At 49.7% G+C, this 69,741-nt stretch overlaps 4 protein-coding genes across 10 annotated transcripts; 2 read left to right on the top strand and 2 right to left on the bottom strand.

Moving 5' to 3' along the window:
• Positions 1-483: 483 nt before the first annotated feature.
• Positions 484-5,444, top strand: LOC136506393 (multiple organellar RNA editing factor 8, chloroplastic/mitochondrial-like). Its single transcript, XM_066501331.1, has 4 exons — positions 484-1,423; positions 3,404-3,501; positions 3,603-3,668; positions 4,604-5,444. The coding sequence occupies exons 1-4, from the start codon at positions 1,065-1,067 to the stop codon at positions 5,212-5,214; spliced, it is 1,134 nt and encodes a 377-aa protein (XP_066357428.1). The 5' UTR covers positions 484-1,064; the 3' UTR covers positions 5,215-5,444.
• A 24,354-nt stretch (positions 5,445-29,798) lies between these two features.
• Positions 29,799-40,842, bottom strand: LOC136506322 (omega-amidase, chloroplastic-like). Of its 7 annotated transcripts, none has more exons than XM_066501325.1 (10): positions 40,535-40,842; positions 40,321-40,437; positions 39,501-39,725; positions 38,815-38,908; positions 38,454-38,528; positions 38,062-38,140; positions 37,740-37,755; positions 37,543-37,623; positions 31,128-31,274; positions 29,800-30,084 (listed from the first exon to the last, which is right to left on the bottom strand). In XM_066501325.1, exons 1-9 carry the CDS (start codon positions 40,754-40,756, stop codon positions 31,143-31,145), a joined length of 1,041 nt encoding a protein of 346 aa, XP_066357422.1. In that variant the 5' UTR covers positions 40,757-40,842; the 3' UTR covers positions 29,800-30,084; positions 31,128-31,142. The 7 variants fall into 7 exon arrangements, 6 of the variants coding, with proteins under 6 accessions (XP_066357425.1, XP_066357422.1, XP_066357426.1 ...); XR_010771555.1 differs by lacking the exon at positions 29,800-30,084 and adding an exon at positions 36,934-37,177 and having other exon boundaries at positions 31,138-31,274; XM_066501328.1 differs by lacking the exon at positions 37,740-37,755 and having other exon boundaries at positions 29,799-30,084.
• A 4,364-nt stretch (positions 40,843-45,206) lies between these two features.
• LOC136506306 (uncharacterized) lies at positions 45,207-46,932 on the bottom strand. The gene has a single exon (XM_066501323.1). The coding sequence runs from the start codon at positions 46,633-46,635 to the stop codon at positions 45,640-45,642; it is 996 nt and encodes a 331-aa protein (XP_066357420.1). The 5' UTR covers positions 46,636-46,932; the 3' UTR covers positions 45,207-45,639.
• Positions 46,933-58,350: 11,418 nt separating this feature from the next.
• LOC136468642 (uncharacterized) lies at positions 58,351-59,201 on the top strand. The gene is made up of 2 exons (XM_066467138.1): positions 58,351-58,436; positions 58,505-59,201. Exons 1-2 carry the CDS (start codon positions 58,351-58,353, stop codon positions 59,199-59,201), a joined length of 783 nt encoding a protein of 260 aa, XP_066323235.1.
• The last annotated feature ends 10,540 nt before the right edge of the window (positions 59,202-69,741 follow it).

The raw sequence follows: 69,741 nt of genomic DNA, 5'->3' as shown, positions 1-69,741 counted from the left end.
TATAAGTCCATTTCTTAAATTTGGTGGAATTACTCCATTCCTCGTACTAGTACTAATTATTAGCTTATGAGGAATGAGAAGACGATACATCAATCCATTTCTTTTCACAAACCAAACACAAAAGTCTCCCAAGTCCCAATGCTCCAGATGTTTGCAACCATTGAGGAGCTTATGGGTTTTGACGTGTAAAATATGGGGAAAAAAAGTTGATTTAATGTTCGAATTTCTTCAGAAGCAAACTCAACTCTGGGAAGGGTTTTACCACCTACTAATTCTTCTTCATACATGCACGCCCTGCTCCAAAAAGGAAAAGCGTGCCTGCCTCTAACATCCAAAGTTGCTTAGAGCATACTCCTAGATGGATTATTTAATACCCAGCGTATTCTAAACTCGTGTATCCACTGTTTGAATAACAGTTGCAAATTCTTATTCTGGTCAGCACTGAGCACATGCACATTTGAGCCAAGCCCAAACAATTCATGCGTTCCTGGCTATTATCCTATAAAATAAGGTCACATCACATTGCGGCACTGTATACGGATTTCAAAGGTAACATTACTCCACAGCGTGACTAGGACCCAAGTTAAGACTGACGAGGGACGATCGAGTGGGAAACGTAATTTTACACCAACACTGGCAGGTCCACGGGCGTGGCGCGTGGGCGCGGCAGCAGCTTCACGGAGGCGGACGAGCGCCGAGCGGTATGGCCGAGGAGCACCGCCCGCCACCGCCGCGGACGACGAGGGAGAAGGACCGCCATCGAGCGGCCTGGCGGCGAGGAGGACGTGGGAAGGTGGCCCATCTCGCTCGGCACGGCGGGAGACGCGAAGCCCTAGAAGGCCCACATTTACCATTCGAGAGCCCACGGCCCACAGGCCCATGTACAGCCTCGACTCCGCCAGATACTTCGGCCCGAAGCAACTAACCTGCCTCATTTGCCGCAACAACACACCACCCGTCACCAGTTGCGGCTTAAACCTTTATTATCGCCACCGCCGCGTCCTCTTCTCTCATCTCCGCCATCTCCTCGTATCCCTCCAGGGTTTGGCACTTTGGCCTCCGCAATGGCGTCGGCGTCGCGCGCGCTCCTCCTCTCCCGTGCGCTCCAGGCCGGCCGCCGCGTCCCCACCCTCCTGCGCCCGCTCGCTGCGTCCGCGAGCCTCCTCCCGGCGGGGGCGGATGCGTCCGCCCCCGGCGCCGTGGTGCGGTGCTTCGCGACCCAGCCGGCGACGTCCTCGCTGCGGGGTTCGTCCCCGAACTGGAGCAACCGCCCGCCCAAGGAGACGATCCTCCTTGAAGGTTGCGACTTCGAGCACTGGCTCGTCGTCATGGAGCCGCCGCCTGGTGACGACTCGAACCCCGACATCATGCGCGACGAGATCATCGATAGCTATATCAAGACTCTCGCCCAAGTCGTCGGGAGGTATATATGTGTGGATCCATTTCTCTGTTTAGTTGTTGGTGTCTTCCTGCTAGGATAGTTGTTGGTGTGTTTCTGCTAGGATTGATAAAAGTGTTCTGGTGTTGCATGACCGTAAGAGTGTATAGTGTTTAATTTAGTGGAATTAGGTTTGGTTGGATATCTTACTAATTGATCAGAAATTCAGAATGAATCTGTTGGTATTATTGATTCTTGCGTGCGGGCTGTATTGGGTTTATGGTGAATGTAATTTTTTTATAAATTTATTTTGTTTTTAGTGACTACAAATTATGAGAGCCCATTAGTTGTTTCTCTGTCTGGTGTGAACTTGGTAAGGGTTTGTTTGGATCCATTAGTACTAATTGTTAGAAGCTAAAATTAGCTTAATTAGCACTAATGAATCTAAGCACCATAGCTAATTATCCGATTAATAGCTTAAAATGAATTACCTAGCTGATGATAAGTAATTAATTAGCTTCTCTAACCTAAGTACTACTCCCTCTGTTCCTATACATGCGGCGTGCAGAGCCTAATTTCAGATACCAAGACGCGCGCTTTATATTAACAGTGTCGTGATTAGCACCCACGCCGCCGGCCGCGAAGCCATCCGTCATTCTGGTTTAGGCCTTGTTTAGATTACCCCAAAATTCCAAGTTTTTTCACTCTCTCTCCATCACATCAATTTTTAGCCACTTGCATGGAGCATTAAATGTAGGTAAAAAAAAAAACTAATTGCACAGTTTAGTTGGAAATCACGAGATGAATCTTTTGAACTTAGTTGGTCCACGATTGGACAATATTTACCAAATAAGACGAAAGTGCTACTATTCATCGGGTTGAAATTTTTCTCAATCTAAACAAGGCCTTAGTATAAAAGGGGGGCAGAGGTGAGAGTACGGGCCTGTTTGGATACGAACCTGGACGCAAGATGCCTGGCTAGGAGCTCGCCTGGAAACTGCCTGTGCAGTGTTTGGATGAAGCCCTGAGAGCTTGACTGACCCAGGCAGCCGTGCGCACGCCCAGGCGATGGAAAACGTCCGCCTGGCTCAGGCTCCGTAGTTTGCCTGGACGCAATAAAGTATTCTGGGCTTGTTTGGATGCCGCCCTCGCCTGGGCTTGCCTGCCAGGCAAGCGATCGCAGCCCCAGGCGATCGAAATCGAACGCCTGGGGACGCTGCCTGGCGTCTGAGCTGCCTGGAGGCAGCATCCAAACACGCCCTCTATTCTTAATTGACGTTAATGGTCACTTGATTAAGTCCATAAGACCAAGATTACAACAGATTTTTCCTCTCCTTTTTCCATGTAAACGCTAACATAGTTTGTATTCTGAAGCTTTCTACTCTTTAATTAAATACATATAGAGATCTTTCATTAGAAAAAAATTAATTTAAATTATTTTTTTAGCAAAGAAGAGATAATTAACCTAAGTTATTATTCTAGTAAACACACCATAGTAGTGTTCATTAATCATATACAAACAATAAAAAAGTAAAATTTCACTCGCATAAGTATTCTCAGGCACAGGCATCCAACCAAACAGACTTTCTCTCACATTGCCTCACCAGGCAAAACTCATCAACTTTCCAGGCAACTTCCATGCAGCACTTTTTGCCAGGCAAGTCACCCAGGTCTCTATCCAAACAGGCCCCTAGTGCATGCAGGCGTCGCTTCAGTTCTGGCCCATGCATGCATGCTCCAGCCCGCCTCCAGGTTAACTACTAGTCCTGCTAATAAAAAGCTACTAGCTGCTAACTATTGGCACCAATGGATCCAAAAAAGGGCCCAAGCCCCAAACTGATCTGCTGCTGTGATATTTTCTGATTTGTTCTTTGATTTGATCCAGTTATGGTTCTTTTGTGCGTCTAGGACATTAGAGCTTTAGAGTGTTGATATATTTGTGCAAGTTTTAGTTCATAGAATGCAATTCTTTTTGCCCATTTTGTCTCTGCAAGGCCTGCATCAAAAACCAACTCCTTGTTTCAGTGAGGAAGAAGCTAGGCAAAAGATATACTCTGTATCGACCCGTCATTACTTCGCTTTTGGTGCCCTTGTACCTGAGGAACTTTCTTACAAACTGAAAGGTATTTATGATCTCATTAAGTACTATAACAGTAAGAAGTATTCATTGTTGAATACCATAAATGTTTGTCCTTGGAGTCTAATGCCTCATAATCATTTGCAGAGGTGCCCAAGGTCCGCTGGGTTCTTCCTGATTCATACTTGCATGTGAAAACTAAGGACTATGGAGGTACTGATAACATATTTCCTATCCAAGTATATACATGGTATAAACATAGCCTTAATGAATTAACTGACTTATTTTACTTATTAAAATACAATTGAAATTGAAATACAAAATCAAAAAAATCAGACCTGTTAGCATTCTAAGGTCAAAAGTATATATTTGTATTCTCAGGGTCATGTACAAAAATTCTTTTCATTATTCTCGAATTGCCTTTTTCACATTCTCTTTGTTGTTTGTTGACACTGTTATGTCTTTCTTGCTTGTCGTACGCAATGTACAACATCTGAATTTTAAACTTGAGTAATTTAAATATTCATTATTTTATATCATATGTGAATGTCTTAAGTTATTTGCTAGTGTCCAAACAACTGGTCTATGAAATTTTGCTCCTCTACTTAATTGACTCGCCTGTTTTTTTCTGCCCTTGTTCCTCTAATTTTCTTCTCTAGGCTTGTGATGTAAGGATAGCACTGTCCTCAGGGTAACGTATTCTTTGCATCTCATGTGTTCTTTGTGTCGTCTTGAAAAACACCAATAACACTAATACAGGTTTAAGAACCTCTAACTTGTGATAGCAGTTCACCTGACATGACACGCCATTTGTTCGATCAACTATGCATGTAGTATGTCTTTACAAGCTATTTCAGATTTTTTAATTGAATTGAACTGAAATGTGGGTGACCATAGTTTATGCCCACCCATGTTTGGACAACTTATTATGAGAGTTTCATCATTTATATTGTTGAAAGTACATTTCTGTGAATGGGCTGACTATTGCAGAAGTTTTTGATAGATTTTTTTAATTGATGTTTTTAATTGAAATTGTCGGTGGCTATGGTTTATGTCCATCCATGTTTGGACAACTGATTCTGCGAGTATAATATTAATATGGACTTACTATTCCACAAGCTTATGGTACCTTCTAATTCTTGTTTCAGGAGAACCCTTCATAAATGGGGAAGCTCTTCCTTATGATCCTAAATACCATGAGGAGTGGGTGAGAAACAATGCCCGTGCCAATGAAAGAATCCGGCGCAATGATAGGCCCCGCAACGACAGGTCAAGGAACTTTGAGAGAAGGGAGAACATGCAGAACTACCAGAACAGGTCAACGAACTTTGAGAGAAGGGAGAACATGCAGTACCAGAACAGAGATGGGCCTCCTGCTCAGGGTTTCAATGGCCCCCCACCTCCACCTGGCCAGAACCAGATGCCACCTCACCATGGTCAGGGCAACATGCCTCCGTCGCCGCCACCACCACATGCTGGTGGTGGCCGACCAAACTATCAGCCCCAAATGCCAAACACAGAGGCTGGCTACTACCAGCAAGGTGGTGCTCCGGGGTATCAAGGTGGTAACCAAGGTTACCAAGGGAACCCAGGGCCGGCCTACCAAGGTGGTAACCCTGGCTACCAAGGTGGCCCACCTGGTTACCCTGGTGGCAACTCAGCACCCCCCTACCAAGGAGGCAACCCCAACACACCGCCATACCCGGGTGGTGGCAATTCTGGCTTCCCTGGTGGCGGCCGAGGCTACCAAGGTCAATGAGGCAACTCTACTACCAATGAGCATGACAACGAGTGCATAATTGGGATGTTAGGTCGGATAAATGAATTGTTGGTTAGCCTCAAACTCCCATCCATCAATTACAAAATTAGTGGATAGAATTAGACAATTAGTTTTACTCTAAAGGGCATGTTCTTTCGTGTCTCTTCGTGACACCCCTTTACTTGTATAAATATATTTCAGAGATCAATGAAAATGACAGTTCTTCTAAATCTTTTCATTTACATTCACGCATGCTCTCTCCACTGTCGCTGAGTAGCCCAGAGGACTCGCCGGAGAATTCGTCGGCGTTGGTGCAGAAGAGAAGGAAACAGCCTCCACTGCAAGTGACGCTATTCTCCGCTGGGAAACGAGTTCGCACGGAAGAGAAGTTGAGGCCGAAAACACTTCGCCGTAGACGAGTTCGCCGGTGCAGTTGCTGTGAAGGAAGAACGAGACATCGGCTTCCATTGCTAGAACCGAATACCTGCACCGTCGATTGAGTTTCCAAAAGGATAGAAGCATGGCGACAAGAACAACGATGTTCCAATCTGCGTTGATGAAGACATAGATGTGGGGAATTCGGGAAGGAATCACTGGATCGAAGTAACTGCCACGATTCGTACCTTCTCAATCGTCAATTTCTTCCTACCATCTTCGTCAGGATCATGGTCACGGAGTTCGTTGTCTCCGCGCTATCACTGATGCCGAGCACTAGAGGCCGGATGCGGCCTCACGCCCGCGGCGAGCGACTCTGGCTGGGCACGCACGTGCCCCTGAGCGCGCCGCCGGCGCCCTCCACGCCTGCAGTGGCGGGCGGCCTCGCACCTGCGGCCCGCGGCTGGCTGCCCCGACGGCCAGTGCCCGTGGCTAGTTGCCACCCGCGGCCAGGCCCGCGACGGCCGGCCCAGTCAGAGGCCCCACGCCTGCGGCCTCACGCCCGCGGCCCCTGCGCCCGACGGAGGCGGTCCTGTCCTCGCCTCACGCGCCCGACGGCTCGCGGCTCCGCGCCCCTGCGGCCGGCGCTAGTGGCCTGCTTTCCTGCGCTCGTGGCGGCTAGAACCGCAGCCATGGCAATGAGCTCGCTGCCGGAGACGTCGCGCACCTCCTCTCGCGCCTCGCTACGGCGGTCGGATGCCAGCCTGGCGGTGGCCAGCCTTCCCGCGGAGGCGGCCCCGCGCCTGCGCCTCGTGCACAGCGGCCGGCGGTTCCCGTGCCCGTGCCTCGCTGCGGCCTTGCGCCGGCGGCCGGTCACCATGGAAGTGGCCGAGAGGCGCCTGCCCGGAGGCCAAGAGACGCGACCGACAGGAAAACCGTCCGTTCCTCCGTGCGTTGGATAAGGTTGCGCAGAAATGCACAACCCCGCCCCCCCCCCCCCCCCCCCCCCCCGTATTTTCTGTGAATTTCATGATAGTCCAAATGGATTATTAATATATTCCAGATTTATGTTTCAACCCTCAGGTTTTAACAGAACTGCTTTGTACTATATTTACCTGATGTAAATATTTTATTTTAAACATATGTATAAATGAATTATGATGCATAATATTTACCTCCTGTAAATAAGTATTTTTGAGACCCATGCGTCATCAAGAATTGCATCATGACATGTACTGCTGCAGATGAATTTACCACTGTAAATTCACTTTCCAGATCATATGTTTTCTAGATTTTTTAGTACTATTCAAAGCGTTTGTCCAAATTAGCAAACCTAATAAACATGTGCTACTAACATTGCATGTTCAAAGTGTTTGTCCAAATTGGCAAACCTAATAAACATGTAGTATAATCATTACATTGTTCAAAGTGTTTTGTCCAAAATAGCAAACCCAGTAAACATGTAATATTACTATCATGACCTTATTATTGTAATTACTTTGTTATTTGCAATTTTCATTTCATGTTAAGCCCTTTTAAGCTTTATTATTTAAAGCTCATAGTGCTTACATTTTTAATGTAAAATCGATGAAGTGTATTATCTCATTATTTGTACAACACAAATATTTCACATTGTATGTTGGCCATACACAAGGTAGCACTATAGTTGCTACTGTGGAATCTACACTAAATTCTTAGTGACTATCCTCAATGTGCGTACCCAACATCACAAATTGGAATATACGGTCTACATCTTTTTACAAAGATGACTACCATTAATCAACATTCCTATTGGCCATACATAAGGTAGCACCATAGTTGTTACTGTGGGATCTACACTAAGTCCACAACTTAGTGACTATCCTCAACGTGTGTACCCAATTCGTTTGCGGATTAACTAAGGTCTACATCAATCTTTTGATGATTACCTTGAAATGTGTTTATACAAATTACATACACCACTAGGTATCTACTGTTCAACAGACTATGTCCATATTATTAGAGGTCTACATCTTTATGATGACTACTGTCGGTGTTTCGTACAAGCACCGGCAAGTAAATTTATAGTAATACGCGTTAGGCTCGGATGATGCGCTAAAGGACACAAGATTTATACTGGTTCGGGCGGAACGTCCCTACGTCCAGTTTGCTGCTGCTTATGTTATTAGCACCGTAAACGGTCTGTAGTAAGGGGTACAAACGATCGAGAGAGGGACTGGTCCCAAGTCTCTGATGGAAGGGTTGAAAGGTGGTCAAGAGCTTCGTAGCCGCTTGACTGTGTGTATGAGTGCGTTCTCTTGTTCAGTCTTATTTTTCGGTCCCCCCTGATGGAGGAAGCGCATCCCCTTTTATAGATGAAGGGGCTGGCTTTACAAGGGTGAGGGCTCTAAGACGCGTACTCTACTTAGTCTTGTGGCTCACGTCTACCCGGTCAGGTCCTTCATTCTGATGAGTGCGAAGGAAGATAAGTGCTTATAATGTTGTCGATGTCTCTGTAGGATGTCAGGTTAGTTACAGAATGCTGCCCTACGCAGGATATGGGCTGTAGTACAGTGGTTTTGACTTATGAGCCTCCCCCAGCCTTGCTCCGCACGCCTTCTGGTTCCCATGAGTCCTCGTTGGAGGAATGCGGGGTTGGGGTCTGGTGTAGCGCCGTGGCTAAGGCCTTCTGACTGGGTGGACCTGAGGGGTCGGGAAGCGAGCGCCGCTTCCTCGGGTCCACAGCGTGGTGACGGAATATCCGTCATTCGTGGAGATAGCAAATCCCTTCCTGAAGCGTAGCGGTTGTCGTATATCTTCATCGGGTTCCGTGTCCCAGAGCTGAAGGCGGCGCCTATAACTCTACAGGGCGAGGTTCACGCACCTGTAATGCCTTTTGGGTTCTGCGGCGCCCGAAAGGGTCTAAAACATCAGTCCTGTCGTTCCCTGGCAGTACTTTTCGTGCCAGGGCGCAGGGTATGGTCCTTGGAGCCATGGTTGACCCGAACGTCTTGTCTCGTCCTGTACCCATCATCATGAGGGATAGATATCGGTCAGGGCGATGCTCGTTCTTGGCCGTCGGGTGAGACGGAGACCAATCCCTATCTCTTGGGCGAGACTAACCCCGCCCCTCCGGGATCGGGCGAGGCGGAATCCATCCCTCAGCCCTCGGGCGAGACCGAGCCCGCCCTAAAGGCGTCGGGCGAGACGGAGATTAACCTTGAGCCTTTGGGCGAGGCAGGGTTATCCCACAAAGGCGTCGGGTGAGGCTGACCCCGCCCCTCCGGGATCGGGCGAGGCGGAATCCATCCCTCAGCCCTCGGGTGAGACCGAGCCCGCCCTAAAGGCGTCGGGCGAGACGGAGTTTATCCCTCGGCCCTCGGGCGAGACCGAGCCCGTCCCAAAGGTGTCGGGCGAGGCGGAACCGAACTCCTATCACTCGAACAAGGGATGACACAGCGCCCTTATGCGTCCAGAAGTTTTTCACGTTCGGTGGTTATTGGTTCCACCTTCTGGGGTACCCTGGTATTAGGTCCCCGACAACTACCTCTAATGTGTTAGCATAAATGAGGTTTACACTATTAGTGAGATAGATCTTGTCTCCTATTTATTTTGTATTAATTATTACAGCATCACCATAGCAATTTTAAATTTACCCTTAGCGTAAATTCAGAAAATCTATGGTTTAAACCTTGTTAGAATAATAGCCAGCAAAGAGTTTGATCTCTTGCTCTTGATGGTCATCATTATCTAACGTGGTCAATGGACGTAATGTTAAACTTGATGTTCTATGGATTCATGGCAATATTTGATGCTCCTCATAAGAGAGTATCACCACTTATGATCAATTTAAATACGGAGTTTTATTTAAATAAATCACCATATACATCCAGGTCACACGTATGTGTATCTCAATGGGTGTAAATCGAAGCACTATATGGCTAGCTTTCAATGAGTGATACGAACAACACAAGGCAGTCATTCTACCCCATGCCAACTATGACTGGCCACAACTTTATCTCTAGGATCTTAAGTCCACTTGAGAATATAATTATGTTGTTCCAAAATATCTCCCAACATTGCGTTTTCGCGAAAGCACACAACTTATCAAATGTATTCTAGATTAATTCCTACATTACTTTAGGTCTAAGTGTATGATAAACTCTTATCGAGGAATCATCATTAGCATTATAGTGATGCTCTATCATCTGAAGTACATTGAATTTTTAGAATCATAACAAGTTCGATGCCATGTAATAATGCCATCCATAGAACTTTAATGGTAAGATTTAACGCAAAAAGAAGTAGCAGCCCCGTGTATTCTTTAGGGTCAAGGCATTTCCCAAATATGACTGAACCATATTTTGTCCCAATTGTGTATGTTACTGCCACACAACTTGGAAATGTCATGCCTTCAAATATTTAATTGATCGGTATTACAAATCCATTGGACATAAATATTCGGCTCAACAATAAAGATATGAAGCACGCTTCTATCTTCAACCTGACACCACCAGAAAGGCTAGTTGTTCATAACAAGTTTTATGAAAAAACCAAGTAGCAACCAAACACTTAATTAATAAGTGGGTCTTATGAGCATGGAGAGCACGATCATCGAATTTACTTCGCTTGATCCATTTTGGAGACCAAATCTGTCTTCCATTTACAAAAATACCTAGTATATTCGTCCCATTTTCGTGTTGTAATATAAAATGTCATCATCAATTTTAATTGAATATCACAATAATGTGCCATCATATTTGATATTCCATTAATTAACTTGTATGTAATCTATATATCTACAAAGAATATCATTATATTCTTCATGCTATATATAGACCTATACGGGAGTCAATCCAAATACAAAGAGGAATTTTGCCTAGTGGATAGTTGCACCACAAACTCTATATATAGGGAAGCAAAATATTCCTAAACTCTTACAAAGAGACAAGCAAATATTTTGTTAATCGCTTGACGCGATGTCATGATAGTGGGCTTTGGTCGTGCTACTATCATACTCCCTATTGGTACTCAAATAATAATCATGAATCCATTCTTGTATTCTGATTCCATAATGTACCTAATTAAAATTATAGAGATATCTGTCAATGTGGTTTTCATATGGAAACCCCAAGATGACAACTAAGAGGAGTATTTTTCTCTTAACAACGGATATGGCAATACTTAAACAAAACATCCTCAGTTTGATTTGACTACACATACATAACCTGTATCCAATGTTGCGTACAAATAATTCTCTCTCTTGATGTCAACAAGACTTGGCACATTTGCCTTGGTTATTCAACTATAGAGATAACTTGAGAATTATTGTCAATTCTATTGGTCATAGCATCAATATGAGACACTACATTTCTTGAAGAAATTCAAGAACATACATGTGACTCTATTTACCATTTTATGGACCATAAATATACTATGTAATGCACATTTATGCATCCATAATATAGTCCCAGGTGTGTCTCTTAGTCACGAGAACCATCACTATACCAAACTCATTGCTCGAAATCTTCAATTTAGAGCAAATTATCCTGGATGCGGGATCAAATCCATTTTATATGGAACATTTTGGTTTTTGGGTACTATATATCAAGTACCTTATGTCCATACCAATAATGGTTTTATTGAGTCTCTTATTGAGAATCAAATTGCATGACATATTAAAATAGAATTGTAATTTACCAGAACTAAGTTGTTTTCATGCGGCCTTACACACCGCATCGTTAATTCAAATTCATCAAGCTGCACTTATACAACTCCCTCCGTTGCAGTATGTACGTGAAACTTTGGCCATAGCCAAACATTTCCCATCTGTGCATCGAGTATGTTTTCACATACCCAGATCACCACCCCAACATGCCAATGGGCATTAGGAATCCCAAGAGGTAACTCTGTAGGGGATTTATAAATTGCCCGTATGTTGATCACATTTGAGGATAATTCCAAGCATTAGGGGGAGATTTATACCACATTAAGAATGCCAGGAATCAAAAGAGCAATCCTCACATCCACGTACCAAAAATTCTAAACCTAATCATTTAGAATATCTTATATTTGCATCATATTACAAAGAATCTGCCAGAAACATTTACTAATAATAAGGGTGTCACAAAAATCATCTTATCCTACTTATAATGCGCCCAAAAGAATGGAGGTACCAATTAAAACCATTCAACTCCCACTTCCAAAGAAGAGGGGGAGAAGTACGGCCGCTCTTAAGGATAATGCTCCAAGTAAGTGTCCGAGGATATCGAGGACAATATCCTCCAAATCAGTAAATCCAAGCCAACCTCAAGTTGGTAGACACCCAAAATGGATGAGCATCCAAAACCCGAATCAAAATCCACCCGGATCAATGGTGCACCCAAATTCTGATTCTGGGATATTGGAACACCCTGACTCCATATGGGAAATGACTCGGAGTCCAAAAGGGTTAACATTTTCACATGTTATATTGATTTCAAGAACTGAATCAATCATTTAAAGACTACAAATTATCGCGGCATATACTCCTCAAAGATTGCCTTTTTACCTTACTGGATCCAGACCAAAAATCCTAGGCAGAGTGTCTTTCACACTCAAATTTGGTCAAACTAAAAGGTGCCAATTAAGGAGATTGCTCTTGTTCAATGATGAGAAGTATTACCACAGTAATATCTTCCCTCACAGAGTTTCTTTTCAGAAGCAAGGTGGTGAACAATGAGAGCTTGTAGCATATGGTTTCACGCAGAGACCCAGCATAGCATACCCCATGGTATGCGTGAAAATAAAGTTTTCCAAATTCAATAATTGGCGGATCAAATGAATTTGATAGATTCGAACATATAAGTCCTAATGGACTTCATATTCTGAATCCAAATACAAATCGCAACATACATTGTGTATAATTAAGCATGATCGCGCATATTGGTTATTTTGATATCATCGTGATACAGAAATAATTATGTAATCATTTGAGATACAATTTCCATCATGTGGATTCGAGATGGAGGATTTGGGTAAGACCAAATGTTGCCTAGGCTTACAGCTTGAGCACCGTCCTTCAGGGATTTTAGTGCATCAATCAGCCTATATCCAGAAAATATTGAAGAAATTCAATATGGACAAATCATATCATAACAAAACCCCGATGGTTGTTCGTTCTTTAGAAATAGAGAAAGATCCATTTAGACCATGGGATATTTGCGAAAAGATATTGGGACCAAGGTTCCATATCTTAGTGTCATTGGAGCACTTATGTATCTTGCAAATTGCACCAGGCCTGATATCGCATTTGTAGTGAACATACTAGTTAGACATAGTGCCAATCCAACTCATCGTCATTAGACGGGAGCGAAGCATATCCTCAGATATCTTAGTGGCACAAAGGATCTTGCTTTACTCTTTAAGAGAAATCATGATCCCAATATGATTGGATACACGATGATGGTTACTTATCTGGTCCTCATCCCAAACTGGATTTGTATTCTTACATGGAGGTACAGCTATTTTATGAAGTCTTCTAAACAGACTCTGACGACGACCTCTACTAATCATTCTGAAATTATTGCTCTATACGAGGCATCACAAGAATGTGTATAACTTCGCAGAATGATTAACCACATACAACAGTCATGTGGTATTGGTTCAATTGAATCACCTACAATTATCTATGAAGATAATTTCGCTTGTGTTACACAGATACAAACATGTTACATAAAGAGCAATATCACTAAGTATATTGTTCCTAAACTGTTTTATCCCCATGAATTACAAGAAAACGGGGAAATAAACTTCTTGCAAATCCAGTCATGTGATAATCTCGCTGACCTATTTACTAAGTCCTTACCAACCTCTATGTTTTAAAAATTGGTACATGGACTTGGTATGCGACGACTTCGAGATTTGCCAGAATCAGGGGGAGACATCTCCTAAATGTTGACCTGTACCAGCATCATATTATACTCTTTTCTTTCACAAGTTTTACTTACAAGGTTTCTTGTCAAAGTTTTTAATGAGGTAATATTAACATAAGCATGTGTCATATTTTCTATTTTCCCCACCGGGGTTTTTGTGGGAAATATCAAAGACTTGCCCTCACAACTCATTCATGGTTTTTCTCTGAGAAGGTTTTTCATGTGAGTTATCCAAGAGGCAATACCAATAATATGTCGTCATATCTTCTCCTAATTTTTCCACTGGATTTTTACAGAAGTTTTAGCGACATATCACTTTATATTGCTCCTCATATTTTTCCTGAAAAGGTTTTTGGAGGAGTTATCTTTATGTCGTATCTCCAATATTTTTCCCCATTGGGGTTTTTAATGGGATACCAATGACATAGTGGTTTACTTAAATCACAAATAAATATGTTATTTTCTCCTTATTTTCCAATAAGGTTTAAAGGAGTTTTTATGGCATATCATATATTTCTCAGATTTTTCCCATATGATTTTTTGAGGAATTTCAGCTTACAGCTGCATTGATCTCAAGGAAGATTCGAAGGGGGAGTGTTACGAAATGGTGTCTCTCAACAGACACCCCTTCGATGATCTCATCCATAAATTACAAGATTAGTGGATAGGATTAGACAATTAGTTTTACTCCAAAGGGCATGTCCTTTGGGAATAGTCGTGTCCCTTCGTGACACCCCTTCACTTGTATAAATATATTTCAGAGATCAATGAAAGTGACAGTTCTCCTAAATCTTGTTCATTTACATTCACACTTTAACAAAACTTACAAGCCATTCTGCTCGCCATGTGGCCCACATGTACATTTTTGCATGCATGTGTTAATCTGCCATAATCCATTATTTTGTTAGATGATTTCGCATTCAAGTATCATAATCCATCTGATTTTTTTGTTTACATTTTTTATAAACCAAAACCATCCTCGAAAATACACGAGGACGCGCATGGATCCGTGCATGGAGTTTGTGTCTGTCCATTGTCGTCATCTACGTCTACCGACTAGCAGCCTGTTCGTTTCGGTTGAAGCGATCGTGGATTATAAGCCAGAAGTACTGCTGACTGATTTGGTGTGAGAGAAAAACACCGTTGCAGCTTATAATGTATGATCGTATAAGCTGAAATAAACAGGCTGTAGAACCAATCACTGCCTCGCACAACACAAGAGCGGTTGAGGATAAATCCGCATCAGAGGGCCATCAGCCTGAGAGGACTGAGAGATTGAATTAGCCTCCTGAGTCCTGACAGGAGGTGACAGCCCAAGCCCATGCAATTTAAGAAGCTGGTGAGAGGAGGCCCAGGGAAGGTACTAGCCGAGCATTAGGCCAATCTCAATTGGGTTTTATCTGAGCTTCATGGTCTTTAAATATGCTTATGTAGCACCGTAATGATGAAGAGAAAGATGATAAAAGTTTTATGAGAGTAGAGAGTTTCAAAGGGATTATCGATGTTTGACCACCGATAGCCTGCCACGGGGGTACCCGAGGTAGTATGTTCGGGCTTCAGCGTATGCAGAACTCGACGGTTAACGCAAGAGACAGTCGATTTATCCTAGTTCAGACCCTCGATCTTTGATCGAGTAATAGCCCTACGTCCAGTTGGCGTGAGCCTTTGCGTTGGATTGATTATAAAGTGTTGTGTTGTACAATCGTTGTCTTGAACTCCCGATCCAAGGAGCCCTGCCCTCCTTTATATAGTCAGGAGGCCAGAGTCCTAGTCAGTTTACAATGAGAGTTCCTAGTAGGATTACAGAATAATACTACTACTAAGATTACAGGGAAAGAATCCCAGTTAGGCTAGTTCTTCTCCCTTCCTTGCGGGGTATCCCGTGGGTCCTGCACCGACAAGCCCCCGAGCACTTCATGGTTGAGTTCTGGAAGCCTCGTCTTGTTCCTTCAAGTCTTGTCGAGCAGGAACAAGCGTCGTCCGAGTGCTTTCTTGAGCGAAACCGTGCAGCGCTTCGTGAGATCTTCGCGTGGTGTGTACCTTTTTGAAGAAAAAAGTACCCCCATTTGGATGTAGCCCCCAAGCCTCTTGCTGTTTGGCATAAGGAGCTTGAGGGTCTTTTCTTGAAATCTTCCTGATTCTTCGTTGAAAGGTTCCCTGAGCATATACCCGGTTTCCTTGTTGAAAAGAGCTCTGATTTAGCGGTGTTCGGGTTCTTTTTGTCGAAAAGAGCTCGGATATAGCTATGTCCGGGTTCTTTTTATCTTGTGGCCCTGAAGTCGTCTATCTTGAAGTGTTCTGAGTGACGTGCGCTTTTTTGAAGGAAAAAGTGCACTCACTGAGTGTAGCCCCCGAGCCTCTTGCTATTTGGAACAAAAAGTTGGAGGGTCTTGAATCTGAGTTGTTCGAAAGAACTGTATACCTCTCCTTTTGCAGCCCCCGAGCATATATCCGGGTTGTTTTGTTCAGGAAGAACTCGGATGGAGAGTCTTAGCGTATTCTCTGGTAGTCTGCTGTTGTCAGATGTAGTTATATGATGGTGGTTGAATGTAAATGCCTTTTGTTCATAGGTTGTACTGTGTTGGTATATTCTTCCGAATATGCTTGTCTTCGAGTACTGTTCCCTCTCGCCTGAGTCTTCCATTATTGAGCCCTGTCTTTTCACTGTGTCCTTTGTTAGGTTTATTTTGTTGGTACTCCTAGTCCATGTGCACCACTCCTTTGATCTATAAATACCCTCCCAGAGTGCTTGTTTTCATTCATTGAACATTCTGTTGAAACCTTCGTAGTTATGAATATGGTAGTTTGTGAAGTAGAGCAGCCCCCGGGCGTGTTTTGTAGTTCTTGTGTGTCTTGTCGTAGCTGGAGGAAGTCTTGTGATAGGGATTAGAGGTAGGCTAATCCCGCAGCAGCAATGTACTAGGATGTACGTGGCAGTAGTTGGAGGAAGTCCTGTGATGTTGGCTTCGTTCCTTCATCTGGCAGTTCTGGGTTGATCCTCGCCGCTTGTCTTGAGACTGTCTGGTGTAGATCAACACCATATCTAGCATCACATCGGACTTGGGTAGACAGATGCCTGCCGGCCTTCTCTACTCCATGTTGTCCCACCGTTCTGCTGATTTCGGCCTTGGGTGCACTGCATCCGTCCTTTGAAGAAAACAGTGTAGCAGAGTGCGGTTTGTTCTACCGAGTAGCGATTTGGGACACGTAGTCGTTCCAGAGCCTAGCTGTGTCTAGGTTCCTCTTTGCTACTTTGCTTTTCGTGGTACCGAGTTCGTTGGGTCTTGTAAGATTTGTAATCTTCTATTTTTGAAGTCGCTTGTAATGGAAAGAATCTGGTCTTCTGAGTTATCATTTATTTTTCTGTTGTAGTCCTGGTTGTTCATGAGATTCCCGAGTTCTTTCTGTAAGAACCGAGTTCTTATGTTCCTTGTGAGGTAGCCCTTCTTTTCTTCATGGTTGACGGGTTGTTTTTTGCAGTAATCTGATAACTCCACCTTAGTGCAGGATGGATAAGTCTGAAATCTGCCCGTTGAATTGTACCGTTGTGTGGATTTGTGCCCTCCGTCATTTTAGCCGTGTCAGTAAATGGACCGTTGCGTTCTCACACGGTGCTTTAACGGGCCTGGTGGGCCGTTTTTATCGCTGTAAAATCTATTTAAAGACCCTTCATCTTCTTTTTCTTTACTGCCCTTCTCTTGCCTTGAAACCCTAGCTTTCAGAAATCCACCGTCGTCATTGCCGCCGCCATCTTAGCGCCGCCGTCCAAACCTTCTCTTCCCCTAGTTCCTTCTTGCCTCCATTAGTACATGGGTAGGAAGAAAGCTGTGAGCAAGTCCCAGGCAACCTTCGTGGACGAGGAGTCGTCTCTTTCCGTGATCGAGAACCAGGAGTTCGTGGCCATGAGGGCTGCCCAGAAAGCTTGGCCGGCTCCGACAACAACTGAAGACCAGCTCCGCGAGCTTGCCAACGATGGTCTGATCCAGAGCAAGGGCATTGCTGAATGGAGAGTCCCAGGCGAGCATTGGGTCCCTGCTCTAGGTCCTGGTGAGATCATCCTTTTCGTCTCTTTTATCCGTGCCGGTCTTTGCCTTCCTGCTTCCGCCTTCCTTCATCAATTTCTTGGTTATTTTGGGGTTAGTCTGAACCATCTACCTCCCAATGCCGTCCTCCATCTTTCTGTTTTCGTACATCTCTATGAAGCTTTCCTTGAAATTCCTCCTCTTTCTCTTTTTCGGCACTTCTTTCGTCTGAAGCCTCAACCCCGCCGTGAAGATACCAACGTTCTTGGCGGCTGTGGGATTCAGTTTCGCCAGGGTCTGAAAAGCAAGTTCTTTGACTATGACCTGGTTGATTCTGTGAGGGATTGGTGCGCTGATTGGTTCTATGCCGCCAATTTGATTCCTTCTCTTGCCGTGCATTCTGGATCTGGTCCCTCGGTTAACGACCGGTGGGAAAAGAACTCCCTGACTCCAGTCGAGCTCCAGGCGATCCAGCCATTCCTTGAGCGGATAAGCACTCTGAAACAGCAGGGCTTGACCGGTTTCGAAATCGTCTCAAGTTTTCTTCGCCGTCGTGTCCAGCCTCTGAAGGAGCGAGAGAACTTTGGTTTCGAGTACTCTGGGGCTGAGGATCCTTCGTGAATGGTCCCTGCTCTTGAGTTGACCGACGAGGAGGTTCTCGAGCGTCTCCAGAAGATGCTGAAGGGGCAAGCGTTGTCCCGCTTACTGTCTCCGAGTTCTCTGCCAACAACCCGCCTCCAGCTGTGAGTAGTTTTCTCTTCGTGCGGGTACTTTCTGTATTTCTTTTGCTGTATCCATTTTTGCTTAATTTTCCTTGTCTTGTTGTTTTATTCTTTTCGTAGGAATTGGGGCGCAACTTTGTTGACCCGATCCCTCTTGATGCCCCCCCTGCCGTGGTGAATACTGGGGAGAACCTTGCTGGGGCTTCTGTAACCAATAAGTTCCCAATCACCACTGTGTTTCCTGGAGTTGTTGATGTATATGAAGAATATGTTCCTCGTCCAGTCCCTCGAGGTCCTCGTAGTGTCTCGAAGAGGGGGCGAGCGGATGGTTCTTCATCTGGTTTACCTGCTTCCAAGAAGTCTCGCCAGCCAAGTACTCGTCTAGGTACTCTAGTTGTAGCTAGCATGCTCTTAGGTGAGCATATTAATACACTATGTCCCTTTGTCTTCTTGTTTTTGTCTTGAATCGAGTACTTTTGTTCTTTTTTCAGCTGGTACTATGGTGGCCTTGGTCGAGACTGAGGAAGAAGAGGGCGATGATGCACCCCTTATCACGCGGCGGTGAGTTATTTTCTTGTTCTGCTGCTGCTGAATCCCTCCTCTTTGTTTTGACTTTGGTCTTGATCTTTTTGTAGTAAGCGGTCGTCGGGCACTAGTTCTTCTGAGGCTCCTGCACCGGGTTCTTCTATGGCTCCGGTGTCGAGTTCTTCCGTAGCTTTGGTACCGGGTTCTTCTGGGGCTCTGGTACCGGCTATACCGCTCCTGCCGCCTAGTGGTGGGGACATTTTTGCTGCCGTGGTTCCTCCTGCGAGGTCTTCTTTTTGTTTTGCGAAGAAGGTAGCTGGGTGAGTGGATTCTGGTTTCGTCTCTTTGCTTCTGTTCTCCTTTTCTCTTGTTCTCACTGGCGAGTTCTTTTATCAACTTTCAGGCCTTCGTCTTCTCTCGTCTCTCCGTCGACTTCTTGCTAGCCCTCTGTTGTGCCACTGAGTACTGAGCCTCAGGACTCGCAGCGCACTGTTAGTGAAGTGGTTGTGGGGGAGACAAGGCCTTCTAGTGACGATGCTGCTGCTGTCTTGGTTGCCCCGGAGGTGACCATGGCCATTGCAGTGGACTCATCTAGGGAGACAGCCGGGACTTCCCATGATGTGTCTTTGGCCTTGTCTTCTTCGCATCGGTCGTCTTCTCCCTCCGCTCCTCTTTCTGCTGAAGATGTGGTTCATCAATTTGATGCCACTCATCGGTTGTCAGAGTTGACCGCTTCTTGGGGAGAGTTTGCGACCTTTGCGACTTCTTTTGGAGAAAAACTCCAAGTTTTCTGAAGTTCTTTCTCTAGATGTCCGTCTTTCTCCTGTTCTTATGCCTTCTTCCTCTCTTTCTTTTTTGTTCAGTCCTTCTCTCGGGACCATACCAGCTTCTTCTCGTCGGAAACCGAGAAGAAGTTATCTTCTGAGTTGAGCGCCCTGAAGGCAGAGCTGGATCTCTGCCAGGCCGAGATGGAGGCTGAGCGTAAAATGCATCAGAAGGAGGAACAAGGTCTCCGTGCCCGGGTCGTTGAGGCCGAGAAATAGAAGGATGCTGCTATCTAAGAGGCTCTAAAGAATTCGGAGGCCATGAAGAACTTGGAGGCCGTGAAGGAGTGCAACAGTATTGCGGGTTCTTTTTGTTTCCTTCTGCATTCAAACTCTCCTTTCTGTTGACTTGTTGTTTGTTGTCTTGTCTATCTCTCCGGGTTGAAAAATAGAAGCTCTCGAAGGGCATTGATGAAATAAAGACTCTTGTTCGTACGAGTCACAACAAGGCTGAGGAGGTAATTACTCATGCTGAGGAGGAACTTGCGCTTGCTAAGTTGATTAGGCGTGGAGCTGATAGAGATCTTGTGCAGGTCCAAAAAACTATTGAAGACTTGTCTGGCAAGTTGGCGACGGCTATTGAAAACTAGAAAGCTTTGTGGAAATCCTTTTGTTCAGTAGCCGACGTTCTCTGAACTCCAGCAGATGATGGGCAATCTTGGGCTCAGTTAATTCCTCGAATTCTGACTCGTTTCCAAGAGTTCGTGAAGAGGTGTGCCCAACTGTGCACCAAGAATGTCCTGGCTCAGGTCCGGGTTCTTGCTCCAGCGGCTCCTTTGTCCAAGATAGCAGAGGAAGCTGATAGTCAAGAATACATCGATGCCGTTGAGAGTGGAGTCTGAGGTTGAAGACTTAGCTAGTAGAATTGTAGATAATCTTAATATTGTTTCTCTTCTCCTGATGATGACGCTTGATGTATTTGACCTTTATGCCCGTGCCTTGTAATATGACATTATACTTCTTTTTGAATGAAGATTTTTGTTGATGTCTTCTTTGCCTGGATGCATTGTTTATTCCTTGGATGATTTGTCCAATTGGTCAGAGTTACTTGACTTGCCGAGTATTTTGTTTTGCTTTCGTCTTTGCCTTGTAAACAACTCTGCGCACTATCTTGACAAACTTTCTTGATTTGTCGAGTACTTTTCTGTCCCATGTAAACAACTCGTTATATATAGATCTTTGTGTTGACAACCTTTCTTGATCTGTCGAGTGCTTGTCTGGCCTGGCCTTCTTTTGTGCCATGTAAACAACTCGTTATATGTAGATCTTTGTGTTCTTGGGTATCTCCAGTGTAGCCCCCGAGCCTCTTGCTATTTGGAACAAGTAGCTGGAGGGTCTTGTCTTGAAATTGCTGTGGTCTATGCTCAGGCTTAGTTTCAGTCGTTTTGCTTTTTGTTCTGGGTGTTAGCTTGTTAGCTACCCTCATCGGCGGGCTCAAGCATCTTTTCAGCTATTTTGCTCTTGGCCGGGATGCTCAGGCGTATTTTCAGCCATTTTGCTTTTTGTTTTGGGTGTTAGCTTGTTAGCTACCCTCATTGGCGGGCTCAAGCGTCTTTTCAGCTATTTTGCTCTCGACCGGGATGCTTAGGCGTATTTTCAGTCATTTTGCTTTTTATTTCGGGTGTTAGCTTGTTAGCTACCCTCATCGGCGGGCTCAAACGTCTTTTCAGCTATTTTGCTCTCGACCGGGATGCTCAGGCATCTTTTCAGCCATTTTGCTTTTTATTTCGGGTGTTAGCTTGTTAGCTACCCTCATCGACGGGCTCAAGCGTCTTTTCAGCTATTTTGCTCTCGGTTGGGATGCTCAGGCGTCTTTTCAGCTATTTTGCTTTTTATTTCGGGTGTTAGCTTGTTAGCTACCCTCATTGGCGGGCTCAAGCGTCTTTTTAGCTATTTTGCTCTCGGCCGGGATGCTCAGGCGTCTTTTCAGCCATTTTGCTTTTAGAAACAACTCGGGGAAAGCCATGATGAGACATATGATTGTCGAGAAAGAATCATCTTTATTGATCATTAATATTGATATGTCATAATGATACATATGTTTTTGGTGGGCGCTATCTTTGTTGATCATGAACGTTGATCTCTCGTGTCTTGTATACATATTTTCCCTTGAGTTGTTTTCATGCATAGAATCTTCGTAGCTGACTGATGTGCCATGTATTGTTGACTTCTTTTCTGTCTTCAGTTATGAGCTTGTATGTGCCCGGTCCGATGACTTTTTTGACGATAAAAGGACCCTCCCATGGACTGAGTAGTTTGTGGCGTCCGTCGGTTTTTTGTATTCTTCTTAGTACTAGGTCTCCGACTTGTAATGATCGAGACTGGATATTCTTGTTGTAGTGGCGCCTTAGTCCTTGGAGGTATCTTGCTGATTGTAGGGTAGCGTTTATTTTAACTTCTTCTGTACTGTCGAGTTCTAATCTTCTGGTGTGTTCTGCTTCTCCTTCGTCATACTGTTCTCTCCTTGGTGACGTCCAAATCAAGTCGGCAGGTAGTATGGCTTCTGATCCGTAAACTAGGAAGAAAGGCGAGTATCCGGTGGCTCTGCTTATTTGAGTTCATAGCCCCCATACTACTTTGGGTAATTCTTCAATCCATTTTGATCCATAGTCTGCTAGCTCTTCATATAGTCTTGGTTTCAATCCAGCTAGTATGAGTCCATTAGCCCTTTCTACCTGTCCGTTGGCTTCTGGATGTGCGACTGATGCGTAATCTATGCTGAAGCCACAATCCTGTGCCTAACTTTTAAATTCTGTAGCTGTGAAGGAAGAACCCAAGTCTGTGATGATTCGATTAGGCATGCCGAAGCGGTGCATAATGTCTTGGATGAACTCGATGGCTTTGGCTGCGCTGTATTTTGCGAGTGGTTTGTATTCGATCCACTTGGTGAACTTGTCGATTGCTACAAAGATGTACTCAAAACCGCCCTTTGCTTTCTTGAGAGGTCCTACTTGATCCAGCCCCCAGCAGGAGAAAGGCCAAGCTGGTGGGATGCAGATGAGGTTGTGGGCTGGCACATGAGCCTGTCTTGCGAACATCTGACAACTTTTGCATCTTCTGACGAGTTCTTCTGCATCTTTCAAAGCGGTTGGCCAGTAGAAACCAGTGCGAAATGCTTTGCCGACTAGTGTTTTTGAAGTGGCGTGATTTCCACAGCAACCTGAGTGTATTTCGTCTAGGATTTGTTTGCCTTCTTCAAATGAGACGCATTTTAGGAGTACTCCTGATGATGCGGCTCTTCTGTATAGCTTGTCTCCTACTAGGACGTAATTCTTGCTTCTACGAACGACTCGTGTGGCTTCCTGTTTTTCCGTTGGCAACTTATTTTCTTTGATGTAATCAATAAAAACCTGGGTCCATGAAGTGGTGATTACCAAGATCTGGGTGCCTTTGGCTGAGATTTGAGGGGTTATTTCACCGGGTTGTTTGATAGAGGGGGCTGATAACTCCTCTGTGAACACACCGAGTGAGATATCTGCCCTGTCTGATCCAAGCTTGGCAAGGACATCTGCTGCAATGTTGGAATCCCGCAGGACATGTAGAATTTCTAATCCTTGGAAATGTTTTTCGAGTTTTCGGATTTCCGCACAGTAAGCACCCATGTTTTCTTTGGTGCAATCCCAATCTTTGTTGACTTGGTTGATGACTACTGCCGAATCGCCGTATATGTGTAATCGCTTGATTCTGAGGGTAATTGTCACTCGTAGCCCGTGGATGAGAGCTTCGTATTCTGCTTCATTGTTGGTAGCTTGCCATAATATCTGAAGGACATACTTGAGTTGTTTTCCATCCGGAGAAATTAGGAGGACGCCTGCACCGGCTCCGCCTAGCTTGAGTGACCCATCAAAGTATATCTTTCAATGATCAAGGATGGTGCTTGACACGGGTTGTTGAATTTCTGTCCATTCGGCAACAAAATCAGCAAGGGCTTGAGATTTAATTGCTTTCCGCAGGGTGAAATCGATGTTGAGAGCACCGAGTTCAACCGCCCACTTGGATATGCGCCCTGTTGCGTCTTTGTTGTGTAAGATGTCTCCTAGTGGGAAATCTGTCACCACGGTAATCTTGTGGCTTTCAAAATAGTGACAAAGCTTGGTGAAGTGATCAGTAGGGCGTAGAGTAGTTTTTGCACATGCGGGTACCAGATTTTTGATTCTGACAGTACTTCGCTAATGTAGTATACTGGGCGTTGTACTTTATACACGCGCACTTCTTCTTTTCTTTCCACTACTATCGCCATGCTGACTACAGTAGAGGTTGCCGCAATGTATAGCATCATGTCTTTGTCTTTTTTTGGAGGTGTGAGGATTGGTGAGGATGTGAGGTATGCCTTAAGTTTCTTGAAAGCTTCATTGGCTTCTTCTGTCCACTCGAACTTGTCTGTCTTCTTTAGTAGTTTAAAGAAAGGTAATCCTTTTTTGCCGAGTCTTGAAATAAAACGATTGAGTGCCACCATGCAGCCTGTTAGTTTTTGTACATCTTTTACGCTTCGAGGAGGGCCCATCTCTGTTATGGCTTGAATTTACTTGGTGCTTACTTTGATTCTGCGATGACTGACCAAGAATCCGAGTAGTTGTCCTAAAGGAACTCCGAATACACACTTGTTTGGGTTCAATTTCCACCTCCACTTTTCCAGATTCTCGAAGGTTTGTTTAAAGTCTTCAATCAGTGCATCCGGGTTCTTTGTTTTTACAACCACGTCATCCACGTATGCTTCTACGTTTTCGCAGATCTGATCACCAAGGCATGTTTGGATAGCTCTTTGGTAAGTGGCTCCGGCATTCTTGAGTCCAAACGACATGGTTTTGTAGCAGTAGGCGCCGAACGGAGTGATGAAAGATGTCTTGCTTTGGTCCTGTTCTTTTAATGCGATTTAGTGATATCCGGAATAGCAGTCCAAAAAGGATAATAGGGCAGATCCTGCTGTTGAATCAACTATCTGATCAATGCGCGGTAGCCCGAACGGATCTTTCGGGCAGTGTTTGTTGAGATCTATGTAGTCGACACACATGCGCCACTCGTCCGTATTCTTTTTCTGTACTAGAACTGGGTTTGCTAGCCAATCTGGATGAAGGATTTCTCTGATGAATCCGGCTGCCATTAGTTTTGTAATTTCCTTTTTAATTGCTGCCTTCTTGTCGGGAGAGAATCATCGTAGTCGTTGTTTCACAGGCTTGGAGCCTTTATTGATATCAATTATGTGCTCAGCCAACTCTCTTGGGACCCCTGGCATGTCGACCGGCTTCCAAGCGAAGATATCCTTGTTGTCCCGAAGAAAGTTGGTGAGCGCGAGTTCCTATTTTGCTGATAGGTGTGCACTGATGGTTGCCGTTTTTGAGGGATCACCGGTGCCTAGGTCGATTTGCTTAACGTCGGCTTCTTTTGGTGGTGCTAGGATGGTTGGTCTTTTAGCCGGTATCTCTAGTTCTTCTTGGATTATTTCTGCGGCGATAGTGGCTATTTCTTTTCTTCCATCGTTTGCCTATGCGCTTGCTGCAATTTGAATTGCCTGAACATCACAGTCAAATGCGCGCTTTAAATCACTCTGAAGAGAAAGAACACCGTTAGGCCCTGGCATCTTAAGCAACAGGTACGGATAATGCGGTACTGCCATGAATTTTGCTAGTGCTGGACGCCCGAGGATTGCGTGATATGATGAATCAAAGTCCGCGACTTCAAACTTGATGAACTCTGTGCGGTAGTTCGAGGGAGTCCCAAAAGTAACTGGTAGAGTGATTTATCCAAGTGGCATTGCTGCCTTGCCAGGTACTATGCCATAAAAAGGTGTGCTTGTTGGTGTGATCATCCCGGCGAGTTGTAGTCCCATCTTCCTTAGAGTTTCTGAAAAATGATGTTGAGTCCGGCTCCTCCGTCGATTAGTACTTTCGTAACAGTCATACCGGCGATGGTTGGATCTAAAACCAGTGGATAATGGCCTGTGTTTCCTACGCTGGTCCATTGGTCTTCTCTTGAAAATTGGATTGGATATTCTGACCAATTGAGATATCTTGGTGTAGCAGGTTCTGCCGCCATGATGGTTCGTAACGCTAGTTTTTCTTGATGTTTGCTTCTGGAATCTGGAACCCCGGCAAAGATTACTGCCACTGTCCCTCTGGATTTCTGGAATCCCTTGTCTTTATGGTTGTCTCCTTTTTTCTGATTGTCTTCTTTATTGTTCTCCTTACTATCTTTCTTTGTGTATCTTTCGTTGAAGGTGTAGCAATTTCCGATGGTGTGCTTTCCATTGGGGTGCAGGGGGCAACATATGTTCTCAATGTCGTCATATCTTCTAGGTTTTGAAAACTTCTTTGATTTGTCAGTCATTGCTACTGTGTTGTTCGGACCACGCTTTCTTTCCTGATGTCTATTGTTTTGAGGATTTTGCTTGTCCGGGTTGTCTCTGTCGTTTCTATCCGGGAATCTTTCTCATGTCTTTTCCTCTACAGTAATCATCTTTTTCACTGTTCGTCTGAATTCTTCGTTGTTTCTTGGATTTTCTTTGCAGAAGTCTTGAAATTGCCACCGAGCCATGATTCCGTGAGAGAAAGCTTCGATTACTTCTCATTGTGTGATGTCATGTACTTGAGCTCGTAGTTCGCCAAATTGTCGATAGTAATTTCTGAGACTTTCACCTCCTTTCTGCTTGAGTCCTTTTAACTCTGCGTGGGTGATTGAATGTGTAATAATACCCGCGAAATTTTCACAGAAAGCTCTTTGCAAGTCCTCCCAATTACTGATTGATCCTGGATTCAATTTGTCAAACCATTGAGGTGGCATGGTTTCTAGGGCCATGGGAAAGAATAAGGTTTTGATGTCATCGTCTCCTCCGGCCAACTCAATCGATTGTGAGTAAATCCTGAGCCATTGCTTTGGTTCGGTCTTGCCATCGTACTTGGAGTGGTTGGACGGTTTGAACTTGTGAGGTAGTCGTATGGAAGCCAGTCTGTTTGCGAAACAGAGGAATTTATCATGTGTTCTGGCTTCTGTGTATTCTGATTCAGCGCCCCCTTCTTGCCAACTGTCGTCTTGCTGAGAGTAGTTCTATGTGGCTATCCGAGTAGGTGCTTTGCTTCTGGCCTTTCTTGGTTGTTCGACTCGGTTGTTTTGACTGTGATTTCTTCGGCTCTCTCCGTTGTGACTTCCATTTGGTCCAAGTCTTTCGAAAGCGGACTTCCTTTGATTTTGATCTTCCTGTTCATGGGATGTTGTCTTTTCGTCGTGTGTCTTAAAGACTGTTGATCGGAGAAAGTCTCATAGTTGTTCTTGTTTTTCATTGGGATATGAGGTCGCCCTGAGTTCTTCTAGTGCTTCTCGGATCTTATCGTAGGGTGTATTCGCTGCTCGTCCTTCTTCGACCTCTCATTCTAATTTTCTTCTATTGTACCCGGCTAGGTCTGATTCATATTTGATCCAAGTGTCCTTTCGCTGCTTAGCACGGCGTTGACGTCCTTGTTTCAATTTGTTCTTTCTTTCTCTCGCTTGCCTCTGACTCTCAGTCTCACCATCGTGCCCCTGGATAAATGGTGATATGTTGGATTCAGATTCATCTGAAGACCTCACGTCAGGTACTTCTGGGGGGATCAATGGTGATCGAGGACGACGAATAACGAATACTTCTCTAGCGTGAGTTGTTCTGTCATCGTCATTGATTTTCGTACTGCCAGAGCTGTTGATAACTTCAGTAGAGGTTTCAAGGTCATAGATCGAATCTCCTTCTTGGTAGGGTAGAGTTTTTGTTGTCGTATCGTCGACTAGTTGGGTGTCGTCATCCTCAGGAACGGTACCTGGCCAATGAACGATGCAGTCTTGAGATGTTATAGTTAGAACGAGACCTTCCTGGGCTCCCTTCAGTGGCATTCTGAGCACCGGATCGAGGAATCCTTCGGGACGTCGCCATGTTGTGGAATCCGAACGAAAGAGGACCCGACTTCTTTGAAGTATTCTGAGTGTATTCCGAGTAGTATTCTTGATAGGTTGACGTCATGTTCCGGAGCTTTGTCAGAAAAGAACTCGGTTTTCAGAAAGAACTCGGATAAGACTTTATCTCGGAAACGGAACTTGAGTCTGAATCGGATGCGTGAAGTCGAGGAATCCGAGCTGGATTGGACATTACGAGCTGCGCGAATCTTTCGACAAGCTGATCTGTCGTTGTCGTCGAAATGAAAGAGTCCTGAAGATGATCTGAATCTTCGAGGAGACGGCCTTGGAGCTTGCCATCGTCGCCTGCCTCGCAAATCCATGAACCGAAGATGAAGATTGATCCCTTCGAGAAGATCATGTTGTCGAGGTCCGTCGAGCTCTCGGATGCAAAGTCGTCGAAAGCCCCTATCTGGCGCACCAGCTGTCGATGTTTGACCACCGATAGCCTGCCACGGGGGTACCCGAGGCAGTATGTTTGGGCTTCAGCGTATGCAGAACTCGACGGTTAACGCAAGAGACAGTCGACTTATCCTAGTTCGGGCCCTCGATCTTTGATCGAGTAATAGCCCTACGTCCAGTCGGCGTGAGACTTTGCGTTGAATTGATTGTAAAGTGTTGTGTTGTATAATCGTTGTCTTGAACTCCCGATCCAAGGAGCCCTGCCCTCCTTTATATAGTTAGGAGGTCAGAGTCCTAGTCGGTTTACAATGAGAGTTCTTAATAGGATTACAGAATAATACTACTACTAAAATTACAGGGGAAGAATCCTAGTTAGGCTAGTTCTTCTCCCTTCCTTGCGGGGTATCCCGTGGGTCCCGCACCAACAGGGATACGCTAGTACAGTAATGCTCTCTCTCTTTTCCGAATAGGCAGACACGTATACACTTTTTTTCTCGAATGTGCCATAGGCACGGTTTTCATTAAGTAGAAGTAGAGTTTTACAAATTAAAGCTAGAACGGTAATTTTTTATTACCGATCCAAAGACTGACAGAGATCACACAGTTGTGATTTACAAGAGAAAAAAACTTAGCGACCAAGTGAAGGCTCAAGCCCCCTGGAGACCCTAAGCTCAGCGGCTAAACGGATAAAGAGCGTCGTCCTCGAAGCTAGTGAGGTTCAGCTCGATGGCAACCGGATCGAAGCATGGAGCGAAGAGCGCCTGAAGGGCCTCTATTTTGGAGGGCGACAACGGTGCATCGAAGAGGGCCTTGAGACTGTCCAAAGCCACAGGGTCTGGACCCTGTGGCCTATCTGCGATCCCTAGCTTTTGCTTGAGCACATTTTGTGCTTGGAGAGTCGGGTTGGAGGCCCTGGTCTTAGCTGCCAGCCTCCCACTCCGACGCACCACCCTTGAAGGTGTCTTGGACTTTCTCAGCCTCGACGTGTTGAGCAACGGGGTGTCGAGCGGGATGCATACTCGCGCCTCCAATTGTGCCAACAGGGACTGGGCCCTCGAAATGGGCGGCGCCGTGTTGTCGGCGCCAGGATGGCCAACCCACGTTGGCGCAGAAATGGCCACCTAATCCGCAACGCCGTGCTGTCCCATCCTTGGTGGCATGACTTGCGGCATCTCCAGCTCAGGCGACAACGGTGGTGAAACCGTCGTTAGGGAGGCACCTACCGGAGTAGTGGGGCAGCAAGGCGTTGTTGGTCCTGCTGGCCGGGTCGTGACGAGCGAGGCAGTGAGCTCCTCCAGCATCGGGTCAACCCAAGTAGGAGGCCCCGCGCCCACGCAGGGTTCCAAGACCAGCGGGTCCGGCTCAGGAAAGCAGGCAGTAGCAGCGGTAGAAGCTTCACCCGGCGTCGTCGGAGCGGCTCGTGCCAACCTCCCTAGACGCCTTCGTCGTTGGTGTCGCTGGCCGTCGCTGGCAGTAACGACGCTGTCCGGCACAGTCTCACCAGTGCCACTTGAAGCACCGTGGTCCGCCAGCCGAGCAACGAAGCTGCTGGTGGGGTCACAGTGACCCTCCCTAGTAGCACAGCCGGCTGGTGCAGTGGTTTCTGACGCCGCAGCGTTGCCGGTAGCCTTGCCGCGGTCGACTACATCGTCGCCGTGGATGTCGGTGTTGTGTAGCACTGGCTGTGTCCGGTGTCTCGTCCGCCGCCGTCGCCGCCTTCGGCCGACAGACGCTGGAGCAGACAACGCAGGCGCGGTTGTACCTGTAACAGAACCGACCAATTATACGAAATTAAGTAAGAAAATCATCCGCCAGAGCAGACGATTTAGCAAACTTAAGCCCGTATAACCCGGTAGTCCGTGAAATCACGAAGGATTTCAAACCAACTTCCATTCCAGCCAAGATCGTAATAAGTTTAGCGGTCACCATCACATATTACATAAAAGTTTGCATCTCAGATACATCAGAGTTTAAACATAGTTATTACAAAACAAGTTCGAATAAAAGTAGCGGAAGTCATTTGTTCAAACCACACACACACTCACACGGAGTTTAAATACAGTGCCAGCGAATGATCATCTCCAACAAAAGCATCAGTCGAGACGTAAGGAATGACCATGCCCATGGTCCTAAGCATCACCCATCGCAGGATAAAGGCAATTGATACAGTAGCCGTAATACATCTGCCCATCTGCAACAAGTGGGAATAAAACCCTGAGTACGAGAAGGTACTCAGCTAGACTTACCCGACATAACCGAAAATAAATGACACCAAGGATTATGAAGGGCTTTATAGTAGGGTAGCTGACTCATTTGCAAAAGAAGCATTTTTAGCATTTCAAGAACCTTTCTAAAAGCATTATTGTCAAGTTAATTATTATTAACCTGTCGACTAGATTTGCACCTAAACTAGAGCAAACATGTGATTAAGCAGATAATGATAACCAATGATCATTAAACAACTTCCATAATGTCATATTCATTATAACTGTCTAAGTGTTCCATAAACATTTACTACGATGAAGTAACTCAAGTCAAGTGCTCACTATCCAGGAGCGATGGCGATTCGAATCGATTCCTAACCAGCTGGTGATTTATTCCTTACACAAACCTCACTCACCCGCTAAAGTGAGATATTGATCACCGAGTCAACTATCCAGGAATCTCGAGTTTGCCAGGAACCACATGTACCCGGGGGCCGACCGACTGCACTTTGGTCTTATCATCTCGCCCCCGTGTCCTACCACACCTGCTCCAGCACAGTGCGTTGCGGGCAATCTACTCGGCCCGAATAATCTCCCAGCTTCGCGGTCGGAAGGTACTTTATCCGGCCAGCTAAATGTAAGGCATCCGTTCAACATGACTCGAGGCCCAACAACGGTCGGTCCTTAATTGACACAGACGGAAACACTACAGTCCAAAACTCTGCAAGTCTCCGTCCGGTCTCAATTTCATTTAACACTTAGTTATACCATGACTTCATAGTCATCCAAGCAGATCCAGGTAACCACCTATAGCTCGCAGGTGACAGGAAATCACCCGACTTCTACCGGTCTAAGCTAGCTAAGCATTGACTCGACTTCGAATACCCGGGTAACAAGGATATAGTATAACAAAGGTAAACAAGGTATAATGCAGCAACGGTTGCAAACAACTCCTGAACGTAATGCATCAAATAAAGTAAAGCATTTAATTAAATAATTTCAAACCGGGAGAAAATGCTCCGAGGCTTGCCTCTCTCGAAGGAGCTCAGACGGTGATCGGGGCACTCCGGAAGTTCCTCAACGTCCTCCTCGTCGGCTTCTGGCACTTCCTGCGGCTGCACCTCGAACTGCTCCTCGGGCCCCTCGGGTATGACGACTGGGTTCTCGGTTTGTGATCCTGTATGATGCAATGTGCGTAAGTGCTTATGCAATCGGTGCATCGGATGAGATGAATACAATGGATATGTTTAAATGCAAGATAGTCAACATCATCCAAGAAAATATACTACAAGCACATGTCATCTACTGCATTCTCTTCTACTACTAATATGTTAAGTCAACACATCTTATTAAATGCTTCAACGATACACCAAAGCTAACATTATTAACTAACTTGCATTAAAGATGATTATTTTATTTCATTTTAAACTAGGGCTACAACAGCGACCTATATTTCTGGTGCTTATAAAAATCTAAGAAAATTACAGTAGCATAGTACTACTCTAAGTAGACTACCATAAAATTTTCATAGCGTTTGGATAAGTAAAATAGTCTACACAAAAATGACAAGGCATGGCAGGATTATGAACATAAAAATACTTTGAACTGTGAAAAGTGTCAAACAACAAAGTTAGTATTTTTCCTAGGTTCTTCATAGCATACAATGACTGTACAAAAATTATCACATGTATGTTTTATACAAAGTTTGCTCTCTAGCTAAAATAACAAAAATCAGCCATTAAAGGCACTTGAACTACACCTCAAAATTTTCCCACAGCACATGTATGAAACATATTTTTCCTAGGAAGTACATTACATAATAATATTAACAAACTTGGAAATCATATTTTTCTGAAGCCTATAGATTTTTCTACACATTTTTCAAGTTATCAGCAATATACATGATTAAATAAAGTTCTACAGAAAAGTATCCCAAAAATGACATGCAATAATTTTCCCAAGTAGATCTGATGATAAGGAACCTAGACAAATTTATTTCAACAGATTTGGAGCAAATTTGAGTACCCAAACATTTTCCAAACCATTTCTATTTTCAATTAATAAAGAAAAATGAAAAACAATTCATTCAATCGCTACTGGGCCAGCCCGCTGGATTTCATCGGCCCACTGCCACTTTTGGCCTGCGCGGCCCGAGCGCAAGGGAGGGGGAAGACGGCCCAGCAGGGCGTCGGCCCACGGCCACTCGGCCTGGCTGGCTGAGGCAGAGGCCACGCCGGCGCTTGCGCTGGCGCGGCGGCGCGGCTCGGCCACGAGGCCGGCGGCCATCTCTGGCCGAGACAAGGCGAGCTAGCGGGTGCATGCGATGTGCGAGAAGATGGCGAATGCGGTAGGGTAGCTAGGCGGGGCTGGAGAAGAGAAGGAAGGTGACTTCCATGGCGGCCGAGCACGGCGGCGCCATGGCCGTCGGTGGCGGGGCTTGAGGCAGCGCTACCTGGGCTCGGCAGTCGGCGCAAACGCGAGCACGACTTGAAGGAGAGCGAGGCGGAGCTGCGAGCGCGTGCTTGCTGGCCGAGGTGGAGGAGCCACGGCGGATTTCGCCGGCGGGTGCGTGGGCGCGGCGAGAGGCAGAGTTGGGGCGCTTGGCTCTGGCGGAGAGGAGAGGCAGCGCGGGAATGAGCCAGCGAGCGCACTGGCTTCGGCAGGTGTAGGCGGGCGCGTGGGCGCGGGCGCAGGCCGGCTGCGACGTGCGGTGGCGTCGACGGCGCATGGCCGCCATGCGGCGGGCAAGCTCTGCCGTGGTCGGGCGCGCGGCGCGGCGCGTCAGCGGGCAGGCGCGCGGAGGCAGGCCAGGCGCGACGCGGCGCTGGGCTGGGCCGAGCGAGGCGAGGCGCGCGCGGGAGGCTGGCTGGGCCGACTTCGACCGTGGGCCAGAAGTGAGGCGGCGGCCCACGAAGGAGAAAAAGTCCTTTTCCAAATATATTTTCAAGGAATTTTTACATGCCATCTTTCAAATATTATTTTGAGCAAGAAAATGACATCTTTTGAAAATGTACCAAAAATGAAAGTTGATTAGAATTTAATTTTCTACAACTTTGCTTTTATGACCACAGCCAAATTCTTTCTAGATTTTGAATTGTAAAATCAAAATCCATGTTTAACTCAAAACCCTAATTTTCGGGAAATTACTTTGGAAGCAAAATTTTGAATTAATTTGAATACAAACCTTGCTCCAAAAATTGGACTAAATAATCCTAGATGATTTACAATAGTAGCCAAACATGTTTTACTAATCCTAGCAAGCAAAATCAGGGCAAAACAATTCTAACAAAGGTATGCAACATTCAGGTTTCACAACATGTTTCAATTGTTTCGAAGCAGTGTTTCAATTGTTATTTACATGATTAGGCATGTATGATTAGGATGCTTGATGATGCATGATATGTATGATTTGCAGTGACTAAATGCAGGCATAACACCGGGGTGTTACAGTACCCGCCTCCACCGGACCACCGTTGGCGGGTGGCCGAGTGACTGGGGTAAGGTCCCGGGCAAGCAGTCGTGGCCGGCCGCGTATACCAGCAGTTGTAGGAGGCCTCCGCCGCTGACCACCACCGTCCACTGGTCGAGCACGAGGCCGCTTGCAGTCCCTGGCCAGGTGATGTAACTCATGGCAGTGCAGGCATCTCGGCGGCAGACAACAGGTGGCAACCCTGTGGGTGTATGACAAGCAGTAGAGGCACCTGTCGCGTAGCGTGTCTTGGAGGCGACGATGTCGATGACACCAACCCCGGAGGTCATTGGCAACAACCTGCTAAACCTGACGATGGTACTGCGAGGCTAAGACGCCCAGCACCTCTTGCCACCCATCACGATCCGGCGAGGAGGCCCTTCGGTAGGGGCCAAGCCGGTTGTGTAGTAACCCCACCGCATCCGCCGGAGATGCCCTACGCGATGGGTGCGACGAGGAGACGGTGGGGTGTGCCGGGAGCTAGGCCTGACGTGTTGGCACATCGGCGTCAGGTGCGGTGGACCTGCAGCGAGGACCCAGCCGCTGGTGCACCGAAATCCGCTCCATAGCCCGGGTCTCCGTCGTCGGAACGGAGCGATGAGTCCTAGGATCGACGTTCGGCCTCGCGTGCCTTGGTCGACGACGCCCATGCACGGAAGCCTCGTTCGCGCCTGATCGACTAGGCTGGTGACGCCTTCCCTTGCGCCTGTGCCTGTGCTTGCGGCACCCAAGATCCGCATCGGGTGCGGAGAAGCGGCGCCGGTGGGTTTCGGGGAATCGCTTTCCGAGTCTGAGGTGAGCCGACACACGCCGGGCCACGCCAGAGCCACCCGCAATCCTCTCCCCACGGGAAGGAGCACCGCAGGGATCGCGCTGCTGCCTCCTATGACGAGACCGCAAAGAGCACCTAGCAAGCGTGCGACCACCGCCAGGACTGCCCCCTAGAGCGGGAGCCTGGGACGGCACCGGCTCCCTGACCGGAGAAGGTCCCCGCGGTTACGGCCTGCGGACCGCGTCGAGGTAGGGAGTTGGTGAGGCCATCAGCGTGGGCTCGTCGTCGTAGTCGTCGCGGAAGCCATCGTCCGCCCACCGACGGAACTTGGAGCAGCCCTCCGATGCACCGCTAGGGTAGAAGGGTGCGGCATCGGGAGAGAGGGGCGAGCCATGGTGGCTGGAGGCGGAGCAGGGCACCGGATCCATCGACGGGTCCAGGATCTGCTGATGCCCAAATTCACAGGGTGCACGAGATGCAGCCGGCGGCGGCAGCGGGCCATAACGCTGGGGAGAAGCCCATGGAGGTGGAGAGGCACCCAGAGGCGGGGATGGGGCCTTGGCCACCGGATCTGGTCATGGGGGTCGTGGGTGCCGGATCCGGCTCCACCGACGGCGGAAATGGCGCAGCGGCCTCGCACGTGCTGTCCCCCGCGCGCGACTGGGCAGGGGAGGGGAGGGGAGGGGGAGGAGGAGGCGGGTGCCAAGGCCAGGGTGGGCGCCGACGTCGACGGCGGTGGCGCGGGGGTGGCCGCCAGGGGCAGGCGGATTGGAGTCACAGAAAAGGTGAAGTTCCTCTCTAGACACGTATACACTCACACTCAAACTTTTTGGGATATGAGCAACTCTGAAAGAGAGATGGTCAGTTTGGTGGAAGATAGGTACATGCTCAAGAAATTGCAAACAAAATCTATGTTCTGGTGAGTCCGAAACGATAGATATCGATTCAGCAATGGCACAAAGATCTACAATTTAGAACGATGGGAATAGTTCACAAGTTTCTCTAGTACTGTGGCTGCTGAAGTGCTGATGGCCAAACAAATGGGAGGATCCATTGCCACATCAGCTCTAGGTCGCGCACAAGCTAGTTCAAACTTCAAACAGGTAGGGCCCAAAGGGAAATCGGAGCAAATCACTCGTTTATCTTTGTTTCATTGAGAGAGGTTTTCTTCGTACGATCGAACAAGATGCCTGACGAGTGAAGGAAAAGTATATTGATAGCGATCTACAAAAATAAATGGAATATTTAAAGTTGTACTAATTACCGGGGAATTAAGTTGATGAGCCATACTATGAAGCTATGGGAGAGAGTTATCGAGCATCGTTTGAGAGCAATAACGTGGGTCTCTATGAACCAATTTGGTTTCATGCCCGGAAGGTCAACCATAGAAGCCATTTTTTTAATAAGACAAGTTATGGAGCATTATAGGAAGAAGAAGAACCTACACATGATTTTTATTGACTTGAAGAAGGTTTATGATAAATATCAAGGAATATTATGTGGTGGGCTTTGTACAAACATAAAGTCCCGACAAACTACGTCGAGCTCGTTAAGGATATGTACAACAATATTGTGACTAGTGTTCGAACAAATGATGGAGACACGGATAACTTCCTGATTAGGATATGACTACATCAAGGGTCAGCTTTGAGCCCTCATCTGTTTGCCTTAGTAATGGATGAGGTCACAAGGGACATACAAGGGGACATCTCTTGGTTTATGCTTTCCGCAGATGATGCAGTGCTAGTTGATGAAAGTCGGACAGGAGTGAATCAGAAACTATAGTTATGGCGACAGACTTTGGAGTCCAAAGGTTTTAGACTCAGTAGAACTAAAACTGGGTATATGAGATGTGACTTCAGCACTACTCGAGAGGAGGAAGATATCGGTTTGGAAGGTCAAGTAGTGCTTAGGAAGGATACCTTTCGATATTTAGGATCAATGCTAAGAGAGACGAGGATATTGATGAAGATGTTAGCCATAGAATCAAAGCAAAGTGAATGAAGTGACGTCAAGCATCTGGTGTCTTATGTGACAAAAGAGTACCATAGAAGCTAAAAGACAAGTTTTATAGGACGATGATTAGACCTGCTATATTGTATGGTGTAGAATGTTGACCTACGAAAAGACGACATGTTCAACAGATAAGTGTCGCGAAAATATGTATGTTGCGTTGGATTTGCGGTCATACAAGAAGGGATCGAGTTCAGAACGATGATATACGTGATAGATTAGGGGTAGGACCAATTGAAGAAAGGCTTGTCCAGCACCGGTTGAGATGGTTTGGACATGTCCAACGGAGACCTTCAGAGACACCGGTGCGTAGTGGAATACTAAGCCATGATAGTAACGTGAAGAGAGGCAGAGGAAGACCGAAGTTGACTTGGGTAGAGACAATAAAAGAAGACTTGAAAGGATAGAATATACCTAAAGACTTAACCTTAGATATGAGTGCTAACAGCTATTCACGTGCCTGAACCTTGATTGCGTCTGCTGGGTTTCAACTCTAGCCTATCCCAACTTGTTTGGGACTTAACGGCTTTGTTGTTGTTATTGTTCAAGTAATCAATTTATTTGGCAACTTGAGACACTTACACTGAAGGTACAAATTATAGTCGCCTTACTCCGTCCTCTCCACCTTCACACATCAGGTTGATCGATCTCTGGACAGTAGACAGGGCATGGACATGCATCTCACGAACGAAGTAGAGTCAACTGCTCTTCTGCTTCGTCACAGGCTGACAGCTGCATCCAGGCTCGCTACTGAGAACCCAGTCTCTGGACATCTACCAGCTGATAGAGATCGCCACGGCGTTGGTGTTGCAGAGGAAGAAATTGCCTGGAGAAGATTTGCATGACCCCATTCAACCAAAGGTACGATATATAAGACTATACTGGAAGCCTAGAATTTCACTCTGCTCCTCTGCTCAATCAGTGAATAGTCAATATCTGCTATTACAGTCACCTCCTCATGCTCAGTTGTTGCAATCACCTCTCCAAACTAGCAGTATGCAAATGGTTAGTTATGGTGTGACATATCTTTACTAGCGTACAGCTTTCAGATTGTTGGCAAAAAATCACAAGAGGTTTTATCAGAAACAAAAGTAGCTTTGTGGTGGTGCAGAGTCTTAGTCTGGAAGCTAGATAATTAGTGGTTACTGACAGAACTAAAGGGCAGTAAATGGAAATCTCAGGTCAACTTACAGGTCCAACAAGAGTGGAGTGTCCCCAAGCAACATAACCTGCACTGGTATCTCGAGCTGGACCGCATGTTGCAACAAACAGCTGGCACCAAACAGTTGATTAACATTCTCTAAAGCATAAAACTGGCAAAACAAATGCCAAATGAAAGTTGAAGTCAAGGAAAATGAAACACCAGCACACAAAGAAGCGCTGTATACCTGGTTGTCTGCAGCTCTGGCATTGGAGAAATGATGTCATTAGTACATGGGAAAGAAAAGTAGTGGAGACATTTCAGATATAAAATTACAACAACAACAAAGCCATTTAGTCCCAAGCAAGTTGGGGTAGGCTAGATTTGAAACCCAACATGAGCCCCTAGTCACGGTTCAGGCTTCAGATATAAAATTACCCCCCAAGAATTATGAGGAGTTCTGATCGAGGTTTTGACTAGTTTTGCACAAATAAAAGTAGCGAGCAGTTCATCTTGCTATATTTCCCTTGCATAATTACCAAAACTTGAGGTTCAAAGTCATTTATTACCTCGCCCTTTGCAGCAACTCCCAGTGCAGTGGTCCAGTAGTCATGTTGAATGCACCAGGATAGCACAACAAATGAGCACCTGCAGTTAGTGAAATGAGCTAAGTCTGTTTCGTCAGTTTCAATATTTTTCAAATTATCAGAAAATAGTAGTAGTAAGCTGTAAGTATGTGTTCACAATTGTTAGTATAACTGAAAATCTGAAAATTTTAATCAAACAGAAAAGAATCTGAGACTAAGTGTCTATCCATGTTACATGTCAAGTAGGTCAGAAGATGACATGGTCCAAATACGGCACATACCACAGCGTCTTTAAGAAGTATAATACTTTACTTCATCAAGTTACAGCTTAACAGAGACCACTACACTGAAAAACAAACACGAGGAACTCGTACCTCTTGCAGCATACAACATTGCTAATTCCTGGAAACGGATGTCATAACATATACCGATACCAATGCGCCCGACATCTGAAAAAGAAATCAACAATGCCATTAGAATATAAGCAAGACTTAAGCAACACAAACAAAAGGCATCATAAAACTAAGTAACACCAACATAGTATATAGAAAGCTATAGCTTGAATGTAACTATCCCAGTCATCAAACTCGTAAGACCCAATTCAAATGACCTAAACTCAAAATGAGAGATACATGGATAGCCAAATATTAGGCTTGCAATAAAAAAATGGATGGCCTGATATTCTCTTATCATACATGCTTCATTAGCTGTAGACAGCAGATTAATTGGACAAACCTGTGTCTACAACAGTAGGGCTCTGCCCAGCAGTAAGAGTCTTTGATTCCTTGAAAGTGATCTTTCCTGGAATGTCAATGTCGAAAAGATGGATCTGCAGGTGCACAAATTTTCATTGTCAGAAAGCACTAGGAATGAACTAAACTTCCTACTCATAGAGCACAGTGAAAGGAAAAGAGGGCATAAATATGACGGGAGCAAGCAAATCAGAACCGGAATTTCAGTGTCGACCACAATGTGATCAAACTTACTACTCTATTGATCACACTCAAAAGTAAAAGAAGGCATAAATGCCACGGACATGATCTAATATGCATCTGTCAGCACTGCGGCATGTTCAGTGCTCATGATGAGGCTGGACTCATTGAGGTACTGTTGGGAGCTGGTATGATGGGGGATAGATTTGACTAGGGGGAGAGATGTCCCCCTGATTTTCATCTTAAGAAGCTGGTGCCGTGACTCGAACCCGGGCTGGCTCAGCCAACCACTTCTTTGGCGTGTTGTGATGACCAGTTGCACCGTGAGAGTGTTGGCATGATGGGGGATAGGATACAACATTAATTTGGTATATACAATTTTCTCATGATAATGTCTACACAGTAAACCATAGCTTCTCATCAAATCTAATCTTAGCAAATATAGTGCAATGGAAAACTGTACTCCAGCTACAAGAAGTTTGAACATACCTTTCTATGTTTACCCTTAAGCTGGCCATCTGAACCAAAGACACAGCATGTATTGTATAAGTTGTTGCCAGAACGTTCAGCTATGGACCCACCAACAAGAGTGATTTGTAAGCTGCAAGCAACCTCCGACATCATTGAAAATGAAGGGGCTGCATCTCCGCCAGCTTCAATGTCCTCGGCGTACTCTGGAAAACTGTCATTTGAATACGGACCATTCCATATCTCCTACAGGCAATAAAAAATAGCTGCAGGTCAATGCAAGAACCAACATAAGCAAAGATAACATTTCTGAAGCATGGCCTTATAAGAGAATATGCATATATGTGCAAATTTACAATGAACAAGGTGAGAAATTTACTAATGTCTAAACCTAAAGACCTGGCTGTTGAATGAAACACTTGAGTTGTGTCCAAACCCGAACCAGGATTTATGCTACCACAGCCCAACCCACCCCTGAAAATTTGCTTTACTGTCATTTCCATAATGAATTTTATGCTTTTAGCTAAAAAAAGGTTTGCAATCCTGGTGTCATCACTAATCGGCCCACAGGAATAGCTAGCTTGGTTATGTAGCATTTCATGGAAATAGCACAGTGAACACTACCCCATGTCCAATGATGCACTCCTCTGCCAGAGGACGACAGTAGCCATCAATGAGTGTAGCTAATACTGTGGACAAGGGACGCACCCATGAACAATCGTCAAATGATTAGACAACAACGCGATCAATATCAACCGAAATACCGTTCCGCTTGGAATTCAACCAGACATCAATACCATCAGAACAGATGGTAACATAAGGCATGTTATCAGAGACTCACGGGGAGGAGCACGAGCTTGGCGCCGTCGGAGGCCGCCTTCTCGATGGCCGCGCGCGCGTGCGCGATGTTGCGACTCTTGTCCGCCGTCACCGAGAGCTGGCACAGCGCCACCTTGAACTGCGGTCACAGAAGAAAACTCGGCACGAGGTCAGATCAAAGCCCCGACCTGCATCAGAAGCCAAGCCCGAAGGAATCCGAACCGGAAGGGCGTCACCTTGGAGAGCGGCGGGGTCAGGAGCTCGAGGGCGGGAGGGGAGCGCGCCTCCTCCGGGCGGAAGGAGGAGTTGGGGGCGGAGGCCATGACGGCGACGCGGCAGAGTGGGAGGCGGGAGGGGCAGGAGACGCGCGCGCGGCCCGCGCAGAGCTTTAGACCTGGGGCGAGGAGCGCGGCGGCTGTGGATGTGGCTGCTGCTGCTGCTGCGGCTGCGGCTCTCATCTCATGGGAGGTGCCGTGGCGGCGTAGATAGTAGTATAGCGGGTAGCGAGGAGGCAGCGTGAGTCGCGACGGCGACCGGAACCGGAGTTGTTGGCGGATGGATGGGTATCAGCAGCTTGTGGGCCCGGTTTGTCAGTGGGATGTGCCCGCAACGTTTGGTGGTGTGGCAGTGGCACAGCACTTTTGGTGCCCGGTTTGACGGGAAAGGCCCTGCCGGCCGGCGCCACCAACGGATGTCCATGCCAATCTGGTCGCCGGCCGATCGTCGGCGGCGTCTGCGCCGTCGTGTGGCTCGGCTCATTGTCCTGTGTCTCGTGAATTTCCATCTCCACATTGGAACGTTTCTGAGTGGTCTGGAGAATTGGCGTTGGCCGAGTTCGAGCCGGCCTGCTCGACGTAGCAGCTGGTTACGTTCCGTGTTGCGGCCAGTAGGTGGAGCAGTGTCGCAGAGGCACAGTGCACCGCCAGAGATCGGCCCAGCCCAGGGACGCTTCTCCAAACACTTACAGCGGCCTAGTTCTCACCAGGGCCGCGGCCCGTGGGCAACATGACGAGTTTATCGCTGATCAAAATGGGCCTCCATGAGATTCAGCCGAACTGGCCTCTTTTTGCAGGTTTCAGCACAACAGAAACGGTAATGCTCAGGGGCGGGCTTCCGACCGACCGGACGCCACCTTTTTGGGCCTGCGCGTTACTATATTAGCCCAACAAGCTTGCCTCTTTATACGTGTCCCCCGTCTCTCTCAAAAATATCTCTTTACTTGCTTACGTCATTCCGTGCTTTTCTGCGCCGTGCAGCTGTCCGCGTCGCCCCACTCTACATCGCCGCCGTGCCCAACTCCCCACGCACCCCTATCCTGCGTCGTGCTGCCCCTCTCCGCCTTGCCTATCGTGGCCATCCCTCACTGGGCCGCACCCTCTCCGGCTCGCCGCTGCGGGATCCTCCGCCGCACCCCAATCTATGCTCGCCCGTTGCAGCCACGGCGTGACCGCGCCACCAGGAGAAGGTCGTTGTCGGCTGGGACAACGTCTTCTGCGATTGGACACCACGACAGGAAGAAGCACATGTTGCAAACGGTATGTATGAAGTGTTTTAGATGTGTTTCAAATGTGTGTTGCAAGTGTTTCATGTAGATGTTGCGTAAGTAGACCGGGATGTTGCATATGTTGCAATGGTTGTACACGAATGTTGCAAGCCTTTGTTCCTAATATTTCATCTGTTTTTCGAGACGTATGTTGCAAGCGTGTTTATTTCGATGTTGCATATGTTTCACACACATGTTGCAGTTGTTTATCTGGATGTTGCGTACGTTTTTACAGTGGTTTTTAAGTGTTTTTCAGGTGTTTTTGCAAGTGTTTCAAATACATGTTTCAAGTGTTTCGTCGACGTATGTTGCAAGTGTTGCATCTGGATGTTTCGAAAGTAGATCGGATGTTGCATCTGCCTCCTCGCTTTTCTGCTGCCTCGCCTCGGTGTCTCCTCCTCCTCCCGGCGTCGGGCTAAGCATCCGCCTCCCCCTCCCCGTCTTCTCAATGCTGGTAACATTCAGGGCGGCGTGGGCTCTGCGTGGGTGCGCAAAATGGTGCGGGAAACGATCTGCATGAGACTTCCGGGCACTAGCAAGCCCGTAAAGAAAAAGGTACTAAATTTCTCTAAAAAAAGAAAAAGGTACAAAAATACTCACCTCCTCTTAAAAACAGTAAATCAATAGATTTTTTTTTGAAATATGTGAAATACGAATATTTATGATTATAATAAGTATCATTAAATTTTATAGAATATATAATTATGGTAAACCTATTTAAAACGGAAATATAATACTTCCATTATTCTTGGGATGAAGATAGTACCAGTGGAGGAGGAAGCCAGAAACTTGCCTGCGGTCGTTGTTGGGCGCCTGGGCGGGGTGTCCCGCACGCTGAAAAAAGAGAGAAAGCGGTACTCCGTAATAATCTGCAGACCTGGTACAGCGTACGTTATCATCGGAACTCAGAAGTTAATGAATATGGACGACATACTGGCCAAGCTAACAGTTCCATTAATGTTAGCATGTTAACCATTCCAGACACGATAATTAGGAACTACAGTACCAGTAGCAGTCGAGAAAAATGAGGTGCAGAGGTTCAGACTTCAGAGAGGACGTGACGTGAGACTTGACACCTGCTGCAAGAGCAAGGCGCGGGGGAGGGAGTTGGTTTGAGCTAACTGTCAATCTGTCATGCCGTGACTTCGTCATTGACATGAACAGCAGTACACCACACATTAGTCATGAGATTAGCACAGCTTTAAAGTCAAGACGCTACACGCCAGGGCGAGGATAATGAAACTGTTAAACTGGTATACTGGTACCGTCTCCGGCCAGGTCCTCTTCCGTGTGGACGAGGCACTCGAAACAATGACTCTGGATGTTCCACACACTTATTACACTAACTCAGTAGTAATTGGTTGTTCGGCTGATAGTTTTTGCAGCTGATAAATCAACTGATGCTGTTTTGTTGTGAGAGAAAAATATTGTACCACGACTGATAAGGATAAGTTAAGCGAACAAAGATCTTTGCCTTGATTACCGCGCAATTTCCCAAGCATTAAAAAAAGTGCACCGTGGAATTTAAGTGCGACGTTTGACACGATCCGCGACAGTGCCACGTTTGCACGTCACCGTAAACCTTCAATGAGTGACAGCGACAGAGGCTTCGTTATGAGTCTTTTGGGCTAGCCGCTCGCCTTGCCCTTCGCTCCAAGGAGACAGGAGGAACTCATCAATCAACGACCTCGATGCGTGGCTTGTTTTGCTCCCTTTTTATGCCGTTTTGCACTGTTTGTTGTTCTAGTCGCTGGCGTCAACATTCGTGGTCGGTTGCCTGATGGCGCTGCAAACCAAGATAGTCTTTGCCGTCTAGAGGTTGCTCCTCTGCTAGCCGCCTAGCCACGTCGAACAACCGAGAGCTGCCGACTCCGTAGAGCAGTTCTCTTTGGAAGAAGCGTGCGTGCGAGCGTAGCGTGTGGCTTCTGTCTTTTTAACGACCAGGGAGCGGAGATGTGAAAGCGTTAAAAGCAAGGGTTTTCAGTATTTCACCGGAATATCCTAGAATTTTAGTAGATCATACCAAGCTGAAACAGTACCGACTTATTTACACTATAAAAAGGTCGTAAAATTAGTCTAATTAGATAGGAATGCTGATACGACGATCTGATATTTGTCAAATTAAAAAACTATTTGTGGATGAGACCATTAGAGGCAGGAGGGACCAGATGGCAGCCAAATCCAGGACCGGGTGCAGCCTCCTGATTCGGAGCACGCGACAACTGATCCGTCGTTACCTACTAGAGTTCGTAGCCTATCAATCGAGCCGAGGCAACGCGACGAGGAGAATCCAACCATCCGCACAAACAAGCCAATCATTCCCCGCACCGCACCGCCGGCCATACGCCCATACCTTAACCATACCGGTGACCAGGCCCAGGCCCAACGAACCGCACGGAGCCGGATCTGTGGCCAGAGAGCGACGCGCGCGCGCGCGCCCGGGCCCGGCCGTTAGGCGTCAGCTCGCGCCACGCCACGGCCCCCTGCTGCCCCCACCCCGCCGGGCCCGATCAGGGACGCCTGGTTCGGAGGGGAAGGACCGGAGCTGACTGTGGCTGGACTGCGGCATCCTGGCCCGCGGCACACGCGAAAAAGTCTCAAACCCCCGTGCCCTTGACCTGGACCTGATCCTGATGACACGCTAGCGATTGCCAAATAGGAGGTGATCTGCAGTTGCTGCTTCTTTTACGCATCATGTGAGTGTAGACGACGGCCAGGTTTCTCGAGGCTTCTCCGATCGATCTAACGAGTCAAACAAGCGCCGGCGCGTGTTTGAGAAATGGGGAGCACAGCTTATCATACGCAGCCTAGGCCTAGCAAACATCACCACCTGCCGCCTGATCTATACAGGTGTTCATATCCGAATTTCTTTCGCTATCATGCTGTCATACTCGGGAATTTCTAGAGCCTTTTTAATCACCCACCAAAGTCCTAGAGCTTTTTTTAATCCTCCAATGTCAAGCACCCTGTCTTCTGAAGTAACCGAATTCGAATCCGTCGCCACTTCACCAGTGGAGTGGAGTGGACTGATCTATAGTGCGACCTTAACTTTTCTCGCGTCTCCAGCTCCTTCTTTTCTTTCTCGTGTCCAAGGTTCCGGGAATCCGGAAGGAGAGGTTCATCGAAGCGCGGTACACCAGCCTACAGCAACAGCAAGCCGATGGATAAGGTCCGGTGGGATGGACATCTTCGCCCTCGCTGTCCCGGGCCAAGCTCCACTCCACTCCCCGGGTACTACGCAGAACGAAGCGAAGAAAATGGCGAAAAGAAGCGACGCGACACGGCGACAGCAAGAGCGCATCGAGTCTTCCATTCCATGAAGCAACGCCGTAACAGCGACGCAGCTAGAGCAACAGCACTGGCACTAGGCAAAACAACAGGATTCAATGCTGACATATGTGCAACACATCGGAGTACTGTAGTTGACAGGGAAATCGACGCAAGTTTTGGATAGAAGTTCTTCATTTCACACAAGTTTTCATCATCATCAGAAGCAGCAGCATGGCCACAGCAAAAGCCAGCAAAATTTTTGCATCCTAAAACCCCTTCTAGTTCTTCTTCTTCTTCCTGCCCACCCTCTATAGCGCCGGATCTAAGAAAACAAAAACGACGGCAAAATAACCTGATTTTTTAGCAATATGTACAAGAGAGAAGAGAGGATCCTATTCACAATCCAACCCCCCATCTCCATGGATCGATCGCCTCGACCTTCGACTTCGAGGACGGCGGACACGCGGGCGATACGGTAGAGTCGCTTGACGAGATCGTTACGCTTAACAAGGACGGCGAAAGAAGGATCTAGCCCAAGGAGCCCTCCTTGGCGGAGAGCCGCTTGAGGAACTCGTAGGTGGTCACCATGGTGGCCGCGGACAGCGACATGGACCCCCACCTGGGCCCGAGCCCGCGGTAGCACGCCGCCCAGCCGCCCTCCTTGAGCAGCCCGCGCACGGTGCTCGCCAGCGTGGGCCGCGCCGCCGCGTCGGCCTCCATCACCTGCAGCCGCGTCTTCACGGTGTCCAGCGGCATGGTCACCAGCGCCGCGGCGGCCCCGGCCACGGCCGCGCTCGCGCCCTGCACGGCCATCAGCGAGGCGCAGCTCTCGGAGCGCTCGGTCCCCACGGCGCGCCACAGGCACCGCTGCGCCACGGCGTAGGTCGACCACCACACCGCGTTGGACGGCGCGTAGGTGAGGATGGAGAGGCCGAACCCGCGGTAGAGGCCGCGGACGCCGTCGGCGAGGAGGATCTTCCTGAAGGCGTCCGCGCCGCCGCGGTAGCGGCAGGAGGCCGGGGTCTGGACCATCAGCCGCTGGCTGATGACGTCCACGGGGGTCCACACCACCTGCGCCGCGACGGCCGCGGACACGCCCGCCGCGGCGGAGGCGGCGGCCGACGCGGCGGGCTCGGACACGCCCAGCCGGACGGTGGCCGACCCGACGGAGCTCTTGGTGGCCTCGAGCGCCGCCATGTAGAGCGCGCGCGCGGGCACCGTGCCGGCCAGCGACGCGCCGAACCCGCGGTAGAACCCGCGCAGGCCGTCCCGCCGGAGGATGGCGGCGGCCGTGGCCGTGGCCGCTTGCGGCGGCGGCGCCACCTGCAGGTGCGTCTTGACCACCACGGCCGGGTACAGCGCCGCGGACACGCCCGAGAAGAGCGCCGCGCCCAGGACGAAGAACCGCGACTTGTCGAGCATCTCCCAGTTCACCTCGGCCGGTAGCCGCCGGATCTCTTCAGCCGCTGCGGCCGCTGCCGCGGCGCCGCTCTCCTCCTCCATGTCCACAGCACCGAAGCTCATCGTTTCCTCCAGTACTGCTTCCTTCCTAGTATCAGCAACTCTCGCTTACCAAAACTCCAAAACCCAATCGAACCTCGCGAGGCAGCAACTCAGGCCAGCACCACCAGATGCACCACCATCTCGGCCCTGCAGATCCTACTCCGGCCAGCGACACGACAGAAGCTCCTCCTCCGACTCCGATGAGCAGAATTGCAGAAACCCCAACCGAGGGCAGAAAAGAGGAGCGCTCCGGATCCTCGAAGCGGAAAAAGGTAGTAGTGTGAAGCAGCGCGGAGTGTGCGATTCTTTGGGATCCCGAGGGGGTAAGTGAAATATTTATAGGAAGGTTAGTGGCGTAGCCACACCCGCACTGCCTTATCGGGAGCGAGATGCCCAGGCGTGGACCGGCACGTGCCCGCGGAGGTGCGGGTCGGGAACTCGGGACGCTGGGCTTATCGGTTACTGTTGCGCGGGAGGGCCGGGGGCCGACCGGAGACCGCCGGTGGGAACGGTGGGCGTCGCCCATTGGCTGGATCTCGCGGGAGGGACGACGACCTTTTAATGCCCGAGTTGGAGTGTTGCGCACACAGAGACAGACGGACCTCGCCCACAATAAAACGAAATCAATGCTGGAGGAGAGGAGATGGGTCGCCGACACGCCGGCCCAAACATTTCCGTGTGCTATCATTCGCGGGCAGAAATTCAGAAGTACGTACGCAATTCTCGTTTTTCGAATGATCAATTATAACCTGGACTTTAACTAAAATTATATAAAAATACTAATATTTCTGATATAAAATTAGTATCATTAAATTAGTCGTAGTATATATTTTCAGAATAAATTTATTTGGAGACGTAAATATTTATACTATTTTCTATAAACTTGGTTAAACTTAAGCTACCTATAATTATATATTTTCCTGGACGCTGGAAGTACATACTTAGCTGGATTACCTAGGTAGGTATAGTGCACAAATTTAGAAGTCCACAGGCTTCACGCCGAGGTCACAGATTCAACAGAAAAGGAACGTGAAAGTGCAGAGGTCTCCTTTAGTTCATTTCTCTAAAGTTGAGTCACTGTTCTATCGGATATTTGACATATATATAGAGTATTAAATATAGACTAAAAAATAACTAATTGCACAGATTGCGATTAATTTACAAGACAAATTTTTTAAGCCTAATCAGTCCATGATTTGACAATGTGGTGCTACAATAAATATGTGCTAGTATATGTTAATTAGGCTTAATAAATCCGTCTCGTGAAGTACCGATGACTTCTGTAATTTATTTTATTATTATTATCCGAACACTTTCATATGACACTTCGATGTGACATCTGTAAACTTTAGCTCTGGATTTAAACAAGACCTGATTTGTTAGGCCTTATTTAGATTGCAAGTTTTTTCACTCTCTTTCCATCACATCAAATCTTTGACACATGCATGGAGTATTAAATGTAGATAAAAAAATAACTAATTACACAGTTTGATTGTAAATTACGTGACGAATCTTTTTGAGCCTAGTTAGACCATGATTAGACAATAATTGTCAAATACAAACGAAAGTGCTACAGTGTCAAATACTGATTGCTAACTCCAATCTAAACGAGGCCTTAGATATGCTCTCCACACGCTATAGACCTCAGTATTGTGGAAGATCGCACCGTACGGCTTTTTACGCATTAAAAATGTCATGGCACTTGCCTATTCGCTTTTGGATAAATTTGAGTTACATTTGCGTGTAAAATGCCCCACGTAGGGTAGGACAAAACAAAGGTGATCAAGGTTTTCGTGCTTTCAAGAGCCAAGCAAACGTTTAGGAGCGTCGAGGCCGTGCGAGCAGTCCCATTTGTTAGAATGCTCGAAAAATGCATGCTGGAAGAGGCAAAAGCTAAAAGCACTGAGAAATCCATCATGCAAAGCAGTTGGCAAGAAAACTTTCACTCTTTTGTTGCGCATATCGTGGAGAGGAAACGTTTCTTTAAGTTAGCTGATTTTAGAAACTTGGTTTGGGAACATCTTGGTTCGCCAGCAGCAAACAGAAAAAACAACCCCAAGTCCCCAACTTGCTCCTTGACAATTCTCAAGAAGAAACCACATAGTCATATATGTCATGTTCGTTTGACTTATAAGCCATATTTTTTCAATCAACAAATAATATTTTTTTTCTCATAATAAATTAGTCAACAATACTTATCAGCCCAGCAATAGCACGGCAGTAGAGACCTGTGCGGTGCCGGTAAGGATAATGTGGCGTCCTTACTTTCCATGTTTTGTTTTTCTTTCCGTTTGTCTGTTTCCTGTGGGCCAGCAGTCAGGAGTAGCGGTAGCCACACGGTGGGTCCTCCTCACCGGTCCCACGTATTGTACGTACCGGTTGGGTGCACTCAGCAGCTTTGTTCCGATCTGGGTGCGTGCGGTGCAGGTGCAGGCCGCAGGCGTGAGAGGGACGCGATGCCGTTTGTTGGGCGCCCGTAGAGTTGGAGGATCCATGGGCTATACGCGCAGATCTGGTGGGCGGGACGGGGGCGGGCCCAACGTGGCCGGCCGTGTGGGCTTGGACGGCCGCCGAGACCTTGGGCAGTTGCCAGTTGGGCTCCACGGGACGCGCCTGTTGCAGACCAATGACGTTCTACTACGGTTTCGTCGTCGCTTGGCAGGATCCTTTCCTTCCCCCGACCCCCGACAAATCTATGGCTCGAAATCTCTCTGTAGTCCAAAAAAAAAAATCTCTCTGTAGTGTACTGCCTCCTACCATATTATTTGTCATTTTATTTTTGGGTGCGGAAATTAAGAGGAATAAAAAAATGTATGGTGCATAGACAACAAGAATGAGAGAAAAATAAAGATGTATTAGAGCAATGCCAATAGCAAAGTGTTTGAATATAAATTAAGTTATAAAAGAGCCAAATTGTATGATACTTGTCTTCTATTTGCCTAAAAAAGTGTTTTTATTATTATGTGGTACCATGTCTCGTGTTCTCTTTCATACCTCCTCACAAGCACTTGCTATTTGGGCCCACCTACGTAGACCTTTGTGCATAGTTTGGTGTTCGTATGAGAGCCCATCTCTCCTCTCTTATCTCCTCCACTACTCCATATCAGCAAAAACATTGACGAGCTTAGCTATAAGACCATTAGAGAGCTCTAATGCGTGTAAGAAGGTGCAAGGAGAGGAGCGAGATAGGAGTAGAAGCAATACGCTGGAGCAAAGGTGCTAGCTTTGTAGCTTATTTAGGCACCGATGCAAAAGAACAGACAAATTAGCTTTGGCTATTGGAAGAAGAAGTGAGTGGAGAAAGTTGTTTGTCATAACAATGTTTTATTGTTCAGTGAGACACCGGTTGAGATGGTTTGGACATGTTCAAAGAAGACCTTCAGAGGCACCGGTACGTAGTGGAATCCTAAGCCAGGATAGTAACGTGAAGAGAGGCAGAGGAAGACCTGAGTTGACTTGGGTAGAGGCAATTAAAGAAGACTTGAAATGATGAAATATACTCAAAGACTTAGCCTTAGATAGGAGTGCTTGGAAAACAGTTATTCACGTGCCTGAACCTTGATTGCTTCTGCTGGGTTTCAAATCTAGCCTACCCAACTTATTTGGGACTTAAAGGCTTTGTTGTTGTTGTTGATTGTATATAATCCGGAAAACAACAGAAACAACGGGAAAGAACCAAGTTAATCAACTCGATAAAATCAACATAGCAAGTAACCGGCCATTTGACCACATCGAGCAGTTTGAACATTGAAAGAGCATCAGGATTACTTTAACATGTTGTCTTAGCTCCATTTGGATATCAAATATCTACAGAGCATAAACGGGATCAATACATAGTCATATCTATTGACTCACTGATGGTTAATACATAATTTATATATCCATTGACTTATGTTAATGAACAACTATACTCTACTTCTAATTCCGAATCTGATAGTGAAGATGTCGCTGAGCGCCTTGCCACTGTTGATGAAACTTGATGATGACAACCTTGCAGTGAAGACTACCTCAAGTTGCTCAGCAGCAGAACAGCCTCCGGTTGATTCAGTAAAAGTACAAAACAATGGTGCTGACCAAAATAGTGTGGCCATCAAGACCGACATCACATTTATTAGGTCCTGTAAAAAATAGTTCAAAAAGTAGTTTGAAGGATCGGTTGTTCACAGATCAGAAATAGTTTTGACTCAAAAAGTAAAGATGCACAACACTAACAAGTTTTTCTATATGAGTTGACAAACTAACATGACTTTTATATCGGAGCTGACATTCTTCTTACTGCAGTAATCATTGATGTAGAAAACACACACATTAGGCAGCATTGATTTCAGTTAGATACCCCGAATTAGGTGTCTTCTTTTTGCAGTTTTGGCACAGTGAATTTCATACTGTATGTTCATATTCATAAGGTTATCACGATCTCAATTCATATGCACTGATCATAACTTAAGTACACAAAAATAAATCAAATACAAGGTATGTATTGGTTACTCAGTTAGTACTTGTAACCTGACACTTGCAAGGACCAAAGGATTTCAGATGATAGCTGCTAGGCAAGTACTCAGCGGCACGTGCTCGACCTCAGGGCTCTGGCAGAAGATCTCAATGTCCCGCAGCTTGGAGAAGTAGAAATCTCTTTAGAGCATCTAGTAAGTATTAACCTAAACAAGAAAAAACTAATTTACTACAAAGTATAACAGCCTAACTCATGATTTGAATATTTTCCAATGAGACCAACAAAACGACGTAGACAGCAGAGTGTTTCATTGTTCTCGTCAAATTCTAAAGAAACCAAACAACACGGCGTGCAAAAATTTTCCACGCAGTGAGTATGGCATCATCAAACTGCTTCGAATTAGCAAAGGAATCGAGAAAAATTAGGATCCTACAAGGCCTTAACACCACTGCATAACAAATTCTTGCCCAGAAAGTGAAGCTATTGCATAGCATGTCCACATGTCAGTATGTCACATCACACAACTAGAATCAACTCTCATCAGCACGGAACATACAGAGCACGAAACACAAGGGCAGCAAACTGGTTCAATCAAATTTAGGAAAAAAAATCCCCACGCGGGCAGCACAAGGCAAGGGAGAGAAACTAAGCCGTGTCTCACCTTAGTGTTCTTAAGCTTGTTGAACACATCCTGCAGGACCTTGTAATTCCGGATCATGTGCATCGGCACGGCACCCGGGATGCGCCACATCCATCAGTTTGCACGCAACCGCGCCCGACGCTGCCTGCAGGCCATGAAATCGACAAATGGGTTTTAGGGACTCAAAACTTGGACAGAACCCAACCGCTTAGCCCGTATCCTCCCCACAGATTCGCGAAACCTCTGCTGCACCACTAACGCGATCAACACAGATCAGGAAGAGGGACTCGGGCGGGCACTACTTATCTCCACCTTGGAGAGGCCGAGCTGCAGCGTGGTGCGCCCGACGAAGTAGGCGTTGTCCATCATCGAGGACGCCCCGCCGATCCGGCCACCGCGGGCTGGCTGGCCCGGCCAGCCGCCGTCCCAGCTGGGCACCGTAGTCATGATATGGCTATTACAGAACGTATTTGAAATATTAGAAAACGAAAAGCATAGACATAATTTTTTTTTGTCTCTAAGCCACCATAGTCATGCTATGGCTGCAGATAAAAACTTAGGAATTAGTAGACTGTTGAATGATTTAGAGTTTTTGATAATATATATTATATATGTAAACTCTCAAGTATGAACTACTGTTAGCCATTGAGGCCTGCTGCTAAAGAGCAGAGCTACTGAAAGTCCACTACATATACGTAAATTAGGTGAAAAACAAACTGACCCATTATTTGTTTGCAACTGCAAATGTAGATCCCCTGCAGGAAAAGAATGGAAATCAACAAAATACAGTTTCAGGATTATAACAATCACAGTCCATATTCAACTACTGTAAAAATTATATTTTAGACTACTTACTGTAAGGAAATAACAATTTTAGCTACTAACCTTTGGACCAAGATTCGAAAGCAAAGTCTCCAGCATTTCAATACCAACAGCCAACTAAATCAGTTGTCAAAGAAAAAAAAACAGCCAACTGAATCATATCTGAATAACAAAAAATGTTGATTACTAACCCAGCAAACTGTTAAAGCTCAAGAAAGAAAAACATGGCAAATAAATAAACCAACCATTGAATGTTGTCTCTGCAGTGACGCTAATTATGAATGTTTAAATTTCCTACTCTGTTCACCTCTCTGCCTGGTCCAATCAACTTGATTATAATAAAATTCCAATGAGATAGCAATGAGGGTTGTTTTTATTTCACATACTCAGATGAACAATAGAAAACTTTAAATTCATAATATGTTAGTTACTGCAAAAGAAAAGCTCACAGGTCAAATTGCTTACCTTGTCAAAAATAGTAATTTTGCTCTAATCCTGATACAAACTGTATCCTGGATATCTTCATTGCTGCCAGGCTCTTGACCAGCAAATTGATTATTACATGGGAATGCAAGTATCTCAAGGCCTACAAGTAAGAGAGAAAGAAAGACAAGGAAAATAAGATAAATTCATTTTGATAAAACATAATCTTTTATTATTATTTCAGATATGATTCTGCATGAAAACCCTATTGTCGGTGTTTCGGACCGGGGGGTCCTCAACCAACCAGTGAATTTGTTCTGCGTGCTCCTGATTCCGGATGGTGATGCAAAGAGACACAAGGTTTATACTGGTTCAGGCAATCGAGGCCCTACGTCCAGTCTGAGAGGTCGATCTTGTATTCCTTGCACCGAGGTGCTCGTAGTAGGGGGTTACAAGCTAAAGGAGAGAGGGAGCTGGTCCCAGGCCTCGGCAGGGTGTCGTGCGGGCCGCTTGAGATGTTGCTCTCAGGCGGCAGGGATGTGCGTGTGTGTGTGTTACAAGGTGTTCTCCTTCGTCTCCCTAAAACGGCCCAAGTCCTCTCCTTTTATAGCCTGAAGGGAGGACTAGGACGGTACATGAGCGAACTATACGGCATCGTGTGAACAGAGGCGGCGCGTCCGGGCCCTGTAGCCTTTTCCTGTGGTGGCGTGGTCATCGGAGTGGTCCGTCCTTGGAGCACTGGAGCGGCATGGTCATCCCATCAGATTTTGTGCGTCGTGGGAACCCCGGGACTGCCTCGGAGTGGGTGCGACAGTGAACGTGCAAGCCACTATGGACGGACTGTGCGCGAGGCCGAGACTTGGTCGATGCCGAGGCTGCACCGCGGTGGAGGGGTCTCGGCAGGCGCGAACCCAAGATCGCCGAGACCTTGGTGTACAGTGCCGAGGCCTCGAGTGGGCGGCTGATCGTGGGCACAGCGTTAGGACACAGTGGCCGGTAATCCCCGCCGTACCCTATCCCAGCCGGTATGGTGCTGATCATGGACACAGTGTTAGGACACAGTGGCCGGTAATACCCGCCGTGCCCTGTCCCGGCCGGTATGGCGCTGATGTGACCTCGGGTCGCGTCGGCCATTCTGTGGCGTTGAGCTGTCGTCCGGCTGAGATTGCGGGAGTGGTTGAAGCATTAATGAGACATGATGCATTGTCTGGAGGGTCGGTCGAGGCGGGGGGTGACGGGCTGTGGGCGACCCGGCCTCGAGCGACACGGAGACTGAGGCCTCACGCGAGACGGAGATTGGGCTCCTTGCTGAGGCCTTGCGCGAGACGCCTCGCACGATATGGAGAATGTACCCCCTGCCGAGGCCTTCCGTGGAGAGCCTCGGGCGAGACGGAGACGGCGCTCCCTGCCGAGGCCTTCCCTGGGGAGCCTCGCGCGAGGCGGAGTTTGTGTCAGGATGCCAAGACCTCCTGCTCGAGGCTCGAGGCGAGGAGGAGGAGGACCCAGTGGGCTCGGTCGTGGCAGGTGAGGAGCCCATGGCTTACCTTCTAGCTTTATTTTTAGATGGGATTTTAGCGACCCATTTGATGTTTGCTTGGGGTACCCCGTTCTAAGGTACCCGACAGTAGCCCTCGAGCCTCGGGGGGAGTGCGTGCACTCTCCCTGAGGGTTTGTCGAGGCTAGGTTTATGCCTGCTCTGTAGGAATTGGTTTGTTTTTTGAGGTTTCGGTGGGTGCGCGCGAGCGCACCCGCCGGGTGTAGCCCCCGAGCCCCTGGAGGAGTGAAGTTACTCCTCCAGGGGCTTTCTCCATTTTTGCGTTTGAGCGATTAGTTCTTATTGCATTTGCCGAGCCCATAAGCGTAAGTTCGGGTTGTAGGGGTCTCGGCGAGGCTGCAGAAAAAAAGCCCTCTAGCCTTCGCACGGAGCGAGAGGTTCGTTAGGGGCCCCCTGACTTTGGGTATGACCCTCACGCTTCCTTTCGCTCGGAAGGAGGGGTGGAATGTGCCAGGCTACCCTCGATGGGCGCGAGCGTGGACACTTCCGGTGAGCTATTATCGGGTAGTCCGAGTGGAGGCCCGAGCCCCATTCGCTAGGGGACGGCTAGCGGTCTAGAGACGCACTCCAAAAGTACCAGAGGGTTTCTCTAGTGGGTGCCGAGGCCGTTCGCTGGGCCTCGGTGGCTCGATGCCTCCCTACGGTGGGATCCCATTCGGATACTTCCCTGCCGGTCTCGGACATGACTTAGGACGCCCCGAGCGACTGTTCGCTCGGGCCTGGGCCATTCGTAGGCTCACCCCGAAGTCGTCCCTAACTCTGTTGCCCTGGGGCGGCTGTCGAAACCTCTTGGAGGCCCAGCCTTCAAACCCCTAGACCGTAACGGGCTCGGTGCCCTTTATCGTGTTTTATAATGAAACCTCTAGCGTGGCTTTGAACCGTTTGTCTTGGTCTTTGGGTGCAAGAGGAGCCCCCGAGCCTCCGCCTGGAGCAAGAGGACGGTCGGGGGTCCCCTGACTTTTTCATCCGCCCCTCACATATCCTTTTCGTTCGGACGGAGGGTTTGTTTGCCGAGCCCATTCTGGTCTCGGCAAGGTTGCAGGAAGAGCCCCTAGCCTCTGCACAGAGCGAGAGGGCCGTCGGGAGTTCCCCTGACTTTTTATACGCCCCTCGCACGTGAGGGTTTGTTTGCCGAGGCCCCTTTTGGGCGCGGGCCTGAGTTGTGGGGTCTCAGCGTATTTGCAGGAAGAGCCCCCTAGCCTCTGCATAGGGTGAGAGGGCCGTCAGGAACTCCCCTGTCTTTTTGTACGACCCTCACGCTTCCTTTTCGCTTGGAAGGAGGGTTTGTTTTGCTGAGCCCCTTTGAGTGCGAGCTAGGGTCGCTGGGTCTCGGCAAGGTTGCAGGAAGAGCCCCCTAGCCTCTACATAAAACGAGAAGGCCATCGGGGGTTCCCCTGACTTTTTGTGCGACCCTCGCGCTTCCTTTTCGCTTGGAGGAGGGGTGGAATGTGCCTCGCTACCCTCGATGGGCACGAGCGGTGGCACTTCTGGTGAGCTGTTATCGGGTAGTCCGAGTGGAGGCCCGTACCTCGTTCGCTAGGGGACGGCTAGCGGTCCAGAGACACACTCCAAGAGTACCAGAGGATGTCTCTAGTGGGTGCCGAGGCCGTTCGCTAGGCCTCGGTGGCTCGGTGCCTCCCTACGGTGGGATCCCATTCGGAGACTTTCCTTCGGTCTCGGACACAACTTTGGGCGTCCCAAGCGTTTCGCTTGCTTGGGCCTCGGCCCCGTATGGGCTTGCCCGCGGTCGTCCCTGACTCCGTTATCCTGGGGCGGCTGTCGAAACCCTTTGGGGCCCAGCCTTCGAACCCCTAGATCGTAATAGGTTCAGAGCCCGGTTCCTTCATACGAAAGGAATAGGCCGCAGGGAATATCTTCCCTATTGGCTCGGTACGGGCGGCGTGCCTTTTGAGGTAGTTTCATGGGGAGTCGAAACGACACCTGCTGCCGTAGTGGCTGAGCGTGGCGTGGTGGATGGGACGTAACTGTCCTCGCATTTAATGCGGGAGACGTGGGCGCGTGGGCCGGCGAAATCAGCTCATGGTTAACCGCGCCAGATCGGGGGGGAAAACCTCCCCGATTTCGTCGCCCGTTCGTTTCGCCTCCTCCCCGCATAAATACCCAAAGACTCTCGCCCTCCTCGTCTTACCTTGTCTACATTAGCGCCGCCCCCGTCGAGCCGTCGCTAGAGCAGCGGGTGCCGAGAAGAAGAGGAGGAAGAGCGAGCCTAGGGAGAAAGCGAGAAAAAAGCGAGAGCGTGGGAGGGAGAGAAAAAACTCACCGCCGCACCTAATTCCTCCATCGCACCCATGGCCGGCGACATCGTTGTTGTCGAGGCGGACCCCTGGGATCCGTCGGATGTCACCGAGGAGATGCTCCAGTCGCTTGTCGACGGTGGACTCCTCCGCCCGGTGACAGACCCCACTAGGCCGGAGTGGATTGCTCCGTACGGTGAGCCGGAGCCGAGGCCTTGCGACGACTACGTCGTAAGCTTCGTCTCCTTCCACGAGCGTGGCCTCGGTGTCCCGGTGGACCGGTTCATGCGGGCGCTCCCGCACTACTGCGGCGTGGAGCTCCATAATTTTAATCCCAACTCCATCGCTCAGGCGGCTATCTTTGTTGCCGTCTGCGAGGGGTATTTAGGGATCACTCCCCATTGGGAGTTGTGGCTCCATCTGTTCCGGGCGGGGCACACTACCAAGCCGACGGGCACGTCGGGTAAGAGGAAGGCGGCGAGGGCCGGAGGCTGCACTCTCCAAGTGCATCAGGACCGCCTGCACCTCTACATCCCGGCCCAACTCGCGTCCTCCAACCGCCGGTGGTACACAAGTTGGTTTTACCTCCGCAACGATGACGGAGGGCTTCCCCCTACACCGGGCGGATTGTGGGGAGTTGCCTGGAGAAATGGAAGTGGGGTGTCCCGAAGGTCGACCAGCCCAAGCTAGAGCCGCTCCTAGAGGGGCTGGCGAGGCCATGGCCTCACCGTGGCTATGGTCGTGGCCGCCTTCCACCACCGGAGGGTGCTGCCGCTGATGGCTCGGCGGCGGCGGCTGTTCGAGATGAAGCCAGGTGAGCCCATTGAGGGCACTCGGATGTCCTCCTCCGCCCTTTCCGATGAGGAAATTCTTCGTCGGGTGGGGGAGATGGTAGAGGCGAAGCTGCGGGGCGGCAACTTGACCCCTATCGCGATGCGGCCATCGCGGGGGTTCCTTTCGCTGGTAAGTCATGTGCCGCTGTAGCCTCTGAACCTCCTTAGTCTCCCCTTACCCCTTGTTCCCTCATGCGTGTTTGTCGTTTCTTCAGGGGATGAGGGACGTGCGCTCCTCTCCACCGCCCGTTCCCGAGGACGCGGGGCGGCGGGCGATCAACCGCGCTCACGCCGATGCGCAGAAGAGGTGAAAGGACGCCAAGGCGGTGAAGCGCACGAAGCATATCCTCGCGCGCGAGGAGCTGGATAAGCGCCACCGTCAACAACGGAAGGATGGTCTCCCATTGGAGGAATCCCCGTCGACGTCATTGTCGACGGAGGCCTCGGACGGGAACGACAAGGGCGAGGGAGGGCGAGGTCCCCTGGACCACCTTCCTGACATTGTGGAGGTGGCGCCTGGGGTGCCAGTAAGCAGCCCGGCACCCCTAGGAAGGGGAGGAGAAGCGGACCCGGGGCCAGCGGTTGCCCGCTCTGGGGCCGAGGCCGACACGCCTGAGGCACGGGCATTAGGCAAATGCGCCGTCAGCCTGGTAGGCTTGGTGGCCGTGGTGGAGCAGGTGGCGGTGGAGGTGATGCCACCGCCCCTGCAGAGGACCGAAGGGGCGCCGGGGTCCGCTGAAGACCGACCGGCGCCGATGGATATGGAGGCGACGCCTCTGCCACCGCCTCCGCCGCTGCGGATGAGGTTTGCCGTGGCGAAGCGGGTGACGCCCCGTTCAAGGCAAGTGTATTCTTGGCACGGTCATAGTGTCTTCCATTCGCTTTTTTGGTTTTGCACTGACCCTGTAGGTTAATTTTCCTTAGTCGAAAGCGGCCTGCGGACGACCTTCCCTTGGCGCCCCTTAAGGCGCTTAAGGCGAGCCCCGGCTCCTTCGCCCACTGGGTGGCGGAGGCACAAACCGCCATCCACCGTGGAGCGGCGTCGACGAGGGTCGACCTGAAAGAACCAGCCGCCCAAGGAGGGGCTGCCGAGGCGGCCCCTACACCGACGGGAGAGGGATCGCTCCCATCCTGTGGGGGCGAGGCTCACGAGTCGGATGGGGCCGGCGTGCCCTTGGTTGCCGAGGCCCCCGGGGTCTCCGAGGCTGAGGCGATGGAGGCCACGGCGCCCATGACCGCCGAGACCGTGGTGGCCGCGGTTGGTGTCTCTGCTTCTGCCGAGGCCACGATGGCGGAGGCTAAAGCCCCCGAGACCGTCGAGGCCATAATTGCAAAGGCCGGAGCCCCCGAGGTCACCAAGGCCATCGTGATGGCGGCGAGGCCGTCTGTCCAGGAGGTGGAGACGCAGGCGGTGGAGGCCTCGGTGGTGCCCTTGGTTCAGGGCCCGTCGTTGTTGCGAGAGAGCGCCCGGGAGGCGGAGGTCTATCCGATCTCCTCCGATGATACTTCCCGGGCGCGGGAGGTGGTCGACGCCAAAGAGACCGATGCCGTGGAGCAGCCGGCGCCGCTCTTGGATGAGGGAAGTTCGGCCCTCGTGCGGGTGTGACCCGAGCCTCGTGGGTGGGACCACCCGCGGGTACTGTGGCGGAGCCGGGACAACCCTGAGGGAGAGCCTCTGTTCGCCCTTGAGGACGCAGCCAAAGGCGGGCGCTGGGGCACCTTTGAGCAATACCACCAGCTGGCGGAGCGGTCGCTACGGACGGCCTTGTCCGTGGTGGCCGACGAACTGCCCGGAGTCGCCCAGGTTCGCGTTTTCCTTTCTCGCGTGACATCGTTCTTTTCTCGGTTTTGTCGCAATCGACGACCTCTGTTCTGCCTCCTTAGGAGCTTGAGACCCGGTCCCTTGGGAAGTCGGTCTTTCTCCGGCCGGAGAGGGGCATCTGGGACCAGCTTCAGCGGCAGAGGGGCCTTCTTGCCGACGCTAACGAGCTTCTGTCGGCGTGAAGCGCAGAGGTGGAGGACCTCCACCTTCGCTGTGTCGACGCGAAGGTCGAGGTGGCCGTAGCCTAGATGCAACTCGCCCCTTTGGCGGCGCGGGTCAAGGAGCTGGAGGAGGAGCTTACCCGTGCGGTCAGTGATCGGGATGCCTTCAGGTCCCGGGCCGAAGAGGCGACGGCCTTGGGCAAGGTCCTCGCCGGGCAGCTGGGGGCAGAGGAGAGTGCGCACCGGCTGACCAAAGGCGCTCTGAATGGGGCCCTTGCTGCGGTTGAGGCCTCGCAAATCGAGGCTGTGGTTTTGAAGGGGATGGTCGAGGGTGAGTTCCAGTCCCCTTGTTTTGTTTCCTTCTCCTTATGTTCACTCCCTGACTTCCTTGTATGACATAGAGCTGGGAAGTGAAGCTTCCAGGGCGGCCGAGGCCTCTCGGGTCGAGGCCCAGCGGTTGAAGGAGAAGGCCGAGGCCTGTCAGGCTGAGACCCAACGCTGGGAGCAGAAGGCCAAGGGTGAGTTCCGTGGGCTTCCGTCCCTAACTTAGGTTGTTCTTTCTCTCGCTTGACCTCATTCCATTTTCCGTGGTGCAGAGTTAGAGGCATAGATCATTCAGGCCGCCGAGGCTTCTAGCGCGGTGCAGACGGTGCTCGAGACCGAGATCGGGGAGCATGAGGAGCTGAAGCGTGCTGCCCTTTCTACCTGCGAGGCCTTGGAGGTCGAGGGGGTTCAATCAGGCAGCTCCCTTGGGAGCCGCTTGATTGCGCTGAGCAGCCAGATGCGCGAGCGGCTCCGAGGGGCACTGCACACGAGTGTTAAGCAGGCGCTGGCCGTCATCTCCTCTCACTACCTTGGCGTCGACCTCCCGGCCATCAGTGATGGCTATGTTCTGCCTGATGATGACGAGGAGGCCGATGCGGCGGTGGCGAAGCTGATGGAGGCGGCGGAAGGCCCTGGCACAGCGCTGGCGACGCTCTTCGAAGAGGAGGTGGTTCCTCCCCTACCATCTGCCGGTGCTGAAGGCCCTGAGCCTTGATCTAGGCCCCGGGGGCTATGTAAAAATAGAATAGGGGTTATTTTTTGTATCGTAACGCTTGTGGCCCTCGAGGCCTTTACTTTTGAAGTACTTGTGTTTCTTAGTTGTTTTTCTTATGTTTCCGAGCCTCTACCCTCTGTCGCTCCTGATCGGATTTCATTTGCAAAACACCCCCTTGGGGCCTAAGCCGTCCCTTGAGCGAGAGGTAGTGAGGGAGTGCCGTAGCCCGGAGGCGTAGGCCGTCTCGCGACTCTACCGGCCTCTTGCATAGGAAACAGACCTTGGTCTGAGGGGTTTTTACAACTGATTCGTCAGAGCCTGCTAGGGACTTGGCGTAGGAATTTTTGCGAAAAACAACTGAAGAATGGTGCATGGGACCTAGGGGACGCCTACGCCTAGGGGGGTCCCCTATCTAGCCCCCGAGGGAGGCTTGGTTCTGCCGAGGTAGAACCGAGTTTCCCTTGCCGTGTTACTGTATTGCCGAGGCCTATGATGGGCTCGGAGGGTTTCTCGAGAAGTTAGACCAACTAAAGAACGCTTTTTAATTGTATTTCGAGAAACGATATATACAATGCTTGGAAATTTAGGGATAAAAGCGACGTAGCTGTTCTATGTTCCAAGCGTTGGTGAAGACTTCGCCCTTCTCGTTGGCCAGTTTGTAGGTCCTAGGCTTCAGCACTTGGGCGATGATGTACGGTCCTTCCCATGGCAGGGTCAGCTTGTGGCGACCCTTGTTGCTCTGTGCTAGCCTCAACACCAGGTTGCCTACCTTCAAGTCTCGGCCTCGGACGCGTCGGGCCTGATAGCGCCGCAGGCTCTGCTGGTATTTGGCCGAGTGTAGTAGCGCGATGTCTCGGGCTTCCTCCAGTTGATCAAGGGCGTCCTCTCGGGTGGTGCGGTTACTTTGTTCATTATAGGCTTACAGCCTCGGGGAACCATATTCCAAGTCGGTGGGGAGGATGGCCTCGGCCCCATAGACTAGGAAGAAAGGCGTGAATCCCGTGGCTCGGCTTGGAGTGTCCCTCAGGCTCCAGATGACCGACGGGAGTTCGGCGAGCCATTTCTTGCCAAACTTTTTCAACCGGTTGTGAATCCTTGGCTTGAGGCCTTGTAGGATCATGCCGTTGGCACGCTCTACTTGGCCGTTGGTCCTTGGGTGTCCTACGGCCGACCAGGCCACACGAATGTGGTGGTCATCGCAAAACGTCAGGAACCTTTTGCCGGTGAACTGCGTCCCGTTGTCGGTGATGATGGTGTTGGGGACCCCAAACCTGTGGATAATGTCAGTGAAGAACAGCACCGTCTGCTCGGATTTGATTCGATTGATCGGACGAGCCTCGATCCATTTGGAGAACTTGTCGATTGATACCAATAGATGGGTGAAGCCCCCGGGAGCCTTTTGTAGAGGCCCGACCATGTCGAGCCCCCACACGGTGAATGGCCACGTGATGGGGATGGTTTGTAGGGCTAGGGCCGGGAGATGTGTCTGCCGAGCATAGTACTGGCATCCTTCGTAGGAGCGTACCAGCTTGGTAGCATCGGCGACTGCCGTCGGCCAGTAGAACCCCTGGCGGAAAGTGTTCCCTACGAGCGTCTGAGGCGCCGCATGGTGCCCGCAGGCGCCTGCGTGTAAGTCCCAAAGCAGGGCTTGGCCCGCTTCGGAACTGATACACCGTTGGAGGACACCTAAGGGACTTCGCTTGTATAATTCATCGTTGTAGAGGGCGTAGGTCTTGGCTCGCCGCGCAAGCCGTCGTGCTTCGGTTCTGTCGTCAGGAAGCTCCCCCCGATCAAGCCAATCGAGGAACGGGACTCGCCAATCCATGTCCTAATCAGTCTGTGGAGGCTCGGCATTGACTTCCATGACCTCGGGCTTGGTCGAGGGGGTCTCGGCAGCAGAGGGGGCGTCGAGCTTCGCCGCGGGTTCCACAGGTGGGCCCTCCTCTGTTGCCGAGGTGTATCCAATGGAGGGTTTGTGGAGGTCTCTGGCGAAGACGTTCGGGGGGACCGGGGCCTGTGCCGAGGCCATCTTTGCCAGCTCATCGGTGGCCTCGTTGTACTTCCGCACGACGTGATTTAGTTCGAGACCGTCGAACTTGTCTTCTAGGCGTCGTACCAACTTGCAGTAAGCCTCCATCTTGGGGTCGAGGCAGTTTGACTCCTTCATCACTTGGTCTATGACGAGCCACGAGTCGCCTCGGACATCGAGGCGCCGCGCCCCAAGTTCGATGGCGACTTGTAAGCCGTTGATGAGGGCCTCGTATTCGGCCACGTTGTTGGAGGCGGCGAAGTGGAGCCACACCATGTAGCGCATGTGTACTCCGAGGGGTGAAATGAAGAGCAGACCCGCGCCTACCCCGGTCTTCATTAGGGATCCATCAAAGTATAGGGTCCAGCACTCCGTCTGAATTTGAGTGGGTGGCAGTTGGGTATCTGTCCATTCAGCCACGAAATCGGCCAAGACCTGGGACTTGATCGCCTTTCAAGGAGCAAAGGTCAAGGTTTCCCCCATAAGCTCGACAGCCCATTTGGCTATCCTGCCCGAGGCCTCCTAGTTATGAACTATTTCGCCTAGGGGAAAAGAGGATACCACAGTCATTGGGTACGACTCGAAGTAGTGACGTAGTTTGCGCTGGGCCAGGACCATGGCATAGACCAGCTTCTGGATGTGGGGGTAGCGTGCTTTGGTCTTGGAGAGCACCTCGCTGATGAAATAAACAGGTCATTGGGTGGGCAGAGTATGCCCCTCTTCCTGCCTCTCTACCACTACGGCAGCGCTGACCACTTGGGTCGTTGCGGCGACGTAGAGTAAGAGGGTCTCGTCCATGGCCGGGGGTATCAGGACGGGAGGATTCGTGAGCAGTGCTTTGAGTCTGTTGAGGGCTTCTTCGGCCTCAGGAGTCCAAGAAAAATGCTCGGATTTTCTCAAGAGTCAGTACAGAGGCAAACCTTTTTCGCCGAGGCACGAGATGAAGCGGCTCAGGGCCGCAAGGCATCCCATGACCCTCTATACTCCCTTGAGGTCCCTGATTAGTCCCATGCCAGTTATGGCCGAGACCTTCTCTGGGTTGGCTTCAATGCCGCGTTTCGAGACTATGAATCCCAAGAGCATGCCTCGGGGGACCCCGAACACACACTTCTCCGGATTGAGCTTGATGCCCTTCTCTCTAAGGCATTTGAAGGTTATCCCCAAGTCATCAATGAGATCCTCAGCCTTTCTAGTTTTGATAACGATGTCATCTACATAGGCCTCGACGGTCTACCCGATGTTGTCGCCAAAGACCTGGGTCATGCACCGCTGGTACGTGGCACCTGCGTTCCTGAGGCCGAAGGGCATCGTCACGTAGCAGTACATGCCGAATGGTGTGATGAAAGAAGTCGCAAGCTGGTCGGACTCTTTCATCTTGATTTGATGGTAACCAGAGTATGCATCAAGGAAAGATAGGGTCTCGCACCCTGCAGTGGAATCAACGATTTGATCGATTCGAGGTAATGGGAAGGGGACCTTTGGATAGGCTTTGTTCAAACCGGTGTAGTCTACACACATCCTCCATTTCCCATTTTTCTTATTGACTAACACGGGGTTAGCCAACCACTCCGGGTGGGACACTTTCTTGATGAACCCGGCCGCCAAGAGTTTCTGTATTTCCTCACCGATGGCCCTACGCTTTTCCTCGTCGAAGCGGCGCAGGCGTTGTCTCACGGGTCTAGATCCGGCCCGGATGTCCAGGGCGTGCTCGGCGACCTCCCTTGGTATGCCCGGCATGTCCAAGGGACTCCATGCGAATATGTCAGCGTTCGCACGGAGAAAGTCGACGAGCACGGCTTCCTATTTGATGTCGAGGGTGGCGCTGATCCTCAGCGCTCGGTCATCAGGGCAGGCGGGGTCGACCGGGATGAGTTTGATGGTTTCCGTGGGCTCAAACGCCCCCGCGCGATGCTTGGAGTCAGGCACCTCGCCACTGAGTTGGTCGAGGTGGGCGATGAGGGTCTCGGCCTCCGCAAGGGCCTCAGCGTACTCGATGCATTCGACATCGCAGTCATATGCATGTTCGTACGTGGACTCAATCGTGATGACACCGCTAGGGCCTGGCATCTTGAGCTTGAGGTAGGTATAGTTGGGCACTGCCATGAACTTGGCATAGCACGGCCACCCTAGGATGGCGTGGTAGGCTCCTCCGACCCTGACTACCTCGAAGGTGAGGACTTCCTTGCGGTAGTTGGAGGGGGTGCCGAAGCAGACAGGAAGGTCGATGCGCCCGAGGGGTCGCGTGCGCTTCCCTGGCACGATGCCATGGAAGGGTGTGACGTCGCCTTAGAGCCTTGACCGGTCGATCTCCAAGAGCTCCAGGGTGTTGGCGTAGAGGATGTTGAGGCCGCTGCCTCCATCCATCAACCCCTTGGAGAGTCGGGTGTTGCCGATGATCGGGTCGACAACCAGTGGGTACTGCCCGGGATTCGGAACATGGTCAGGGTGGTCATCTCGATCGAAGGTAATCGCCTCTCGAGACCAGTCGAGGTACTGGGGGGTGGCCACCTTGACCGAGAAGACTTCTCGGCGCTCCCTCTTGCGCTGCCGCGCCGTAAGGCATGCCGAGGGCCCACCAAAGATCATGAAGGCGTTGTGTACCTCGAGGAACCCATCGTCCTTGTCCTCGTCCCGGTCGTCGGCGCCCTTCTGCTTGGCGTCGTCGTTGGGGAGCCCGAGCCTAGCGTAGTAACGCCGCAGCATGGTGCAATCCTCGAGAGCGTGCTTGACCGGACCCTGGTGGTAAGGGCAGGGTTTTTTGAGCATGTCGTCGAAGGGCCTAGGGCCTTTGAAGCCTCGGGGGTTCTTGCGTTCTGCGGCCGCGATCAGATCAGCCTCTAGGACCTCCTGCTTCCCCAGGCGCCCCTTTTTCTTTCTCTTGGGGAGGTGGGGGGCTGAGGCCTCGGGTGCCTCGTCCCTCCGCTTACCCTTGGTGTCGGTGTCGGGGAAGATGGCTCCAATAGCCTCTTCACCTGAGGCGAAGCTGGTGGCAATGTCAAGGAGCGTGGCAGCAGAGCGCGGCATGTTCCGACCTAACTCTCGAACCAAGTCCCGACAAGTGGTGCCGGAGAGGAAAGCCTGGACGATCTCCGAGTCGCCGATGCTGGGCAACTCGGTGCACTGTTTGGAGAAGCGCCGGATGAAGTCTCGGAGAGACTCGTCCGGCTTCTGGCGACAGCTCTTAAGATCCTAGGAGTTCCCAGGGCACACATATGTGCCCTGGAAGTTCCCGACGAATATCCTCACCAAGTCGCGCCAGTCGTGGATTTGTGAGGGAGGAAGATGCTCGAGCCAGGCTCATGCTAAGTTCGACAAGAGCAAGGGGAGGTTGCAGATGATGAGCAGGTCATTGTCCGTGCCACCTAGCTGGCAGGCCAGGCGGTAATCGGCAAGCTAGAGTTTAGGGTTGGTCTCGCCGCTGTACTTTGTGAGATTGGCTGGTTGCCGAAACCGAGCGGGGAAAAGAGCAGCACGGATGGCCCTGCTGAAGACCCGAGGGCCTGGCGGTTTAGGGGAAGGACTGCGGTCCTCCCCGCTGTCGTAGCGACCGCCTCGGTGTGGGTGGTAGCCCCGAGCGGGCCCCTCGTTGTCGTGGCGTCATCGCCTACTGACCACCTCATGGTCTCCCTGTACCTCACGTCGATTGCCGAGGCGGTTCAGAAGCACGGGGGCCCTGTGGGCTATCGGTGCTCGGTCAGGCTCGGGACGAGCTAGGGCTTCCCTGTCCTACCGAGGCGGTGCCGTGGGCAGGTTCGAGGCACCCCCGTGTCGTCGGGAGGCAGAACTCTCAGCCTGCTAAACCGCGGCGGTCTCTAGGAGATCCCGGAGCTCGCCGCGGACCCGCTGCCCCTCCGTGGTAGAAGGCTCGGGCATTGTGCGGACCAGCATTGCCGCAGCCACGACGTTCTGGCTAGCGCGATTGAAGACTGGGGGTTGCTCACTCCCTTCGTCGTCATGGATGCGGTGATGCACATCACGGGCCCTCCATCGGGCTCCCCCACCTTCGCCGCGACCTCGCTGTTCCTGTTCGAGAGAGTCTCGAAGCTGCTGCAAAAGGAGTTGGTCTTGTTCGACCTTGGCCTAGAGCTCATGGAGCTGTTCTAGGTCTAGGCGCTAAGGTCGCGCAAGAGCGACGTTCTCATTTCGTGCGGCCGGCAGGACGGCGCGTGGAGGTGTGACGGCGCCTGCGCCTAGGCGAAGCGGGGAACGGCTACCTGCCCCCTCGTCCTCTTCGCCCGCCCTCGGCATCCCGAGCCCGACGTGAAAACACTCGCGAGTGGGGTCGTAGGTGCCTTCATCGTCGGAGTCGGAGTAGCCGAAGCAGTAGTCGCTTGCGGCCAAGAACTGGCGCAAAGCCCCAGGGTCGTGGAGTCTAGAGAAATCCACTCCGGGCCATGCCTCGTTCTCATCCGAGGAGTCGGCGTGGGTGCTCAGGTCGAGAGCGAAGCGCTGGCTGCGTTCCGAGGGATGATCGTGAGCGGCAGTGTAAGCGTAGGCGTAAGAGGTGGCGGCATTTCTCAACCCAAAGGGGTATGGGGACGGTGCCATCGCCAGATTCTGCCCCGCCGAGGTCAGCTCTTCAGGGAGTGGTGGAGCGGAGCTTGACGACTAGGCATCACCGCGTGTCACAGGCAACTTTCCTTTGTCCAAGCTTAGGCTAGACAGGTCCCCAGCCAGGGACCCTGTGCCAACAGCTGGTCGTAGGATATCGGCGGGGGGTGGCGTGTCGCCTCGGATTCGCGTAGCGTCGGGGTGGCCTTGTTCGTGTCGTGCTTGGCGAGCGCGGCGAGAGCGGCCGCCCGGGCGCCGCCTGCGCCTGGGCTGCCGGGGCGTAACTTCATTGTCGGACGGTGGGGCTCGAGGAGTGAGGAGTACCATGTCGTACTCATGCCCTAGAGACATGAACTCTAGGCTCCCGAACCAAACCACGGTGCCGAGACGCAATGGTCGTACGGGGTCTGCCATCCGGAACCTGCTGGGATGACAAAACCGACACGTAGAGGCCCCTACCTGGCGTGCCAACTGTCGGTGTTTCGGACCGGGGGATCCTAAACCAACCAGTGAATTTGTTCTGCGTGCTCCCGATTCCGGATGGTGATGCAAAGAGACACAAGGTTTATACTGGTTCAGGCAATCGAGGCCCTACGTCCAGTCTGAGAGGTCGATCTTGTATTCCTTGCACGGAGGTGCTCGTAGTAGGGGGTTACAAGCTAAAGGAGAGAGGGAGCTGGTCCCAGGTCTCGGCAGGGTGTCGTGCGGGCTGCTTGAGATGTTGCTCTTAGGCAGCAGGGATGTGCGTGTGTGTGTGTTACAAGGTGTTCTCCTTCGTCTCCCTAAAACGGCCCAAGTCCTCTCCTTTTATAGCCTAAAGGGAGGACTAGGACGGTACATGAGCTAACTATACGGTGTCGTGTGAACAGAGGCGGCGTGTCCGGGCCCTGTAGCCTTTTCCTGTGGCGGCGTGGTCGTCGGAGTGGTCCGTCCTTAGAGCACTGGAGCGGCGTGGTCGTCCCATCAGATTCTGTGCGTCGTGGGAACCCCGAGACTGCCTCGGAGTGGGTGCGGCGGTGAACGTGCAAGCCACTATGGATGGACTGTGCGCGAGGCCAAGACTTGGTCGATGCCGAGGCTGCACCGCGGTGGAGGGGTCTCGGCAGGCGCGAACCCCAAGATCGCCGAGACCTTGGTGTACAGTGCCGAGGCCTCGAGTGGGCGGCTGATCGTGGGCACATCGTTAGGACATAGTGGCCGGTAATCCCCGCCGTACCCTATCCCAGCCGGTATGGCGCTGATCATGGACACAGTGTTAGGACACAGTGGCCGGTAATACCTGCCGTGCCCTGTCCCGGCCAGTATGGCGCTGATGCGACCTCGGGTCGCGTCGGCCATTCTGTGGCGTTGAGCCGTCGTCCGGCTGAGATTGCGGGAGTGGTTGAAGCATTAATGAGACATGACGTGTTGTCTGGAGGGTCGGTCGAGGCGGGGGGTGACGGGCTGCGGGCGACCCGGCCTCGAGCGACACGGAGACTGAGGCCTCGCGCGAGACGGAGATCGGGCTCCTTGCCGAGGCCTTGCGCGAGACGCCTCGCGCGATACGGAGAATGTACCCCCTGCCGAGGCCTTCCGTGGAGAGCCTCGGGCGAGACGGAGACGGCGCTCCCTGCCGAGGCCTTCCCTGGGGAGCCTCGCGCGAGGCGGAGTTTGTGTCAGGATGCCGAGACCTCCTGCTCGAGGCTCGAGGCGAGGAGGAGGAGGACACAGTGGGCTCAGTCGTGGCAGGTGAGGGGCCCACGGCTTACCTTCTAGCTTTATTTTTTAGATGGGATTTTAGCGACCCATTTGATGTTTGCTTGGGGTACCCCGTTCTAAGGTACCCGACACCTATAGTCAAAGAACAAACCTTTCTCTCTGTATACTTCTCGTACAAGACATTTAGCTCTTTGTTTCTTCTTTCATTTCACTTGCTTGCTCGCTGCCATTTTTGACCACTCTGTAGATCTGCTGGATGGGATCTGAAAAAAACAAAATTGCTATTAATGACATCAGCTGGAATATCTTCTGCGGGACAGCAAGCTATTACCGTCAATCTAAAAAGTCACTAACTCACACAAAAGATCAATAATGTAAATTGAGTAGAAAGGTCCTACCAGCACATGTAGGTATTACATGGAGAAAGTCGTGCTGGTGGACATTATCCATCATCTAGGTATTACAGCAAAATGGCTTTGATTCGATTACTGGCTACAGTGACTTATAATCTCGGCAAGGAGTGCTGGTGGACATTGCTCCATCATCCCGTCCCCGCACATGCATCTGCATACCCATATCAGATTTTAAGTGAAAAAATAGAAAGCTTTAACCTACGGAGAAGACAACTTGTAGCCGATTTAATTGCCCCTCTCAGATATTCCGTAGCAAATCTTGCAAGGCCTCTCAAATATCTTCTGTACCAAATCTCTCAAATATTCTTTCATGATGCGGTAGAGAGTACCTTGCAGGCTGTCGAGGGGGCTGGCCGCGCGCCTCCTAGCACCGCCGGGGGCTAGCCCCGCCCTTCCGCGCGCTGCGGGGGCTCGCCGCGTGCCTCCCGCACAC

Source organism: Miscanthus floridulus, chromosome 1 (genome assembly GCF_019320115.1).
Source record: "Miscanthus floridulus cultivar M001 chromosome 1, ASM1932011v1, whole genome shotgun sequence".
Classification (NCBI taxonomy): Eukaryota; Viridiplantae; Streptophyta; class Magnoliopsida; order Poales; family Poaceae; genus Miscanthus; species Miscanthus floridulus.
Note: the sequence above shows the minus strand (reverse complement) of the source record. Positions and strands in the feature narration are given on the sequence as shown.

Excerpts from the sequence above, each read along its gene's own strand:
- LOC136506393 (XM_066501331.1), top strand. The coding sequence starts at position 1,065 with ATGGCGTCGGCGTCGCGCGCGCTCCTCCTCTCCCGTGCGCTCCAGGCC. Across the intron at positions 1,424-3,403 it reads CTCGCCCAAGTCGTCGGGAG|TGAGGAAGAAGCTAGGCAAA; the intron begins GTATATATGTGT and ends TCCTTGTTTCAG. Across the intron at positions 3,669-4,603 it reads GAAAACTAAGGACTATGGAG|GAGAACCCTTCATAAATGGG; the intron begins GTACTGATAACA and ends TTCTTGTTTCAG.
- LOC136506322 (XM_066501325.1), bottom strand. The coding sequence starts at position 40,756 with ATGAGAGCCGCAGCCGCAGCAGCAGCAGCAGCCACATCCACAGCCGCC. Across the intron at positions 39,726-40,320 it reads CCAAGCTCGTGCTCCTCCCC|GAGATATGGAATGGTCCGTA; the intron begins GTGAGTCTCTGA and ends TATTGCCTGTAG. Across the intron at positions 31,275-37,542 it reads ACTCCACTCTTGTTGGACCT|GATCACAAACCGAGAACCCA; the intron begins GTAAGTTGACCT and ends TGCATCATACAG.
- LOC136506306 (XM_066501323.1), bottom strand. The coding sequence starts at position 46,635 with ATGAGCTTCGGTGCTGTGGACATGGAGGAGGAGAGCGGCGCCGCGGCA.
- LOC136468642 (XM_066467138.1), top strand. The coding sequence starts at position 58,351 with ATGGATATGGAGGCGACGCCTCTGCCACCGCCTCCGCCGCTGCGGATG. Across the intron at positions 58,437-58,504 it reads CGGGTGACGCCCCGTTCAAG|GTTAATTTTCCTTAGTCGAA; the intron begins GCAAGTGTATTC and ends CTGACCCTGTAG.